Source organism: Mesoplodon densirostris, chromosome 7, assembly GCF_025265405.1.
Source record: "Mesoplodon densirostris isolate mMesDen1 chromosome 7, mMesDen1 primary haplotype, whole genome shotgun sequence".
Taxonomy (NCBI): Eukaryota; Metazoa; Chordata; class Mammalia; order Artiodactyla; family Ziphiidae; genus Mesoplodon; species Mesoplodon densirostris.
In genome coordinates, this window is record NC_082667.1 from 116277541 (window position 1) to 116349629 (window position 72089).

Consider the following 72089-nt stretch of genomic DNA (forward strand, 5'->3'; position numbering starts at 1 on the left):
AAAAAAAAAAAAGGAAAAAAAGAAGAATTATTTCTAGAGAGCAATAATCACTTATCTAGAGTGACCTTTTGTTGGTCAGTTTAGTAACAGAACTTTCTACAAGTAGCAATTATGTACAATTACTTTCCCTGTTCATGTAACAGTCTTCTCTATCATGAGAATAACTGATTGCGTTCTTTTTAAATTTTATTTTTGGCTGCGTTGGGTCTTTGTTGCTGCACTTGGCCCTTTCTCTTGTTGCGGCGAGCTGCGCACAGGCTTTTTCTCCGGTTGCAGTGAGCGGGGGCCACTCTTCGTTGCGGTGCACAGTCTTCTCATTGCGGTGGCCTCTCTTGTTGCAGAGCACAGGCCCTAGGTGTGCGGGCCTCAGCAGTTGTGGCTCGCAGGCTCTAGAGCGCAGGCTCAGTAGTTGTGGTGCACGGGCTTAGTTGCTCCGCGGCATGTGGGATCTTCCTGGACCAGGGCTCGAACCCGTGTCCCCTGCATTGGCAGGCGGATTCTCAACCACTGCGCCACCAGGGAAGCCCTGATTGAGTTCTTTACAGTAGTTTTGTCCTGACCCCAGGCAGTGGTTACTCTTCCACCACATCCTCTCAGAAGATCAAAGCCTGGTTGAAAAGCTGAAACCCCCAACCTGCTCTTCAAAAAAAAAAAAAAATCAATAGGTATCTAAGGGGAGGTGAGGGTTGTGTCAGTTTAACACAATCCATCCTGACAAAATAAGTTAGAGTTTAGGTTTGAAGCTGTAGGGGCTTCAAGTGGTTGGAGGAGGTTTGAGAAAAGCTATTGAGCTCTGTCTAATCTTCAAGCTTGCAGCTCTGTTAAGCTCAATAATCTGAGCTACACTTTCATTGTACTCTCCCTGATAACACGTTAGATGGATCCTCAAATCTTCTCAGAAGTTCTTCTAGCTGTTGTCAACCACTCTCTCAGTTCCCAAGCTTGAACCTTTTCCTGCCCTTTCTGAGCCTATTTCTCTATTTTCCCACCCCTCCTGTTTAGTTGATGGGAGTAGAACTTTCCACAGGAGAAGGTGGAAACCACTGGTGATGGATTCTCTTCATTTTCCTTTCCCCAGTCTAAAAGCTGATCAGATTTTGTACTCACCTGAACATGTTTTTCCTTTTGTCTCAGAATATTTTTCAATGCGAATCCATCCACTGTCCTTTTGATTCCATTCTCTTAAAGATTTGCTTCTTCAATTATCCCCCTTTTTGTATTTTTAATGTCTCAGTCTCCTTTGCCCCTTCTCCTCAGCTTCTATGACTTGACAATATGTATAAATACACCTCCTAGCACAGTGTCTGGAAATTAGCAGGTGGTCAATAAATATGACTCCTCTAATGCTTCAAGTTTCCCTTATACTGAGAAAGGCTGACATCTTTTCTTGACACTGAACGTTCCCAAACTGCCACACTATTTTCTTTCCTTCTCAAGCTTCTTACAAAAACATCCTGTATTCCTAGTCTCTTCCTCCACTCCTTCTGCTCGTCCAGTTTTCACCACATTTCATAATCAATCTAATTATGAAATCAAACGGGGACTTCCCCAGTGGTGCAGTGGTTGGGAGTTCGCCTGCCAGTGCAGGGGACACAGGCTCAATCCCTCATCGGGGAAGATCCCACATGCCGTGGAGCAACTAAGCCCGTGCGCCACAACTACTGAGCCCACGTGCCACAACTACTGAAGCCCATATGCCTAGAGCCCATGCTCTGCAACAAGAGAAGCCACGGCAATGAGAAGCCCGCGCACCACAACAAAGAGAGTAGGCCCTGCTCACCACAGCTAGAGAAAGCCCACGTGCAGCAATGAAGACCAAACACAGCCAAAAGTAATAAATAAATTAATTTTTTTTTTTTTCTTTTTGCGGTATGCGGGCCTCTCACTGTTGTGGCCTCTCCCGTTGCGGAGCACAGGCTCCGGATGCGCAGGCCCAGCGGCCATGGCTCACGGGCCCAGCCGCTCCGCGGCATATGGGATCCTCCCAGACCGGGGCACGAACCCGTATCCCCTGCATCGGCAGGCGGACTCTTAACCACTGCGCCACCAGGGAGGCCCATAAATTAATTTTAAAAAAGAAATCAAACACTCTCTCTTAGTCTTCATCCAGCTTGACTCCTCTATGGCATTTGACAACACTGACCACTTTCTCCTTTTAAATTTTTCTTCTTTTTTGGTTTTTTTTCTCTTCTGAGTCTCTTTAATTCTTCTTCCTCACTTTTTGTTAGTGGGTCATCTTCTGCCTCCACCAGTTCTTCCTTAAATGTTGAAAAAGCCCAGATTTCTGTCCTTAGCAAGTTTTTCTTTTTCTTTTATTATTATTATTATTATTATTATTATTTTGGCTGTGCCGCATGGCATGTGCGACCTTAGTTCCCCAACCAGGGATTGAATCCATGCCCCATGCAGTGGAAGCATGGACTCCTAACCTCTGGACTGCCAGGGAATTCCCAAGTTTTTCTTTTTAATGTGCACACCTTCTTTCTCATCCACACCCATGCCCTGAACTTACACCTATTTGCAGATTACCCCCAAAGCCATATCTCCTTTCAGACCTTTTTATTCACAACAGATCCATTTCTACCTTCTGGATAAACTAGAACTGTTTCACACTCAATAAGACAAAACTGAGCACACCATCTTCCTCTCATGCTTTTTCTTTTTTTCTGCGTTACTAACTTGCCAACTAACTAACTGCCAACTCTCACCTAGATCCCCACAGCTGTCTGTGCATGTTGTGTCTTCTTCATCTTTGCATCCTCTGCTTCATCCCCCAACTCTTGGTACATTCAATTTCGTTGAATGAATTAGTGAATAGCGAACAGAGTCACCACCTTCAATCCTATTCATTTCCCTGAAGTTTGCTCTTCTCAGGCTCAGTTCTTCTCATGGTGTGTTCGCGCTGCCTCCAGCGCAGTGATATATATAGTCTGTCTCATTCCCTCCTTGGCTATATCTATTCTCTAGGGACGATTCATTTTAAAGAGTGCTTTATGCTTTATGTTCAGCCTTCCTGTGTTCTTTAAGGTATGTCTCGTGTGTGTGCACACCCGTATACATATGTGTGTATTTCTCTATTAACTTGATCATTAATTGGTATATTTAATCCACTTACACTTATAATTATTTATATATTTGGGTTTTTAGCTACCATCTATTTGTTATGTACAGCCACCTATTTTATATTCCTGTTTCTCTTTTATTGCCTTCACTTGCATTATTTTTCACTACTTCATTATTTTCCCTCTATTAAGATGTCCTCTGTACATTCTTTTATTATTCTTTTAGCGGCTACCCCAGAGTTCAACATATATCCTTGATTATTACCATCTAAAAAACATAGTACTTCACCTTCCCAACAATGCTTGAACCTTGAAATATTTTACCTCCATCTACTCTCCCCATCTTACCTGCTATTATTGACATGTATTTTAATTTTTTTTCATTTTCTGCTTTATTCACTTGTATAACATTTGAATTATTTTATGAGCATGATTCTTTTCATAATAAAAAAATAAACATTCTAAAACCAACTCATCTACCAAGTTAACAACCCCTTTGCTTTCACTGGCTGTTTGCTTCTCTCTTCGGCTAAAGCAGTTTCGGAACAGAGAAGGGGAGTACTGGGGCGCCAGAGCAGGCCCAGCACAAGCTGCCTGGGCGTCCCTATTTACAGATGAAGAAATTGAGATCCAGAGAGGGTTGTAACACATGCCGAGGGGCCCTTCTCCTTGGGCAAGACTTCCTGGTCCTGAGTAGCTGCAGCTCGAGTCCTGACCTGGGGTTCGTGCTGATCTGCTGTGCAGCTCCCCTCTCTGGGCCTCAGATTCCCCCTGCACACTGGGAGGACCAGACTCAATAATGGACAGGCCCTACCACCTTGGACAGTCTTGGATTCCAGGTTCCAAAGACCTGTTCCTTTCTCAGAGGAGAAGGGGCTGAGATGACGCCATCCCTCCCATGGCTGGCCTCTGGATACCGAGGGCACCCATCTAGGACAGCATTTCATTTAATCCTCTCAATAGCTCAGGGTGCAGCTGGTGCTATCCTCAGTTACAGAGGAGGACACTGAGACTCAGAGAGGTTAAGTTACTGGCACAGGGTCACACAGCTAGTGAGTGGGATAACTGGAATGCAGTCCTGGGGTGCAGCCAGGAGGTGGTGGCTGGGGAGGAAGGCTGAGAGCAGGTGCCACATCCCACACGTATGGTCTTGGGCAGGCCCACTCCCTCCACTCCTTCCAGAGGCAGCTCAGCCCATGGGTCCCTCTCCACAGGCCTGTTCTCGTCTTTCCTGGAATGAGCTCATGTCTGTTCTGATTCTGTTTTGGGGGGAGGAAGGGGAGAACAAATAAGGAATTTGCTTTGAATGCCTATTTTTTAAAATTTAATTTAATTAATTTATTTATTTATACAGCAGGTTCTTATTAGTTATCTATTTTATACATATTAGTGTATATATGTCAATCCCAATCTCCCAATTCATCCCACCACCACCACCCGCCGCTTTCCCCCCTTGGTGTCCATACATTTGTTCTCTACATCTGTGTCTCTATTTCTGCCCTGCAAACCAGTTCATCTGTACCATTTTTCTAGGTTCCACATATACACGTTAATATACTATATTTGTTTTTCTCTTTTTGACTTACTTCACTCTGTATGACAGGCTCTAGATCCATCCACGTCTCTACAAATGACCCAATTTCATTCCTTTTTATGGCTGAGTAATATTCCATTGTATATATGTACCACATCTTCTTTATCCATTCAACTGTTGATGAGCATTTAGGTTGCTTCCATGACATGGCTATTGTAAATAGTGCTGAAGTGAACATTGGGGTGTGTGTGTTTTTTTGAATTACGGTTTTCTCTGGGTATATGCCAGTAGTGAGTGGGATTGCTGGGTCATATGGTAATTCTATTTTTAGTTTTTTAAGGAACCTCCATACTGTTCTCCATAGTGGCTGTATCAATTTACATTCTCACCAACAGTGCAAGAGGGTTCCCTCTTCTCCACACCCTCTCCAGCATTTGTTGTTTGTAGATTTTCTGATGATGCCCATTCTAACTGGTGTGAGGTGATATCTCATTGTAGTTTTGATTTGCATTTCTCTAATGATTAGTGATATTGAGCAGCTTTTCATGTGCTTCTTGGCCATCTGTATGTCCTCTTTGGAGAAATGTCTATTTAGGTCTTCTGCCCATTTTTGGATTGGGTTGTTTGTTTTTTTCAATACTGAGCTGCATGAGCTGCTTGTATATTTTGGAGATTAATCCTTTGTCTGTTGATTTGTTTGCAAATATTTTCTCCCATTCTGAGGGTGGTCTTTTAGTTGTGTTTGTTGTTTCCTTTGATTTGCAAAAGATTTTAAGTTTCATTAGGTGTCATTTGTTTATTTTTGTTTTTATTTCCATTACTCTAGGAGGTGGATCAAAAAAGATCTTCCTGTGATTTGTGTCAGAGAGTGTTCTTCCTATGTTTTCCTCTAAGAGTTTTATAGTGTCTGGTCTTACGTTTAGGTCTCTAATCCATTTTGAGTTTATTTTTGTGAATGGTGTTAGGGAGTGTTCTGATTTCATTATTTTACATGTAGCTGTCCAGTTTCCAAGCACCACTTATTGAAGAGACGGTCTTTTCTCCATTATATATCCTAGCCTCCTTTGTCATAGATTAGTTGACCATAGGTGCATGTGCTTATCTCTGGGATTTCTATCCTGTTCCATTGATCTATATTTCTGTTTTTGTGCCAGTACCATACTGTCTTGATTACTGTAGCTTTGTAGTATAGTATGAAGTCAGGGAGTCTGATTCCTCCAGCTCCATTTCTTTCTCTCAAGACTGCTTTGGCTATTCAGGGTCTTTGTGTCTCCATACAAATTTTAAGATTTTTTTTCTAGTTCTGTAAAAAATGCCACTGGTAATTTGATAGGGATTGCATTGAATCTGAAGATTGCTTTGGGTAGTATAATCATTTTCACAATATTGATTCTTCCAATGCAAGCACATGGTTTATCTCTCCATCTGTTTGTGTCATCTATGATTTCTTTCATCAGTGTCTTATAGTTTTCCGAGTACAGGTCTTTTACCTCCTTAGGTAGGTTTATTCCTAGGTATTTTATTCTTTCTGTTGCAATGGTGAATGGGATTGTTTCCATAATTTCTCCTTCTGATCTTTCATTGTTAGTGTATAGGAATGCAAGAGATTTCTGTGCATTAATTTTGTATCCTGCAACTTTACCAAATTCATTGATTAGCTCAAGTAGTTTTCTGGTGGCATCTTTAGGATTCCCTATGTATAGTATCATGTCATCTGCAAACAGTGACAGTTTCACTTCTTTTCCAATTTGTATTCCTTTTATTTCTTTTTCTTCTCTGATTGCTGTGGCTAGGACTTCCAAAACTATGTTGAATAATAGTGGTGAGAGTGGACCTCCTTGTCTTGTTCCTGATCTTAGAGGAAATACTTTCAGTTTTTCACCACTGAGAATGATGTTTGCTGTCAGTTTGTCATATATAGCCTTTATTATGTTGAGGTAGTTTCCCTCTATGCCCACTTTATGGAGAAGTTTTATCATAAATGGGTGTTGAATTTTGTCAAAAGCTTTTTCTGCATCTATTGAGATGATCATATGGTTTTTCTTCTTCCATTTGTTAATATGGTGTATCACATTGATTGATTTGCATATATTGAAGAATCCTTGCATCCCTGGGATAAAATCCCACTTGATCATGGTGTATGATCCTTTTAATGTGTTGTTGGATTCTGTTTGCTAGTATTTTGTTGAGGATTTTTGCATCTATATTGATCAGTGTTATTGTCTGTAATTTTCTTTTTTTGTATTATCTTTGTCTGGTTTTGGTATCAGTGTGATGGTGGCCTCAAAGAATGAGTTTGGGAGTCTTCCTTCCTCTGCAAATTTTTGGAAGAGTTTGAGAAGGATGACTGTTAGCTCTTCTCTAAATGTTTGATAGAATTCACCTGTGAAGCCATCTGGTCCTGGACTTTTGTTTGTTGGAAGATTTTAAATCACAGTTTCAATTTCATTACTTGTGATTGGTATGTTCATATTTTCTGTTTCTTCCTGGTTCAGTCTTGGAAGGTTATACCTTTCTAAGAATTTTTCCACTTCTTCCAGGTTGTCCATTTTATTGGCATAGAGTTGCTTGTGGTATTCTCTTATAATGCTTTGTATTTCTGTGGTGTGTGTTGTAACTTCTCCTTTTTCATTTCTAATTTTATTGATTTGAATCCTCTCCCTCATTTTCTTGATGAGTCTGGCTAAAGGTTTATCAATTTTGTTTATCTTCTCAGAGAACCATCTTTTAGTTTTATTGATCTTTGCTATTGTTTCCTTTGTTTCTGTTTCATTAATTTCTGCTCTGATCTTGATGATTTCTTTCCTTCTCTTTCTGTTTTGTTTGTTCTTCTTTCTCTAGTTCCTTTAGGTGTAAGGTTAGATTGTTTATTTGAGATTTTTCTTATTTCTTGAGGTAGTCTTGTATTGCTGTAAACTTCCCTCTTAGAACTGCTTTTGCTGCATCCATAGGTTTTGGATTGTCATGTTTTCGTTGTAATTTGTCTCTAGGTATTTTTTGATTTCCTCTTTGATTTCTTCAGTGATCTCTTGGTTATTTAGTAACGTATTGTTTAGCCTCCATGTGTTTGTGTCTTCTACCTTTTCTTTCCCTGTAATTGATTTTTAATCTCATAGCGTCATGGTCGGAAAAGCTGCTTGGTATGATTTCAATTTTCTTAAATTTACCGAAGCTTGAATGTGACTCAAGATGTGATCTATCCTGGAGAATGTTCCATGTGCACTTGAGAAGAAAGTGTAATCTGCTGTTTTTGGATGGAATGTCCTATAAATATCAATTAAATCTATCTGGTCTACTGTGTCATTTAAAGCTTGTGTTTCCTTATTAATTTTCTGTCTGGATGATCTTTTCATTCGTGTAAGTGAGGTGTTAAAGTCCCCCATTATTATTGTGTACTGTCGATTTCCTCTTTTAGAGCTGTTAGCAGTTGCCTTATGTATTGAGGTGCTCCTATGTTGGGTGCATATATAATTGTTATATCTTCTTCTTGGATTGATCCCTTGATCATTATGTAGTGTCCTTCCTTGTCTCTCGTTAACATACTTTATTTTATTATTTTATTTTTTAAAATATTTATTTATTTATTTTTGGCTGCATTGGGTCTTCATTGCTGTGCATGGGCTTTCTCTAGTTGCAGTGAGTGGGGGCTACTTTTCGTTCTGGTGCACAGGCTTTTCACTGTGGTGGCTTCTCTTGTTGCAGAGCACGGGCTCTAGGTGCGCAGGCTTCAGTAGTTGTGGCTCACAGGATCTAGAGTGCAGGCTCAGTAGTTGTGGCACTCGGGCTTAGTTGCTTTGTGGCATGTGGGATCTTCCCGGACTAGGGCTCAAACCCATGTCCCCTGCACTGGCAGGTGGGTTATTAACCACTGTGCCACCAGGGAAGCCTTATTCTTTATTTTAAAGTCTATTTTATCTGACATGAGTATTGCTACTCTAGCTTTCTTTTGATTTCCATTTGCATGGAATATCCTTTTCCGTCCCCTCACTTTCAGTCTGTATATGTCCCTAGGTCTGAAGTGGGTCTCTTGTAGACAGCATATATATGGGTCTTGTTTTTGTATCTATTCAGCAAGCCTCTGTCTTTTGGTTGGAGCATTTAATCCATTCACGTTTAAGGTAATTATCGATATGTATGTTCCTATTACCATTTTCTTAATTGTTATGGGTTTGTTTTTGTAGGTCCTTTTCTTCTCTTGTGTTTCCCACTTAGAGACGTTCCTTTAGCATTTGTTGTAGAGCTGGTTTGGTGGTGCTGAATTCTTTTAGCTTTTGCTTGTCTGTAAAGCTTTTGATTTCTCCATCTAATCTGAATGAGATCCTTGCTGGGTAGAGCAATCTTGGTTGTAGGTTCTTCCCTTTCATCAAATATGTCATGCCACTGCCTTCTGGCTTGTAGAGTTTCTGCTGAGAAATCAGCTGTTAACCTTATGGGAGTTCCCTTGTATGTTATTTGTTATTTGTCATTTTCCCCTTGTTGCTTTCATTAATTTTTCTGTCTTTAATTTTTGTCAGTTTGATTACTTTGTGGCTCAGCGTGTTTCTCCTTGTGTTTATCCTGCCTGGCCCTCTGCGCTTCCTGGACTTGGGTGGCTATTTCCTTTCCTATGTTAGGGAAGTTTTCGACTATAATCTCTTCAAATATTTTCTCGGGTCCTTTCTCTCTCTCTTCTCCTGGGACCCCTATAATGCGAATGTTGTTGCGTTTAATGTTGTCCCAGAGGTCTCTTAGGCTGTCTTCATTTCTTTTCATTCTTTTTTCTTTATTCTGTTCCACAGCAGTGAATTCCACCATTCTGTCTTCCAGGTCACTTATCCATTCTTCTGCCTCAGTTATTCTGCTATTGATTCCTTCTCGTGTATTTTTCGTTTCAGTTATTATATTGTTCACCTGTTTGTTCTTTAATTCTTCTAAGTGTTTGTTCTTTAATTCTTCTAGGTCTTTGTTAAACATTTCTTGCATCTTCTCAATCTTTACCTCCATTCTTTTTCCAAGGTCCTGGATCATCTTCACTATCATTATTCTGAATTCTTTTTCTGGAACGTTTCCTATCTCCACTTCATTTAGTTGTTTTTCTGAGGTTTTATCTTGTTCCTTCATCTGGTACAAAGTCCTCTGCCTTTTCATTTTGTCTTTCTGTGAATGTTGGTTTCCTTCCACAGGCTGCAGAATTGTAGTTCTTGCTTCTGCTGTCTGCCCTCTGGTGGATGAGGCCATCTCTGTATTTTAATTTTCAAAAGGCATTATCTTTGTTTTATACCACTACTACTGATTTATATTTATCTACAGTTACCTTTCTGTAGCTTATTACTTACTGTATTTCTATATTTCTCGTAATCAATATTGCCAAAGCTTTTAGCAGTCTTTTCAAAAAACCAGCCTTTTTCCTTTGTTAATGTAATTTTTTGTCATTACTTTCTATATTTTGTTATTTAAAAAATTCCTAAGCTGATAATTTAGCTCATTTTTTTAAGCTTCTCCTTTTTTGTTATCCGCTCAGTAACATTTTCAGTGCATCCTAAAAGCATCGATCTGCAGCATTTACATTTTGTTTTAGTTCTGAGCATTAGTAAATTTCCACGTGATCTCTCCTTTGATGCAAAAGTTCTTTACATTGGGCTTCCCTGGTGGTGTAGTGGTTAAGAATCTGCCAGCCAATGCAGGGGACATGGGTTCGAGCCCTGGTCCCGGAAGATCCCACATGCTGCAGAGCAACTAATCTTGTGTGCCACAACTACTGAGCCTGTGCTCTAGAGCCCGTGAGCCATAACTACTGAACCCCATGCACCTAGAACCTGTGCTCCACACAAGAGAAGCCACCACAATGAGAAGCCCGCATGCGGCAACGAAGACTCAATGTAGCCAAAAATAAGTTAATTAAAAAGTTATTTATATGGACATTTTAAAGTCTCCAAACTTATAACTTAAACTTTTTGTTGTGGATTTTCCAATAAAAAATATTGTGGTCAGAGAACTTAATCTTTATAATACTCACTTGGTATTTAAAACTTTATTACAGTATACACTAGCAATTATTGTTTTACATCCATTTCAGAATATGTATTCTATAACTGTGAAGCCTGAACCTTTACTGCTCACAAGTTATTAAATTATGTTGTGTACGTTTGTATCCTGAATTCACTAGATTCTGCTCTAGAGTTTGAGCCCTAAGTTCCAGATAATAAAAATATATTTTGCCTTTATTTCCTTCCATTTACTTCTCTTAGGACTCTGCAGTGGAGAAGAGGCTGAATATTACTTGGTTATTTCTAAACTAGTGGCCAAATGGTCTTAATATTATCATTTTAATTTCTTAAGTTTGTTAGCAAATCACTTCATTTCCAACAATCTAGTAATTTTTTAAGTTGTCAATTAATTTAGACTACTTTATATCTTCCTCCAAATAATCTTTTAAAATCTTGCCTTTTTCTTCCTCTGAAACTTTTTTTTAGTAAGGTGTTAGGGAATGACAGGATTCATCTGTTCACAGAATTCTGAAGGACCCCTCAGGAATGGTAGGGCATCCAGGGCTCCAGCATCCTGTGTTCAGCTGTACTGCTTCTTGCTCGTGCCAGGCTCTCGTACCGGCCCTGCTACTACAAAACATGGTTCTGCTCGTGTTTAGATTCAGGAGACAGCATATTCCTTCAGGAACCTCAGAAAATACGGTCATTTACAAGAGACCAGAGATTTAGTGTCAGCATATGAAACTTTGCAGGAGGATCAGCAATAAAAGAACTATTTGATTTTTCAACACACTGCACTGTCTCTCAAACTTTCCTTTATGTATAATTCTCTTGACAGATTTTCACCTATTGCAATAATGCAGACAAATCAGTGAATTAAAAGTAATTTGTTGGGCTTCCCTGGTGGCGCAGTGGTTGAAAGTCCGCCTGCTGATGCAGGGGACTGCCCCGGTCCGGGAAGATCCTACATGCCACGGAGCGGCTAGGCCCGTGAGCCATGGCCGCTGAGCTGCACGTCCGGAGCCTGTGCTCCACAGCAGGAGAGGCCACAACAGTGAGAGGCCCGCGTACCGCAAAAAAATAGAAAAAAAAAGTAATTTGTTCTGTTACCTCCAGGATTTTTATCAACTTCCATAAATGTTATAACCTAGGGGAAATTATTTTTTTATGCTGTGCCATTTCACCCAGGACAAACTGTGCTTAAACCTTAGATCAATGGCTCAGAAATGTCTGCATGTTAGGATAGTCTCTTCAGCAAACCCCAGACACAGCTCTTACCTCAATTCCACCTTTGGCTCTGCTAAGCATGCCAAGCCTTCTCTATCCTCATGGAAAACTACCATGTCCTCCCAGATTTTTGTGAGTATGGATGATCTTTAGAAGTTCAGGAACCTGAGGCTCTGGAGAGTGAATGGGTGAAATGGAAAGCCCTAGAAACCAGGGAACTTGGCTGCCCGTGTTACTTTCTAAAATTTCATGTGTGCATACTTCCAGAAGGACAATGGATGACTGGAGTTAAAACCAAACCAGTCAACTGGAACATCATTACTGACCAGAATGAGAATCCCCTTGTTGAGCTGTTAAGCTTAGGCTTTGTCATCCCACCCACGTTCCTCTGGTGAATGCTGGCATGCAATAGGTCGAGAAACAGAGCAGAAGAAACCAGCACAGAAGGCAGTCTCCCTTTTCATGCTTTAATCCCATACCCCGTGCTCCATTTTTGGAGGATGGTCTCCCTAGTCCTTGCCGCTCCCACACAATCAGAGGCGGTGAGGTTCATAATTATTCAGCCTCACCTCCATGGAACCTTTACCAGGCAACAGAGATCCTTGGGCCATGAGATTCTACTCCTTAGTTCTTAATTACATGAAAATGAAATCACATAAGAAAAAGCAAACAACGCAAATACATGAAAGCCTTTACTCCTGGTAAATTCTTCAGGGTCCCAGGTTTCCCTGACATTAGAGAATGAGGCAGGGCAGATGGGGTGGGGTGTCAGGAGAACAGTCTGGATGGCCTTGGCCAGCAGCAACAGCTTTTGCTTAAAGTTTCCATAATTGGAGCTCAGATCTTCTCCAGCTTTCTTCATGTAAGTGAAGTGATCCCATCAATCAGGATTCTACAATCATGACAGTGCCTTTGTAAGCGGACACCACTTCCAAATCCCCTCACACACTCATGTGAAGAGGGTTGGGTGGGTGGGCTTGTATATATGTGGAAATGTAAATGACTTCAACGTGGTTTTAATTAGGTGTTACTGAATCCCTCAGCACCCAAATGCTACATCTCACTTGTGGCGGAATAAGCACTAGGGACAAAACCAAGAGACTGGCAGAACAGTAGGAGGGCTAGGCAGGAGCATTCTAACAAGAAAAAACCCCCACAAGGAAAGAGGCTTCTGATTAGGCTCCCCTTTCAAGCTGTGTCTGGCACCTGGTGTCATTTCGACAATGGGGAAGGGAGCAGCCTGACAAGGTCCACATGAAGCCGCCTTGATGTTTTTGCCCATCAACCACTACTCGCATCTCTCCCGAGAATCAAAGGAAAGTGCATGGTGAAGAAGTGTATCAGTGAGAGAGTTGTACAGTTAACCTGTGAAAGTGTGGCAGAGCCGTCAGGATGCAGGTCTCCTGCCTTGAGTTCAGGGCTGTGTGCTTTAAGATTTGAGCCCAGGAAGGACAGAATCCTAAAGGCTGGTCCCTTACCAAACCTAAGGACTTGTCCTGGGCCACTTTAGACTTGAGGGTGTTAGGCGTCTTTAGGATAGTTAACAGCTTATTTGGGGGCAAATATAGTAAACACAACCTCTTAAGTCTTCTAATTCTCCTACTTCACACCTGTGAGGTCGAGGCAGGAGCACTCCAGTCACGGAGAGGCCTCAATTCAGGCGAACTTTGGGAAGAATATCTCCTCAAGGTGTAGAAGAAGGTTGAGAGGTTCTGCCCGGGGGGTTGGGGGGGTGGGGTGGGGTGATCTAGTTGTGGGAAGAGGTTACTAACGCACATCTGGGCAGGTGAGGGAGACTCCCTAGAAAAGGTCTTCCCAGGCCGACAAGATGGCTTCTCCCAGACCACCCCTGGGAAAGAGTCGAAGGCAGGTGTCCGCACGTGGGGACCGGGCTAGGAGGTCTTTCCTGAGTGGGTCCTCTGGTGCCTGATTAAGTGGTAGCCTCTGCTGAAGCTCTTCCCGCAGGTCGGGCACGTGAACGGCTTCTCACCAGTGTGTGTTCTCTGATGCCTCACGAGGTGGTCTCTCCGACCGAAGCTCTTCCCACACTCGGTGCAGCGGCAGGGCCTCACGGAGGCGTGTCCCCTCAGGTGCTTGGCAAAGGCGGCACTGTGGTTGAAGCAGCGCCCACACTCGCTGCACAGATAGAGCTCCTCGGCCGCGTGCGTCTTCCGGTGGGCCAGGTACCGCCTGTGGTCACTGAAGTCCTCTCCACACTCTCCACACAAGTAGGGTTTGCCTCCAAGGTGGATTCTTTGGTGTGTTGTGAGCACGGATTTCTGGCTGAAGCTTTTGCCACAAATAGTACAGAAGAAGGGTTTCTCTCCCGTATGTGTCCTCTGGTGCCTGACAAGGTCTGAAGTCCAGCGGAAGTGTTTTCCACAATCGTCACACCTGTAGGGTTTCTCAACAGGTGGAGTTCTCTCAACCTGGACCAGAGGGGAGGTCTCATGCAGATTCTTCCGGTTTAGGGGATATTTATAAGGAGCACTCATTTTGTGGACCTTCTGATGCCTGGCGAGATGTGAGCTCCGTGTGTAACTTTTCCCACACTCCATACATTTATAGGGTTTCTCTCCTGTGTGAGTTCTCAGGTGTCTAACAAGGTGGGAGTTACAAGTGAAACTTTTACCACATACAGTACAGTCATGATGTCTCCCTAACAGGGGGTTGACAGGCATGGTTTCCTGAAGATTCGTTAAACTGTTAACTTGAGAAATATTTGTGCCAAATCCTCTTTCGTTAAGTCTACCTGGATCACCCTCAAAGACTAGTTCCCAATCTGGAGTCTGGTGAATTTCTGCATCTCCCAAGATAGACCTGTGTAGATCCTCCAAACTCAGATCTTCTTGTTCAGGACACTCCTCCTCATCTTCACTCCTATCTCCTGTAGAAAGGGAGAGAGGAGAAAAGAGGAAATTATAGAGGTAATGATGCCTTGTGCACAATGGAGAGCTTTTTGAACAGTTTTGGGAGGGCAAGACCGTATAGAGAGAAACCCATGTTTCTTAAGTGTAGAGGCTGGGAAGAAGGAAATAACCAGTTAATTGAATGCCTGTCGTGTGCCAGGCACTTTCTTATTTGCTATCTCACACTGTCAACAGCCTTCGTGTAGACAAACATTATTATCCTCCTTTCACAAATATGGAGGTTGGGGATCAAGCGTTTACGTGAATGCTTAAACAATGGTATAGCTGCAATTCCAAAAGTTCCCCTTTTTTGTCTGTCACCATTTTGCATTACAGATCCCTCAAACCAATGATAGGTGTGAAGAGGGGAAAAGGATAGAAGAATTTGGCTTCAGAGGGAGACAGTGTTGTCAGCTGACATGTTAGAAGAACCAGTGAGAGGGGTTCCCCAGAGGGCGAGAGAAACACTGACCAGAGGAACTGCCAGCTCGGGGGACAGATTCCCTTTGTCACTCCTCACCTGTGTAGGTGAAACTCAGGATTTCTGGCTCTTGAGGCTCCTGTGCCTCTGGGATCTCTGGGATCAAAGGCTCTTCTTCTTCCATGTGGGAGATCTCGTCTAGTCTGGGGATTGGAAATGCTGCTCAAGAGAGGGAAAACAGGACATCACGATTGGTTCAACTGTTCCCCATGTCAAGAGCAGATCTTTTCTGTTTGGCAGATTGCAGAACAATCACATAGGCAGGTCAGCCCATCAAACCTTCAGTCTCTTTAGCTTGAGCACCTCTGATGAGTACTGCATATCGCTTGCCTTTCACCAGTAACTCAATAAGCACACAGCTGTCAATGTTACCCTCTTTCCCCATTATTCAAGTAAGTAGATTGTCTCCAACTTTTATTGCCTGTTTCAAAACTGGTATGCTTACCTACTCACACTAAACTTAAACTCATACTAAAACTATAGTATTACAGCTGTTTTCTTGTTAGAGGTTTCCAACTACTTTCTAGGCATTTTCTCTTCCCTCTAACTTCGAAGGACACCATCTTCCTCGGCTGTCCTTCAGTGTCACTGGTGGGGTCGGCATAAGAGAAGTGTAGTACGTACAATCTAAGGTCTAAGACGCCCTCAATTTCCAACAAGAAAAAGATCTCTGTGCTCAGGACACTCTAGAAACACTTGAAATTCCTTACACAAGGAGACCACAATTCCGCAGTCTTCTTCCAAGACATATTCCCCATAGAACTCTTTCTGTGTTGGATCCACATCACTCCACTGGTCCTGGGAGAAGCATACAGCCACATCCTTGAAAGTTACCAATCCCTGAAACGACACAAAGATTCTACTAAAATGTCATGCTTTATGGAGGCTCATATTTTGTTCCTGGAATAAAGGTCATTGGTACAGGCAGAATCCATCCAGGAGACAAAGAAACTCAAATGGGACACTTGGTTCCCTTTCAGGACATCTGAGTTTCATCCTGTCGCTGCTTCCCAAGTTTCCGCTTTTGCAACTGGCCCGCTTCCTGCTCCCTCCAATCCCACTACTTTTCCCTCAGCACCAGCCTATGTTCTTCTTTCTGAGGATATTGTTTAAAATACAAGAAAGGTCTTAGAAGTCATCATTCAACTCCCTATTTTACACTTTAGTGCTACTTACATTTCTGCAAAAATTCATCTTTTCCAGGAAGTTTTCCCTAACTGACCTTACCTAATCACACATCACTTATATAGTTTATACAGCATAAATAGGACTTTCTTCTTCAGCTAGACTACAATCTAAAAATAAGGATGGGGGGCTTCCCTGGAGGCACGGTGGTTAAGAATCTGCCTGCCAATGCAGGGGACACGGGTTTGAGCCCTGGTCCAGGAAGATCCCACCTTCCACAGAGCAACTAAGCCCATGTGCCACAATTACTAAGCCTGCACTCTAGAGCCCGCGAGCCACAACTACTGAAGCCCACGAGCCACAACTACTGAAGCCCGCACGCCTAGAGCCTGTGCTCCGCAACAAGAGAAGCCACCGCAATGAGAAGCCCCCACACAGCAATGGAAGAGTAGCCCCCACTCGCCACAACTAGAGAAAGCCCACATGCAGCAACGAAGACCCAACGCAGCCAAAAATAAATAAATAAATTTATTTAAAAAAATAAATAAATAAGGATGGGGACTTCCCTGGCGGTCCAGTGGTTAAGACTCCACACTCCCAATGTAGGGGGCACGGGTTCGATCCCTGGTCAGGGAACTAAGGTCCCGCATGCCACGCAGCGCGGCCAAAATAAATAAATAAATAAATAAATAAATAAAAAATAAGGATGAATTCTATTCCTTTTTTCTCCAGCCACATAGCTTAGTTGTGGGGCTCTTGACCATGGTGAAGTCTTCATGAATGCCATGGCCTGACTGAATGCAGTCCCTGGAAGAGGATAGCACCCAAAATCAGAAATCGTTTTTGCAGGACAGTCAGTTATCCTTACAGATGACGATCAAGTTTATTCCTTAAAACCAAAAACAAACCCTCACTTGACAACTTCAAAGTTGTACTGGGGTGTTACCAAATAATCCCACTTTGTTAGCCCCTCTGGTTGGTGGAAAATCAGAAGGCTCTGGAGCCTGCAGATCCGACTGAGATGTTATAACTGATCTCATTAGCTGCAGTTCCTCCCCTTCCAGACACATGCAGAACTGAGAACTTAAACTGGCAAAGGAGAGTGGAAACTTGTGTCCCGTCTGACCTGTTCAGTGTATATGCCCAACGGTTCCTCAAATTCTCCACGGTATAGACAGAAACTAGGGTGCACCTGTGATAGAGCAGTAAGAAGGGCAACCATCTCTGGGTTTCCAGGGTTCCTCTCTTCAGGAAGGGCTGGGTCCTGGGGCACTGGAGCCTCTAAGAAAAGAAGGCAGAGATCAGCAGTGTACAGGGCAGCCCTAAAACTGGCAAAGAGCTGAGCATCCCCCATGGTCTCTGGTGGGAAGGTGGGAGTCAAGACACAGGCCTAAGGGCGGCTTGAGTCATCCCAACGCCACCACCTGTAACACTGCGGGAATGCCAGGAGAATAACCAACAAAAGTGCTATCCAAGGTAGCCCTGCTTACGGGTACTCTAGCTAGTACTGTCTCCGCTCAACACCCTGTGCTCTGTGGTTTCCTCCCCTTATGATCTAGCCAGCCTCCTTGGTATGGGAGCAATATCCCCCTCCCCTCACTCTGCCACGATCCCCCCTTCCTGCTGAGGCTCCCACCGCTCTCCTGCAGGGGCTGGAACTCCAACTCCTGGCACAGGCTCTGCTCTTCTGGTGCCCCCAGATCTGGGCTCTGTGTGGTCTCCTCATGGGACTCCTCGGGGGTCAAGTTCTGTGCAGGATCCTGAAGCTCACTAGGTGACTCGGGCTCTGCTCCTGGATGCACTGTCTCCTCGGACAGGACTTCCTGGCCGTGAACATGGACAGTCACCTGGGAATAATTCCAACTTCCAGTCACCATGGAGTCAGGAGGAAAGTCTTGGTTGTCATCAGGGCTTATGTTAGGAGAAGCTGCCAAGAGGAAAACACCCAGAGGGACCCAGACGAGGAGGGGAAAGTCCAGTCCCTCTGGGGTGTGCGAGGAGGAGCTGAGGTTATCCTCGCCAGGACAAGGGGGGACATTCAGATACTGCCCTGCTTTCTCGTTTCCCTCAACCCTGCCTGTCACCAGGGCTCTGAGGTCCCATCCTTCCCATCTTCGCCTACCCCACCTGCGGCTTGCCTTGCTGTGTGCTTCCCTGTCTGTTGTCCTGAAAGGGGGATCTGTCACTGAGGGGCTGAGAACCTCTGAGGAAGTCACGGAATTCTCCTCCCCAGGAAATGGAGGTTCAACATCCAAAGGGAAAACCAAAGCCATATCACCTTTGCGTGCTGAGGCCCCAGAGATGGTCCCTAGGCAGGTGTTTCAAGAACCAGGAAGTCACACTCATACACACACACACACACACACACTCCTCTGTCCCATGGAGCTTATGGATCTAGGTACAACCCAAGGGCAGAGCCAATTCAATTTATGGGGTAATTTATGTGAGCCCTACCCCTAAAGCCATCCTTCCAGCAAATAGACCCCCTCCACATCACACAGATCAGGACTCCCCCTCCTCACCCACCGCCTTGGTCTCCTGGGTTGTTTCTGCAAACCCTCCACCAGCGTCACGGCCTCCTCGCCACTCTCTGGCCGCTGGCCCCGCACCCAGCTCTGCAGTTCTCCGGGCAGGACAGTAAGGAATTGTTCCAGCACAAGCAGCTCTAGGATCTGCTCCTTTGTCCTCCTCTCTGGCCTCAGCCACTGATGACACAGTTCTCGGAGTCGGATGAGAGCTTCCCGAGGGCTTGCTGCTTCCTGGTAGCGAAAGCGCCGGAAGTTCTGGTGCGACGTCTCAAGCACAGGGTCATCCCTCTGTAAGACAGACTCTGGCCTACAGGTGAAATCATCTTCCAATTTCACCATGAAAATCCCCTCTTCTTCCCAAAGATCCTGGTCCTCCGGTTCCAAGGCTGTAGCCATTCTCTGGCTCTGGGGTGGTCTCACACCATCGAGAACTCACACTGTCGTTCCCCCCGTCTCAGCCTGGGCACCTCGAGGAGTTTCTCCCAAGGGACCTGGGTAGAGACGCAAAGACAGACAACACTATGAGCATGAACGTATACACAGGAATAACAGTTCTGAGCTCAATCATAATCCTGTACACATAACACTCCCAAACTTAAATCCCCTTTCCCCTAATCTCCATATGTTGTAAATAGATCTAGTTGGAATAGGATAAGCTATGCCTGAAGGTATGTTCTCCCACTCCTTTTCCTAGGCAAGGTTCACACCCCATAGAAAAACAGGAAAACACTGCATTTCTACATCATGAAATATGGGAACCTAAAAGGAAAATGGCTAGGAGAAAGGACATTCATAACTGCCTGCTAAAAACGTGGTACTGACCACAATCTGTTTTACACACACACACACTGACATATATATTAGGATATATATTCTGAGAAGAGACACATGGACAGGGCTGAATTAGAGAAGGCTCTGTGGAGGTTCACTGTGAACTGAATCACACTCCGTATTAATTTATTCTGTAAACTGGGGACTCTCAGAGATTTGAGAGGATTGTATGTGATAACAGCAAAGAAAGCCACCTACACACAGTGGCTGGCACATAAGCACCCGCAAAAGCGATCCTCCTCTTAAGACATCTTTAACTGGAAGACCTACAGACCCTCAAAACTAAGTGCTCAAAACTAAATTCACGATTCCTACTCCCAAATCCACCCCTCTTCCTGTAATCCTCTTGGCTGAGATCATCACTTGTTAAGTAAACACTCAACTTTATCATCTTTGGATTCAACTTTGAATCTTACCCATTGCTTACAGCTCATTAAACCAATTGTACCTCTTAAGCCTCTAAATCTGTCTCCTCCTGATTTAGTTTGGGCCCCCATCTCTTGCCTGGACTACTGCCATAACTTCCTAACTGGGATCCCCACAGTACTCAGCTAGGAGCAAAACGCAACAGACTCAGCTGTGGAGCTTTTGCAAAACACGGTATCACACATCATTCTTCTGGATATTCTGAGTCAAGTCAATCTAGGGAACTGTATCTTTAGAAATGCTACATGTGGTTCTGATGTGCATCCTAGCTGAGAAACACTTAGGGCATGTGAGGTTAAGAGAGAGTCCTGGAGTCAGACTGCCAGGGTTTGAATCCTGGCTCTATTGTTTACTAGATGTGGGGTCATGGTCAAGTTCTTACTCTCCTTATGCCTGTTTCCCCTTTACAGAATGGAGGTAAGGATGGAATCCATCTAATAGGGTTACTATGAGGAATATCTGTGAAGTGCCTAAAAGAGTGATGGTGTCCCAATGTTAACCATTATCTTTCTGAATAATAGTTCCAACTGCATCACTCAACATTTAAAAATAATAACTTCATACTGTTAGTAAGATCAGTTCCAAAATCCTTGGCATGGTACATGAAGCCCTTCACAACCGGCCCCCAACTTATTTTTCAAGCCTCATATCCTCCCCTCTTCTCTGTATCACCTGCTATAATGAATGTATTGCTGACCTCCCTACAATAGGGTGTCTTTCCAGGCCTCCAAGTCTGTAAAAGTCTGTTCCTTTTGTATGGAAAACTCCCGCCACCAATGCTTCACGTGTGTTCCTACTTCTTCTCAACAGGTCCCCTCTTCTTCATTCCCAGGATTTACAGTTTTGGTCTTAATCAGTTCTCCTCTGGATTACTGCAATTGCCTCTAAATGTGAGCTATCTGTCTCCAAGTTTGCTACCTTTGTTACCATTCATCATATCACATGAGTGACTGCTCTTGGCAAATCTGGTCCTGTCCCTTCCTTACTTAAGATACTCAATCACTCCTGTCTTGGAATTCTAAGTATTATGTATTAGGTTGACCTTCATCTTGGGTTTCTTTTTTTAAAAATATTTATTTATCTGGCTGCACCAGGTCTTAGTTGCAGCACACAGGATCTTTCAGTTGCAGCATGTGGGATCTAGTTCCCTGACCAGGGATCAAACCCGGGCCCCCGCATTGGGAGCGTGGAGTCTTAACCACTGGACCACCAGGGAAGTCCCTTCATCTTGTTATTCCTTTGCCTTCCTCTCCAGTCCTTTCAAACACACACACACATGCACATTGTGCATGTAAAGCACACAAAAGGTCTATGCTCTTTGGCTTTTGAACATGCTGTTCCTTCCAACTCTTTACCCTTCATTAGGTTAAACTTATTTATCTTTCAAGACATAGAGGGCCTCCCTGGTGGCGCAGTGGTTAAGAGTCCGCCTGCCGATGCAGGGGATACGGGTTCGTGCCCCGGTCTGGGAGGATCCCATATGCCGCGGAGCGGCTGGGCCCGTGAGCCATGGCCGCTGGGCCTGCGCATCCGGAGCCTGTGCTCCGCAACGGGAGAGGCCACAACAGTGAGAGGCCCGCATACCGCAAAAAGAAAAAAAAAAAAAAAAAAAAAAGACAGATAGGTAAGGCTTCATGTCTCCTGAGATGCTTTCTTTGATCCCATTCTCCCTGCCCTTAGACCTGGTTAGAAATCACTTTGCTTCCCTAGCTATCTGGACACATCTGTATCTCAAACTCTGCCGCATCACACAGCCATCGTTCATCTTTCCCCTGAAACCCCTTGAAGTAGGGGACTGTGCTTCAATCAATTTCCAATACCTATAACAAAGCACACAATAAATGCATCTAAATGAATAAGCCTCCACTTGGAAGTTTTCTTCCTACATTAACAGTAAGAATCAATCTTTTCCTCCGTAAGTTTCTACTCTTTTTTATTTACCAAATCTTGTTAATCCTACTTCTAAATCTTTCAAATTCATGCATCGCATCTCCACTGCCATTCCCCGAGTCAAGCTGTTATGACCCACTAAAAGACATTGATAGGACCTCTTAAAAAATGACGATATCCTCGGCCCCTACGACTGCACTGGCACTTACGTGTGGAACGAACCGCTTGGTTCACATTTTACCAGTGGACTTCCAGGTGCCACCGCCTCCAGACCACTCTCCACATGCAACCTGAGGGTTCTTCATTTTCCAATCTTTTTATGCTTCACTACAACTGCCTCAGGTCCACCTTCAAGGTCAACGATCCACTCTTAACAGCTGTAACATGCTGTCTAATGTGCTGTTGCCCATCAACCACCAAATTATTCATTATTTAAATCTGTATCTCAAATAACTTTTCATTCAAGCTTATTTCATTTTTCCATTACCCGCAAACATTCACTACATAATCTCATGATCTATAGTTCCGTAATTTACAGATCTTCCTGTGCTTATATACCTACTTATTACATCTGCTCTATCTCATGGTGGTTTGTTATTGCAGGTGGTTTGTAATTTTTTTTACGTTTTATGCCCGTTTTCTTTGGGAGAGCCCTAGGTTATAGAAGTGAGCCCTTTGAATGAAATTTCATTTGCTTCCATCCAAGTACTAGTGGTTTCAATATCTTAATTTCTCAGTCTTCCTGAATTATGCTGATAGTGTCTTATTTAGGCCTAAGCCTGTGAGTGATTTCTGTCCCACCCAAGGCTATGGAGGCCTACACTTCCTTGCCCTTGTGCTTGATCAGTAGACAGATTTTCATGGAAGGAGTAGCTCTTCAAAGCTCCAGGCTGGCAGATATTCAACTCTATATCCCTCCCCCATTCCCACCAGTGCCCCATTTTCATATCTCCTTGTTGGAGTATAGGTATTAGAACCCCAAACTCTAGAAGTCTTTATTTTGGTTTGAAATCTCCTCGGGCTGTGGTAGAGTTAGACTGTGCTCACTCCTCCAGCTTTTATTTCTGGAACCTAGACATTTACCTTTAGTTTGGGGGCAGGGAGGCAGGTGAGTGCAAGCATTTAAAAATGGGCAAGAGCCATATCCACATCAATACCACCTGCAGTGCTGCGGTAAGGTCTGAGTGGTGACCCTTCTAACATACAAAGTCGGCCAATGGCTTCACACTGTCCACAGGGTAAAATCTAAACCCCTTAGAATTTGATTCCCAAGGCCCTGCAAGACCTGGCCCCTGCCCACCTCTCTTCTCCCACGACTGCTACTGCATTGAAAGTTGCTGCTCGAATACACTGCGGTATCTCTTTTCTATGCCCTCACTAGGTGTTCCTGATGCTGTCCGCTCTGCCTGAAACCCTTTCTACCCCTTTCACTTGGTTAACTCTACTCATCCTTCAGATCTGCTTTCCCCAGATGCCTTCCCTGGTCCTCCCAGATTGTTCCCACAGGAACTTGGACCCTGTATCGCAGCACACATATATCTACTTTTTGTGTGGTAAGAATCGTTCATCCTCCTGTTTAATTCACCAGACCATAAAGCTCCGAGGGCAGGGCCACACAGCACCCAGCTCAAGGCCTGTCACACAACAGGTCCTCAGGCAGAGACCACGGTTAAGTCTTTTTAAGTCTTTCTCTGGAAGGACAGATCCAATATCTTATTAATTCTTATTCACTCATTTGTCCAGCAAACTGTGTGCCAGACAAATGAATAAATAAGGGAAAAAACACTTATTATTTGGATTGTGAGTAAAACAGAATACTCTTAGTGGTTCTTGAAGTGAGGAAAACACAACTCATCACAAGGAACCTTCAGGCTGCCTTGGGAGAATCCACATACAAGTCACAAAGCTGTGCATTTGAAAAAAAAATCATTTTCCTTTGAAGATTTGAATCAACCTTAATATGCAGAAAACCAGACATCAAGTAATTTAACACAACTACAACACTGATTATTTATCCAGACAATCCCCCCAACATCTGCAAGGCAGGAAAATAAGATGGAATTGATACTCAGGGTCTCTGGCTTAATGAAGGGATTTCTATTAACTTAAAAATCTGAGAACTTGCCCAGCAAAGCAGGCTAGGAACTCTCACTGTTTTCACGTAGCACAGTCCACGAGATGCCCTACTACAGATTCTATAAAGTATGCGCTGACAGAGGGTTCCTGCTCTTACAGGGCTTTGCTCTCCAAAGAAAAAAGAATATAACAGCATCACATAAAACCTGCTGATTTAAAATGCTCTTCAGAAATCACGCATTGAGATTTCCTTTGCTTGTTTTGTATTTACTTTGGCAGCCTAGGAAGATGAGATGGCGACAAAGGATCAGCAACAGCAGAATGAGGGGAGGCAGAGTTGTCCTTGTTGGGGCAATAGATGGGAAGGAAGAGAAGGCGGGCAGTGCTGTGAAAAGCGTACCGGATTAGGTATCCAAAGATGTACGTTCCAGCCCACATCCCCACAAACCTGGAACCGCTCTAAGGGTTTCCTGAGACGAGGTACACAAGAGCCCTTGTAAAGGGTGGAGCCCTCTTCAGACAACTCTCCTAACTCTCAGGATTAGCTGAGACCTATGAGAGCTTGTGAACTAGAGCGTGCTGTGCAAATGTCAGGTGTCAGTACCAGAGACAGAAAATGGGCTTTGCATTTTATTCCGCCATTTATGGGATGGGTTACCCTGCAAGTCTGCCTTGTAATTTGTTGCCTTCTAATGCCTTCCCTCAGTGTCTGTCCTTGGAAGGGTTCCACAGTGACAGATAAAAACCCAACAACAGGATACTATAGAGAGACCGTGAGGCCAGGCCAGGAAGAGTGAAAGACCTGCTTCCAGAAGGCTCTAAAATAATGTCTGCAGAGACGCTTCACAAGCCTCGGCCTGGGCTGGCCCCACCACCTAGCCTCTTCAGTGTTTCTAGGACGTCTCGGGCAGGACTGCGGAGGAGATGTGGGAAAGGCAAGACCTTTCTCCAGTCTGTGGTCCAGCTGTCTCTGTCCATATCTGAGTGGGTCCTGTGCCAGTTAAGGCCCTAACTCAACCCTAAAGACCAGAAAAGAAAACTGCAGGCAGTGAAAAGATACCTGGGTCTCTATCTTAAAATGTTATTCCTACTTGGAGTGATCTTTCTGGACCCTAAATGACAAGGTCTGTAGTCTTATAGCATCTTCCTAAAGGGGAGATGGGCTCTATTTACTGGCAAATAATTAATCTTCAGAAGAAAACAGTGATCAGAGAGGTTCGAATGATGATATTCAGCAGACATTTAAATTCTTTCCAGTCTCCCTTCTCCTCTTTGACTCTAACGCAGGCCCAGAGCCTGGAGATTTGAATCAATGATCGCTGGGACTAACCAGACGCTTGCAACTGCTCCTCTCATTGCTCTAGGGAAAAATATCAGCTAATAAAAATTGTTAACTGCCCTTTTCTACTCCTGTAGTGTTCTTTAAAACTAAAGACTATCCACTATGATCCTCCTACTGGAAAGACTCTTTCATTTTACTGTTACTTATCCTTATACAAACGTTTACCCATACTTTCCACATAATGGTTAGGGGCTCTGGAGCCTTAGTCTGGATCCCTCTCCTCACCTATTAGCCAGGTGACACTCCCTAAGCCTCAGTCCAATCTTCAACATGTGGCGTATACTTCCTACCTCATATGGTGGTCTTAAGGATCAATGAAGTGATGCACAGAATCGCTCAGCACAGAGTTTGGTATATGGCAGATGCTCTATATAATCTGTTCTTTCCTTCAAATTGCTTTAAATACTTTTGGGAAGAAGATTTACATGATAATCAAACAGTCCTTTATTTCATCATAATTCAAAAAAAATTTTTTTTAATGCACAGGGAAAATCTTGGTCTGTTTACTGTTACATCAAAAGTAAAGTGTTAAGGGAGTTCCCTGGTGGTCCAGTGGTTAGGATTTGGCGCTTTCACTACTGTGGCCCGGGTTCAATTCCTGGTCGGGGAACTGGGATCCTGCAGTCTGCGTGGTGCAGACCCCCTAAAAAAAGTAAAGTGTTAAACCAAGAGAGAATTCTTGCTTTGAAAGCACTTATAAGCTAAGATTAAACGAGATCCTTGGAACCAGATGGGATGAAAACTTAAAAGATAGGTTTTCCTGCCTAAGACCAGAGTACGATACTTCTGTTTACCAGTATCACAGTCCTGTCCCCTTCCTCTAACTGGGAAGAGGCAACCTGAGGCAAACCCAGTTAGTACAGGCATACCCCATTTTACTGCGATTCACCTTTATCACGTTTCGCAGATGTGTTTTCTGTTTTGTTTTCTTTTACAGCTTAAAGGTTTGTGGCAACCCTGCAACAAGCAAGTCTATCAGTACCATTTTTTCAACAGCATTTGCTCACTTGATGTAATCACATTTTGATAATTCTCACAATATTTCAAGCTTAATTATTACTATATTTGTTATGGTTATCTGTGATTAGTGATCTTTGATGTTACTGTTCTAATTGTTTTGGGGGTGCCACAAACTATGCCCATATAAGATGGCAAACTTAATCAATAAATGTGTGCTGACTGCTCCACTGACCAGCTGTTCCTCCATCTCTCTGCCTCTTTTTGGGCCTCCCTATTCCCTGAGACATAACAATGTTGAAATTAAGCCAATTAAAAACTCTACAAAGGTCGTAAGTATTCAAGTGAAAGGAAGAATCGCATGTATCTTGCTGTAAATAAAAAACTAGAAATGATTAAGCTTGGTGAGGAGTGCATGTTGAAAGATGAGACAGGCTGAAAGCTAGGCCTCTTGCCCCAGTTAGCCAAGTTGGAATGCAAAGGTAAGTTTCTTGAAGGAAATTGAAAGTGCTACTCCAGTGAATACACAAATGATAAGAAAGTGGAGAAAGTTTTAGTGGTTTAGATAGAAGCTCAAACCAGCCACAACAATCCTTTGAGCCAAAGCCTAATCCACAGCAAGGCCCTAACTCTCTTTAATTCTATGAAGGCTAAGAGAGGTGAAGAAGCTGTAGAAGAAATGTTTGAAGCTAACAGAGTTTGGTTCATGAGGTTTAAAGAAAGATGACATCTCTGTAACATAAAGCTCAAGATGAAGCAGCAAGTGCTGATGCAGAAGCTGCAGCAAGTTATCCAGATCTAGCTAATTAATGAAGGTGGCTAAAATAAAGAACAGATGTTCAATGCAGACAAAACAGTCTTCTACTAGAAGAAGATGCCATCTAGAACTTTCATAGCTAGAGAGAAGTCAATGATTGGCTTCAAAGGACAGGCTGATTCTCTTGTTAGAAGCTAATGCAGCTGGTGACGTTAAGTTGAAGCCAACGCTATTTGCTATTCTGAAAATCCTAGGGCCCTTAAGAATTATGCTAAGTCTACTCTGCCTATGCTCTATAAATGGAACAACAAAACCTGGATGACAGCACATCTGTTACAACATGGCTTGCTGAATACTTTAAGCCCACTGATGAGACCTACTGCTCAGAAAAAAAATTTCTTTCAAAATATTACTGCTCACTGACAATGCACCTTGTCACCCAAGAGCTTTGATGGAGATGGACAATGAGATTAATGTTTTCATGCCTGTTCACACAACAACCATTCTGTAGCCCATGGATCAAAGAGTAATTTCAACTTTCAAGTCTTATTATTTAAGAAATACATTTTGTAAGGCTATAGCTGCCATAGACAGTGATTCCTCTGATGGATCTGGGCAAGGTAAATTGAAAACCTTCTGGAAAGGATTCACCATTCTAGATGCCATGAAGAATATTAGTGATTCATGGGAATAAGTGAAAACATCAACATTAACAGGAGTATGGAAGAAGCTGATTCCAACCTTCATGGATGGCTTTGAGGGGTTCAAGACTTCAGTGAAGGAAGAAACTGCAGATGTGGTAGAAATAGCAAGAGAACTAGAATAAGAAGTAGAGCCTGAAGATGTGACTGAGTTGCTACAATCTCATGATAAAAACTTCATGGATAAGGAGCTGCTTCTTATGGATGAGCAAAGAAGGTGGTTTCTTGAGACGGAATCTACTGGTGAAGATGCTGTGAAGATTGTTGAAATGACAATTAAGGATTTAGAATATTACATAAACTTAGTTGAAAAATCAGCAGCAGGGTTGGACAGAACTGACTCAGTTTTGAAAGAAGTTCTACTGTGGGTAAAATGCTATTAAACAGCACTGCACGCCACAGAGAAACGCTTCATGAAAGGAAGAGTCAATTAATACCGCAAACTGCATTGTTGTCTTAAGAAATTTCCACAGTCACCCCAACCTTTAGCAACCACCACCCTTCAGTCAGTAGTCATCAACATCAAGGCTAGACCCTCCACCAGCTAAAAGATTAGGATTCACTAAAGACTCAGATGAGGGTTAGCATTTTTTAGCAACAAGTATTTTTAAATTATATACATTTTTTTTTAGACACAATGCTATTGCTTAATCAGTCGACTCCAGTACAGTGTAAAGAGAACTTTACAGTACACTGTAAACAGTTTTTTGGAAAACCAAAAAATTCCTGTTTTTATTGCAATATTCCCTTTATTGCAGCAGTCTGGAGCTGAACCCGCAATATATCCGAGGTCTGCACGTATACCCAAGGGGCCCTCTGAAAACCTAACCCCAAAGGCAGAAGAAATGAAAGGGAATACCTTCACTGACTTTTTGCCTTCTAATACATCATGATCAGTGTGCTTCAAACCATGTTTAAAAACTATTTAAGATATTCTTGCCATTTAAATTTTTTCTTCCTTCGTTAGAGTCAACATAGATTTAGTTAAGATTCTATTCAGTGATTCTTCACTAGATTTGAGTAGCAACGGGAGAAGTAGCCCAAAGATTATAAGGTGTAAAAAAGAGGAAGACAGGAAGAAATAAAAAGAGAAGCCAAGTAACTAGTGGGTGGTACAGGGAGTCAGAGGAGGCTAAGACATAAATATCTTCTGCCACTAAATTTTGTAGACTTTGCAGTTAGGATCAAGGTATAAAAATGTAATTGAGAGTAAATATAAACATGAAAATTTTAAATAAAGCTATAAAAATTGTAACAATTCACTTTATTTTCAATTAAAAGACACTAAACAGTACATACCTACAGGTATGTACACAGGCCCAGGAGGCAGTGTTGGATCGCTGTTGATAGTTCTGCCTTCAGAGGTGGATGAGCTGTGTTCTACCTCCTAGAGATGTGTCATCTGGGACAAGTCACATCAAATCATCTTGAAAATGGGGATGATTTTCTACCTAAAGGCAGAGAGCTGGATCATTTTTTGAGAAACTATCCAGCTTTTTGATGGTAATAGAGGGGCTTTGAGGGGTACAAGGATATGTGGCCTCTTTATTGAGTACCTGGGCCATAATGTATTAGCCTGAAGATGGTGAGAGGAATTTACTCAAGAGTTGAGAAGGGCTAGAGGCCAAACACAGGTTCTGAGACCAGAATTACATACCCTGCCACCATGATCATACTGGTTAACCTCCAACATGGAACTAGGCTTTTTAAACTTACGGGTTTTTACCCAGGGGTGGTTAATGGCCTGAATAAAGCAGGCCAATCTACATGCCTCAGTTTAAAACAGAATGTCACAAACTAATCTGAAGTAGGAAAAGGGTGATCACCAAACCTGACACCCACCCTAATGAGGGCAGCAGCTTTTATCTGGAAGCCAGAGTTAAACTAGCCAAATACACTTAATTCACTACAATGAACACAGTCAATGCCAATCACACAGAGGAAACATTATTTAATGAAAGAAAAAAAAAGGATATTTTATAAATATAGCTTGACCTGAGGTATAAATATGGATAATTCAGAAGTTACTTCAAAAGTCATTCACTATGTTTTTAGTTTTTAATTAATATTCTCTGTCAAGATACTCCCTGCTCTGTATCGAGATGACTTCCTCTGGCTTTGCCCAAGGCTCCCTTGCGTATGATGAGATGAAGGATGGGATCCATGCCTGCTGGACCACAGGAATCTGAGGGGTATCAGGTTTCCACTGCAGACTAAATCATGGTCCAAAGTAGATGCCATTCTTCCTCTGGGCCACTGTTTAGTGTCTTTTGTCTCCCACGGTGAGCCCTGTCCCTGAAAGCAAGGACCTCCTTATATATTTTTATATTCCCTGTTCCTAACACTTCGTCAAACACCTGGTTAAAAAGATGCTCAATAAATGTGTGTTGCATTTAATTAAGCTGTTGATTTCTCTTCCCCCAACTTGAATATAGACACTGAAATTCAGAATCAGTGGGTGCCAGGACTTCTGGGGACAGTTACAGGAATTTGGTATTAGCATTTATTCCAATCCCCTGAGGGAATCAGGTGGCACAGCCATATACTACTTTACTATGTTACACAGGATTAGTGGAGAAAAACTTCTCCAAGAGGAGAAGAAGGCAGGGATGGAGTTCATTCATCCCAGAAGTATCTACTGAGTATCAATTGTGTGTCCCATAGAAGTCAAGGTGCTGGGCAAAGAAGATGAAAAAAGCACAGGCCCTGACCTTAAAGAATTTAACATGTAGTTAAAAAATAGCAGGGACTTTGGCATACTAGGAACTCACAGCAAAAACCTAGAATATGGGTATAAGCTATATGATAAAAATAGAAGCTCCTATCAAGAGAATTAAGAAAATCAAGGGAAAAAACTCACCAGTATTTCAGCTTTAATTCAGCTTAAGATAATGTAGCACTTGGAGTTTTTTTGAAGTACACTTTCTTAATTTTACAAATCAAAGAACTCAGACCTAAGTGGTTAAGTTACCATACAAGATCATCATACTAGTTTCAAGCACAGAAGTACTCACACACAGGTCTTTTGATGTCCAAACCACTGCAATGTTTGTGTGAAAAAGTGTGGCCAAAGGCAGTGGTTCTCAACGTGGGAATCCCAGACCAGCAGCACCAGCACCAGAGAACGTGTTAGAAATGCAAATGATCAAGCCCCAGCCCTAACCTATAATCAGTAACTCTGGGGGTGGCCCCAGTAATCTGTATTTAACAAGCCCTTCAGGGGTTTAAGATGCTTGGTAAGTCTGAGGACCAGTACCCAAGGCAAAGGAGATAAATCTGAGGTTCGAGCAGAAGGGATCCAACTTTTCCAGTGCTGGCCAAATTTAAAGGAGGAAAGGAGTCTAGGACTGCTATATGTGTGTTTTACGTCTGTGCCAAATTAGCCTGAAAAAAAAATGTTGTAAACCTGTAACTTACCTCATCTGCATAGTTTATAATGCCCAAGAGTCCCTCACTTCGTAGTAAACCTTGCTGTGCCCTTGAAATGACTGTCTACTGCAATATGGTATACAGAAAGAGTGCAAAACGGGTACAGCTGGAGGAAAAAGGGGACAAGATTATGAATCCCAGGTGCTTAGTCCTAGGAGAAAAAAATTTCCTTCCTCCCTCCAAGCCTGCCCACCCTCTTAGGCGAGATAGTAATAGCAGAAAGCTACCCAAGACAAATGGCTACAAACCCTAACTGTTCCGCTGTCATACATTTCCCAGCAACAAGCCTCCCATGGCTGTCCCACAACCTTTCTGAAGTGGCTTTCTGGATCAAGGGCCATGGGGCAGCTTGGAAGAGAAGTTGGAGGGATGAGGGACTCCACTAGCTTTCCTTGTGGCTTCTGAGTGAGGCTGCCCTGGGTGTCACCTGCAGAATGCGGACAGAGAGAAAAAGCAACAGTTCTAAGCCTAGCCTCTAAGTAGAGCCTGGATGTGGCCCTGCTCCCCACGACCAAGGCAGACAAGGGTTATCAAGGCGCCTAGAAGACAAGAACATCAAGGCCCAGAAAAATAAAAATCGGGCTGGCACCTTTCTGAAAAAAGGTAGCAAATCCCTGGCATACAAACTAACAAACTTTTCGCGAAACCAGGTAAGAAGCAGGCCCCATATACTCCCGCTGAGGGTAGCGGTGGTGTCGAGAAAAGTGCCCAAACTGGCTGTTAGGGGGTGGGGGTGGAAAGTTGCAGGTGGAGACTGTAGTCATTGGCTTGAGAGGAAGCTCGGGTCCGTCACGGTGCAGCTTAAAAGCCACAGGCCAGGTGGTCTCCAAGGCCTAGCACGATCACGGGCGATAAAATCACGCGTGGTAAAATCACGGGTGATAAAATCACGGCTGAGGGTATCTGCGTGTGTTGCGGCGTAGTTAGTGGTGGCAAGTGATGGGGCTCGCCTGGGCAGGGAGCCTTCAGGGGGAATCTCGAGCCAGCTGAGAGGTGGGGTAAAAAACTGCGAGAAATGAAGGGACCTCGACCACTCCTCCCACGGTGCCGGGGCGGGGGGGGTGGCCAGTTGGCGCGGAAGCAATGGGAAGGAGGTACGAACTAACTGCGTTTCTGCAGGCCTCAAGAGGGGGCGGAGGGCGGTGGCTGCAAAGAAAGAAGCGTGGAGCGCGTTCCACGTACCCGAAGGTTCTAGCTTCGGCCGCCAGGAAACACGGGGACCACTACGCCTCAGCCCCCTCGACATACTGCCGCCAACCCCTTCCACAGGACAGTACGATTTCCCCAGGCTCTAGGGGGGCGGGGTCTCCGACCCCTCCCCCTCCTCCCCGCTCAGCCCGCTCCGGCCCGGCCCGGCCCGGCCCAGCCCCCAGCACTCACGGCTCCGACAGCTCCGGCGGCTCCTCCCCTGCCCCGGCTTCTCCCCAACCCACTCCCGGCCCTAGCAGCGCCGCCAGATCCGAGCCGCGCGGGGCCTGGCGGGTCGGAACACGTGGGGCCTTTGCGCCCGGAACCGGAAGCTGCCCTTCGCCCCGCCTTTTCGCCGCGCTGGGGCCTTTCTAGGCTTTTGGGAGGTTTGCTTGTCTCTCTGTGCCCTTAGCTCGTGGAGTCGTCGTATTCCCAGGGGAAGCGGGTCGGGGTGCCTCAGACAGCTTCCGCCCGCTCGCCCGCCCCTCTCTGCATGGGTGGGGGGGGGGCCCTCGATTAACACACGTACCTTCTGCAAGGGGGACTCCTTTCTGTTTTGGGTCTTTGTTTTAATTTTGATGCCTAATATCTTGACTTGTTTTTCTTGATTTTTTTCTCCTTTGCATTGTCGGCGAAGCATGGTAGAAAAGAGCAGTTGTGGGTTTGAATACCGGCTCTTGTAGTCGCCGTCAGTTGTAGGGGTTCCGACAAATTCACACCTGAACCTCAGTGTCCATCTTCTGAAATGGGCGTAGTAATACCGTTACTGTGCAGGCTAAATGTTACATTGCATGTGAACTGATTGGAGCTTAGTGGAAGCTTAGTAAGAGAATAGTTATGGCATCACGGTTCTCCTGTATTTTCCTTGGGCATTTCTTTGTGTTTCTTTACTTTGAGACTATCTTCCCTGATCTCATTTGTTCATTTTTGTGTGGGCAGTGACGTTTCTGCCTGTACCTGTACCAATTTTCCTTCTGTTCCACTCCCTAAGTCACCACTCTCCACGTGCCATGTCAGGGCCTTCTCTTCCTGGACTATGCCTTACACATTTTATTTTCATGGGACACATTGGTGGGATCTGGTTATTGTGTGTGAACCCAAGGTATTAATCACTTTTGGTGGAGAGAGACGAATTTACAGTTCATGAGAGCCTGCTGTGTGCTAGATGTTTTCTCTTTGTATCTCATTTAATATTTTTAAGTATTAAGTTCATAAGTAATACATAAATTTGTTCTTCTAAACGTTTAAAACATTACAGGTAAAGCTAATGACTTTTTACTAACCCTGGCTTCCTCATCTCTCTCACCGAAAGTTTCTTCTTATGAACCTGTATTTATCTTCCAGACATTTTTCTGTACTTTTACATACAATACATATATGTATTAATAGAAAATATATAGTATTTTGTGTGTGCATATGTGTATGTATGTGTTCCTGTTGGAGTCCTCAATTTGCTGTTTTCTCCTAGCAAAGGGCCTTGGAGATCTGTCCACAGTATGTACAGTTCTCCCTTATTCCTTCTACTTTTCTGCATAACATTCCACACTCTGAATAGCCATTCGCTTAGTGATAATATATGTTGTTTACAATTGTTGTTATTATGGACAATGCTATAATAAACATACTCTGCATGCATACATGCAAATATCACTAGGAGACAAATGTTGAGAAATGTATACACATAATAGCTGTGTATGAGACTATTTCCCCCCATATCTGTGCCATTATTTCATGTTGCCAAATTTGTATATCTTGGTCAATCTGTTGGGTAAAAGTGATGTCTTATTGTTTTACTTTACTTTTCCATAATTAATATTGTTAAAAAGAAATAAGCCCAATGTAGAGTCATTTGCCTCCAGTACAGCAAACTAAGACTTAATCGAAGTTTCAACTCTTCCCGGAAATGTGATCTTTAAAATAATCAATCTGAAATTACTTCATCAACACTAGTGAGGTGATCTGTATGATAAAGACCCCTGCAGTTCCCTTACCCCCAAAGAAGATAGCTTGGCCTGAAAGAACCCTTTTTTTTTCTTTTGCTAATACAGCTGTCCAGGTATCTGGGGAGGGGATTGGTTCCAGGACCTCAGTAAATACCAAAATCCATGGAAGCTCAATTCCCTTATATAAAATGGTGTAGTATTTACATAAAATCTATGCATATCTTCCTGTATACTTCAAATCATCTCTAGATTTATAACATATAATAGAATGTAAATGCTATGTAAATAGTTCTAAATACAATGTAAATGCTATGTAAATAGATGCTAGGGCACAGCAAATTCACGTTTTGCTTTTTGGAACTTTATGGAATTTTTTTTCTGAATATTTTCGATCTGCGTTGGTTGAATCCATGGATACCAAAACCACAGATATGGAGGGCCAACTGCACCCTCCTTCTGCCTATAAAAACCTTCTGTTTTGAGCTTCCCTGGTGGCACAGTGGTTAAGAATCTTCCTGGCAATGCAGGGGACACGGGTTCGATCCCAGGTCTGGGAAGATCCCACATGCCGTGGAGCAACTAAGCCCGTGTGCAACAACTACTGAGCCTGTGTGCCACAACGACTGAAGCCCGCGTGCCTAGAGCCCGTGCTCTGCAACAAGAGAAGCCACCGCAATGAGAAGCCTGCACACTGCAACGAGGAGTGGCCCCACTCTCTGCAACCAGAGAAAAGCCAGCGTGCAACAATGAAGACCCAATGCGGCCAAAAATAAAATAAATAAATTTATTTTAAAAAAACCTTCCGTTTTGTACAACCCCTCGGACTGCCCTTCTGTTTACTGGATGAGATGCTGCCTGATTCATGAATCATTGAATAAAGCCAATTAGATCTTCAAAATTTACTTGGTTGAATTTTGTTTTTTAACAGTAGTGACACTGAACATCCTTTGTATGTTTATTGGTAACTTGTAGTTTTCCTATGAGTTTGCCCATTTTTCTATTGGGTTTTTTGCTCTTTTTCTTTTTTAAAAAAATTATTCATTTTTGGCTGCATTGAGTCTTTGCTGCTGTGCGTGGGCTTTCTCTAGTTGTAGCGAGTGGGGCTACTCTTTGTTGAGGTGCACGGGCTTCTCATTGCGGTGGCTTCTCCTGTTGTGGAGCACGGGCTCTAGGCGCCCGGACTTCAGTGGTTGTGGCTCGCAGGCTCAGTAGTTATGGCTTGCGGGCTCTAGAGTGCAGGCTCAGTAGTTGTGGCGCACGGGCTTAGTTGCTCTACGGCATGTGGGATCCTCCCAGACCAGGGTTCGAACCTGTGTCCCCTGCCTTGGCAGGCGGATTCTTAACTACTGTGCCACCAGGGAAGTCCTGCTCTTTTTCTTATTGTTAGATGTTCTTTATGTATTCTAGATACTAATCATTTGGTATATATGTTGAAAATATTTTCTTCAACTCTATAGCTTATTTTCTATCTTTGTTTATAGTATTAAAAAAAATTTTTTTTTTGGCAGCGCCAGGTGGCTTACGGGATCCTAATTCCCCAACCACAGACCGAACCCCAGGCCGTCGGCAGTGAAAGCATGGAATCCCAACTGTTAGGGGAAACACTGACCAAAACTGCCTGACCTGGCCAGGCAAGATAGTAGCCACTTGCATGAGTTATCTTACCACAGGAGGTCCTGGTAACAAACAGAACTGACAAGCTACCACCAACTGGAAGAATTTGGGAAAGGTTAAAAGGAGAGAGGAGATGCCAGTCCATATGTCCTACCAACCTCCCAGAATTCTTCTCACTGGAATCCATCTTGGCTGAGCAATGCGCTCACCACCAAGAAGGACCCTGAGTCTGACTAATTGGCCAGAGACAACCTGGAAAGTAGCCCATTCCCATAAAACCTGAGACGGTGAGCCACGTGGCAGAGCAGTTCTCCTGGGGTCCCTTCCCCTGCTGCTCTCCACCCAGGCGCCCCTTCCCCATAAAGTCTCTTGCTTTGTCAGCACGTGTGTCTCCTCGGACAGTTCATTTCCGAGTATTGGACAAGAGCCCACTCTTGGGCCCTGGCAGGGGTCTGCCTTCCTGCAACACAACCACTGGACTGTCAGGGAATTCCCAGTATTAAAATTTTAAATGTGATACTGTCGACCAAAAAAAATATTCACAACCTAAAAGTTGAAAGTTCTGTTTTATTTGGCAGAAATATTTAGGACTTCAGGCCCAGGAGGCAGCATCTCAAGAAACCCTGAGAGAACTGCTCCGAGGAGGCGAGGTGGGGAGCCAGGGTATATAGGAATTTTGCAGCAAAGGGCAGGTAGTCTGAACTTCAAAAGATTATTGTTAATTAAAGAAAACCACATAGCCCAAGTTAAGGAATTTAGCGCTTTTCTCTGTATGGGAAGAGGCTAGAGTCTGGGCTCACTGACATCATTCCTTTGATAGGTACCTCAGCTCTCTGGGGCCAGTATCCCGTGTTTTCACATCCTGAGTTTCCTCAGGGCTCACTGCAGGGAGTGGCCGCAGTCTGACAGCCGCTGGATGGCAGGTATTCATTGTTTCTTTCCTGAGTTTCCTCAGGGCTCACCAGCTCACCGCAGGTGGTGGCTGCAATCGCTGACGACTGTGACATCCTTTGTTTACTGATATGGCAGGAAATATTCCATTTCTCAATACACACTTTCTCTTAGTGGCTTTGAATTTTGTGTCTTACTTAAGAACATCTTTTCTATACGAAAGTCATCAGGGCTTCCTCCTATTTTGTTTCTATTTTTTTTTGTTCTTTGTACAGTATTTTTACGGATGGTATAAATTGGGGATTCTAATCTAATATTATCTATGGTAATTAAATTCCTCTTTCAAGACATGGAGTATGGGATATTTACAGAATAGAACTACAGAGGCTATTATCCATGCATGATGTAATGTGTTCTGTCAGTCCAGTTATCTGGTCCCTCATATTGTAACGGCGCAGGACCTTATGGAGCCTTGGCCGGGACAGAACCCTTCCCCCAGGTCCTCTGCTTTAGCTCCACTCTGAAGTACCTACATAACAATATCTGATGCATTGATACTGTTACATTTACTGAGTTGTTTTACAGATGCTAAAACCCCCATTAAATGGAAGAAGTTAGCTACTTGGTGACCAAGAGCACATAGCCCCCAGACCTACTGGAATAAGACGATTAATAATGCTAACCCCTGTTAACTAACTTTCCCCTGGAGCTAACTTTCATTGTGGTGTGTGTATATGATATGAAGGAGTTTGGAAGGAAAGAAATAGAATTTTAAATAATTTACATTATAAATCATGATTTAGTTTCTACAAAGGAGAAGTGCAGTGAGAGCTTATAACTAAAGGTCCTGTAAAGCAGATAGGGTAGGGGGTCCCTGGAGGAAGAGAACCAGACATAACATAAGAGAAGTCATTTTATCTTATTATTATTATTTTGGCTGCTCCGCGCATCTTGCCAGATCTTAGTTCCCTGACCAGGGACTGAACTTGGGCCCTCCACAGTGAGAGTGGAATCCTAACCACTGGACTGCCAGGAAATTCCCGAAAAGTCATTTTAGGCCTAAGCCACTTTGTGATCTAAGCCTGACCCCAATGCCTGCCCTTCCAAAAGAATAGATCACAGTAATAATGATTTTAAGGGAACAAAAGAAGGTAAAAACAAACAGCTATTACCAGGCCAGGGAGATAACAGTAAGCATATCAGAGACAATGTATCAGTTGTAAAGACTTCCAGTTCTGTTTCAAAGGTAAAGATTAGCCCCAAGCACATTCTTGAGCTGTTTTGCAGAATTCAAACCCCCTGGAGCACTCAACCACCAGATTAACTGGAACCTAAGGAATGGCGCTGACCTTTGCTGACCTTTGCTGACTTCGATCACCTAGAGCCTGGACTCTGTCAACCTTTGCCCCAATTCTATGCTGAATTCTCCTCTGCTCAAGCCCCTTCATGAATATGCAGACACCATCCAAGCCCGTTCATAAATATGCATTCGTCTTCCAAGCCTCTTCATGAATATGCATGAACCCTTAGCTTAAACCTCCCCCCATTTTGCTGTTCAGGGAGATACTGCTTTGGGAAAGATCCCCAGTGTTCTCCTTGTTTGCTGTGAGTAATCAATCCTTCCTGCTCCTAATCTTTGGTTTCGTTCTGTCTTTTGACGCGACACCCACCAAGAGGCAAACCCAGTCCTGGTGGTAGTGCTGGTAGAGAGGGTTCGGGGAAGCTTCCTTGAGTAGTGACCTTTGAGCAGAGCTCTGAAGAATGACCAGGCAGGCTGAGATTGGGGGTGGGGTGGGAGGTAGGGTGAGTAAGAGAGAATACTTGAAGTGATGGGGAATAGTGTGTGTGCAAGGGCCCTGAGGCAGAAGGAAGGAGTTTGGGGTATTGGAGAAACTGAAAGAAGAATAGTGTGTCTGGGGCCAAACAGTAATAGAGAAATGTGTGAGGTGGGCCTCGTATTGTGGACAGGGATCAGATCTGATAGACCAATGGTCTTACAGACCAAAATTAACTGCTAAAGGTGACGGGCAGTTATAGAAGGGTTATAATTAATTAATTGACATATTTTCATAAGATTCTTCTGGCCACTGAGGAGAATGAAGGGGTCCAAGAGCGGATGTGGAGAGGTAATTTAGGAAGCTGTATTATTGTAGGTTGTATTGAGGAACAAAATTTGCCACCCCCAAAACGTGACTTTCTGGCATGAGGAGTACTTCAGGCTGATGATTTTTAAGAAACAGAACTCAAGAAGTCTTTCTCTTTATCTCCCCCTTAGCTGCCTAAAGAATTTAGATAAAGGGCCTGTGGGGTTCCCAGGCACAGAGGGCTTTTTTTGTCCCCTGTTTCTTGTAGGCCAGACTCCAGCCTCCATGACCTTCCCTGAGTTCCAAGATTAAAGGGACCAGAGAAACATCAAGATTAGGTCACCACCTGAGATGAGATTAAGGGAGGGCAGGCCCTGTGCACACCTGATCTTATCAGCAACCCTACCCTTGAACTGTTGTTATAAAACCCTCATCAGATCCTCCTGGGTTGGGACACATAGTTTTTCAGGGCAGGAGCCCGCTGTGGCCCTTTGCCTGGCAAAGCAATAAAGCTATCCTTTTCTACTTCACCCAAAACTCTGTCTCTGAGATTCAGTCCAGCACCAGGGCAGAGAAGCCAACCTTTTGGCATCATTTCCAGAATAGAGCTATCACCAGAAATGTCTGCAAAGATTATGGGCTAGGTATGGTGGGGAAAGCTGGCAGGGCCTAGAGATCGGAGCCCACTCTGGGTTCCATTGTCTCTGCTTGGCCCACAAACATCTGTTTACTAAACATTTGCTTTTCCATCTCCTTGTGAATTGCCTTCTTCCCCTTTGAAGTCCCAAACCACTACCCCCAACCTCTTTTGTCTTTAGCTGAAGATGATTTTTAAGGTAAGGGCTTTGGCCTTTTTGGCAAGTTACTTGGTTTTCCTGGGTCTCTCCCATGTGTACCTGTTATTAAACTTTTGTTTGATTTTCTCCTTTTAATCTGTCTCGTGTCAATTTGTTTCTTAGACCAGCCAGAAGGACCCAGAAGGGCAGAAGAAAATCTCTTCCTCCCCAGCAAGGTCAAGTGCTTGGACTAAAGCCTCAGTGTGGAGACGAGGAGGTTATTTCTTTAACAATATTTGATGGAGAGAAAAAAACTAATTTTTAGGAAAACAGCTGCTTCTGCACTTAGGATAGAGAGAGATTATTTTCCAAAAAATCAAAGAATGAGTTCAGCTGTCCTCCTCTTGGAGTTCTACTTACTAGTTGTTCGGTCCAAGACTAGCTGAATACCAAGTACACAAAGTGGATGGCTCTGAAAGAGCTATGTATATAATTGGAGTCATTTAAACTTGCAAGGAGAAATTTTAATTCACAGCATGGTGAACCAATTTTTCAGGAACTAGATACTTTGGTAAATATATAATTATCTCCAAATTTTTCTGTAGTGTACTTCAGATTTTCTTGTCTTAGATTTTTAAAATTTTATTTCTAAGTTAGTTGGGTATTGTGAATACCTGATAAAAACAGATCAATTTAGAGATACACCTTAAGGAAGAGAGCAAGGAATCTTTAGTCTAAGACACATTGAGAAAAGTGGTCTGTGGCCAGATAAGCTTGGGAAAGGCATATACTCTGTCCTCCTCTTGGGGTTTTGTAGTGCATGTGAGGATCATTAGTCAAGTTGAATTTATTACTTGACAAGTAAGGGAGAGCTGTATCACTCAAATGTGACTTCTGTCTTTCTGACTGTATGGTCAGGCCACTCAAGATGGCTGTTCTCTTGCTCTCTGTGCACTCCCTGCCCGACCAGTGCCTGCTTCATCTATATCTTATGCACAAGACTGACCTTCCCACATACTTGCCCCAGGCCCCTGCTAGTGCTTGTTCTTATCAAAGTGGCGGTGAGGGGCGTGCCCCTCTGCTGGTTTCCCTGGTAACTAATGAGTCCACCTGACATCACTTTGTAACTGGTAATTTCCCCTTCTCCTCCGGGAATGAAGACTGCCACCATGTCCTGCCCGCCTCTCTGCACACTGTGGGGTGTCCCTCTAGGACCTTGCTTCAGATGTGTAAGATTCCCCCATCCATTAAACCATTGATGTCTCTGTTGCTGACTCTGGGCTCTTTGGTTCTTAAAGCTAGGCAAGTGCAGGCCTTGTAGGCCTGCGGGGTGCAACCCAACAGAGTTAAAAAGGGACAGGCTAAATCTAGGATAAGGAGAAGAAGTTTTGCACAAATAATGCATGGTAATGAAGCCATCATTTAATTGGTTAAGAAGAGGATTGCAAAGTCTCCTTTGGGAATGTTTGTAGCTCTGATTTACATCAGTAATTATGGATACAGTTCCTTTTTTTTTTTAATTTAGTGAGAAGACTGGCATTTCTCTCCATATGTTACAATTCTCTTTACTTTTTAAATTTATTTTATTTTTATCTATTTTTTTGTCTGCGTTGGGTCTTTGTTGCTGTGCACCGGCTTTCTCTAGTTATCATGAGCTGGGGCTACTCTTCGTTGCGGTGCATGGGCCTCTCATTGCAGTAGCTTCTCTTGTTGTGGCACACGGGCTTCAGTAGTTGTGGCTCATGGGCTCAGTAGTTGTGGCTTGTGGGCTGTAGAACGCAGGCTCAGTAGTTGTGGCACACGGGCCTAGTTGCTCCGTGGCATGTGGGATCTTCCTGGACCAGGGCTCGAACCTGTGTCCCCTGCTTTGGCAGGCAGATTCTTAACCACTGCACCACCTGGGAAGCCCTGGATACAGTTCTTAATAAAGCCAAGATGATATAGCAGGCCCTTTCATATGCATAAGTCTGGGAGTTAGAAAAGATGTTTTTCAATATAGTATTGATAATTAAAGATTCTGAGATTTTCGAGTAGTGAAGGACCCTGCTTAACCTCTAACTCTGCATCTCCCCCAATTTGAATACTGAGCCCTGTGTTGGATAGTTAATATATTGTGGAACGCATCATGGAAACACTTGTTCATATTTAAGTGTACATTTTCAGGAACAAATCAACTCAAAAACCCATTGACAAGGATTTGGCTCAGATAGCTCCACGAGCTGAACCTCATCATTAGAGTTACAGACAGAAAAATAATTAATATCCAGGGATCTGAGTAGGCGGTTGTTTATGATATTGCTTGGATGTGTCCTTAAGTAATTTCTTATCCTCTTGGAGAAAGCTGGGGTATATACATTTGGGGATGACATTTAGGCTCTGGAGCCCTAAGAAACAGTAGGGTGAAATGTGAAGTCTCAAGCTCTGGCGTGTTTGTCTCTGTGGCCAGGGCTCCTTTTCCTCAAGACAGTGCTCCAGCTCCTGCAGGCACTGGAGGTAGACACACTCTCCTTGGTGGCTTTGGGGGCTCCCATGTTGGTAAAGGAAACTCAGGTCTAAGGCAGGGCAACCTAATAGTCTTCTTGTAACCCATTTCATTCTTGATGTTCAGCTGTTGAAGCTTCACCATTGGATAGGCTTTTCCAACTGGTATTTCCAGCTCCTAGAACTGATACTCTGGCAGACTACAAAAAAAAAGGTTTTTTCAGCAGAAACAGTACCAGCACATTGTTTGGTACATGATAACAATCCATCAATAAAACATGAAAAATGCATGAGTCACACTGGTGTCTATTCTGATTTTCATGAATTGAAGCCTGGTGGTACTCTCACACTTGTTTTTCTCTCCTTTATAGGACCTGTCAGGGTGTTTTCTGTTACCTTACCCTCTGTCTGCCATCAAATAGGTAACTCTTCAGGTAATAGGCTAGACCCAGGAAAACTAATATGAAACTTGAAGGCAGATCTTAAAATAGTTTTAAATACTAGTACAACTCAGGTGTCTCAGCTCCTCTAGATCCAGTTTACCTGGAGACAAACCCAAGCCGATGAAAGTCTGAAGTTATTCCTAAAATTTCTGCATAGTCTGTGACCACTGCTGTGAGATTTGCTATGAACTGTCTCTAATTCCAACCACATTGTTCTAGACAGGAAACTCGACTCTTCCTTGATTTACACATCCAGCACACACATATGAATGTGTATAATACACTCATCCCATTCATATGTGCACTTGGTAATATGGGAGACTTTACTGAAGGTGTGAGAAGACAGATGAACATTGTGGAAATGTGGCCTTAGGTTGAGTATTAGACATCTCCATTCTTAAAATGCACTGTAGGCGTGCCAACTTAGGAGAATTTTCACTGATTTCTTTCCACACACCTTTTTGCTGCATTCCATCTTTCTGGTTCTTTTCCCCTCTCTCTTCTTTGTCTGCCATTTTCCTCTCTGAGAAGCACTAGATATTATGCTGATTTTCTCTTCCAGGGCAATTTAAACCATTTGATTGATGATAGGGGCTCTTGATAATATTCATGTCCTTTGGGTTTCTCCGTTTGCCTTTAAATGACTGATTTCCCCTACCCAGCCCCAAGATAGCTCCTCTCTAAGAAAATCAGGTAATAACATTTCTACCTCATTACACTTTGTTTTGCAGTTGCAATTTTCAATTCAATACTAAAAGAAGTTCACAATAATCCTTTTCAAAAAATCATAGTTTTAATGGGCTGTAAATGATAGTCTTCTCTTGCTGTTGCAAGACAGACGTACATAATACCCAGTATTACATTCTGTGACTCACCTGTATCATCATGCTCTAGAAAACTTTTTCTGCCAGATGTCTTCCCCCAGAACAACATTAAATCAATATGTTTGTCACCTGCCTTAAGGAACCTTACATGCTAACTCTACATGCAAGCCTTGAACTTAATGTTACCTGGGGGCTGAGTTTTCCACCAAGAAAGCCTTCACAGTTATATTGGCTCTGAGACTTCTGTTGGTTTCCTAAACACATGGCTTACCTGTATTGAAGCATAATCCAACTGGAAATTTTCACCCGATGTCCTCAAGTTTTGGTATTATCTGGGGATAAACAGCTTTAGATTATCTAAAAATTTGTAGATATCAAATTTTTGTAGATATCAAAATTTGTAGATATCAAAATTTCTATATCAAGATAGAAGTTCCCTTATTGAGACATTACCTGGTTCATTTCAAACATTTTGGAAAGACCATTAGAATTGATTAGGAGACTTCGGGGGGCTTCTACTATGAAGAAAATAAGTACTGAGAAAATAAGGTGAGGGTACTTTATGCCTTTGACAAGATGAGGCAAAGGGGTTATTAAAGGCAAAGAGGGAGACAGGATTCCTTACATTTTCTTAAAAAATTTACTGACAGTTGTCTCTGACTTTAGTGGTTTCTACTTTCAGCTTTTTTTTTTTTTTTTGGCCCTGCCGCATGGCATGCAGGACCTTAGTTCCCCTGACCAGGGCTTGAACCTGTGCCCCCTGCTGTGGAAGTGCAGAGTCTTAACCACTGGACCACCAGGGAAGTCCTCTACTTTCAGCTTACAGTTGAGAAAGTCCTGAGTTCTTCCTCATGCATCTGTAGGTATTGTGGGATTTCCTAGTTGGCGAAGGAAGTCACTTCTCTACTTCAAGGGGGACTCCTGGTCCATTTATATGTAACAAATTCTTATAGGGGAACCTAACCATCATAGTTTGCTTTCACCTCTTTATCTTCTTCACAATCCTCTTACATTTAGTTTTTGTATCTGAACTTAATGTTCATTTCCATGTGTTGCATGTTTTACTCTGGACAATGAGTCTTTGGACAAGCCACTGCCTTCCTTAGCACTCATTTAACCTCCTTGTTTCTAATTGTATAAATAAACGGATTCAGAAGGGGTGTGGGGATAGTATTCAGCACTGACACCGCCTTATTCCTCTTAAAGGAGGAGTGTGCTGTGGGTCTCAGATTCATGAACAAAACAGCTCCATAGAGCAGAGAGACAACTGTCAGGTGAGAAGCACAGGTAGAGAAAGCCTTCTGGCAGCCAGTGGCTGAAGGAATCTGTAGGATGGTGGACAGGATATAGATGTAAGAAATCATAGTGAAGACGAGTGACCCTGGGATCACCAGGATGGTTGCCAAGAGACCCAGGAGCTCCAAAATGTTTGTGTCTGCACAGGTTGCTCTCAGGATGGGAGCAGCATCACAGTAGAAGTGATTGATGACATTGTTGCCACAGAATGGCAACTGGATGAGCAGCACCATGTGACAAAAGACAAGGGTGAAGCCCGTCACCCAGGAGCTGAGGGCCAGTTGCAGGCAGAGTTTGCTGGTCATGATGGTGGGGTAGCAAAGGGGCTTGCAGATGGCCAGGTAATGGTCAAAAGACATGACGGTGAGGATGAAGAACTCAGTGGTGCTGAGGAAGAAGTGGAAGAAGGCCTGCAACAGGCAGCAGGGGGTGCAGATAGCTGTTCTTGCCACCACAAAGGTTTCTAGCAGTTTGGGGCTGACCGTGGTGGTGTACCAGATCTCCAGGAAGGACAGGTTGCAAAGGAAGAAGTACACTGGAATTTGTAGCCTGGGCTCAGCCCAGACAATGGTGATAATGAGCCCATTGCCTGCAAGGGTTAACATGTAGATGAAAAATATCACTATAAAGAAAGGGATTTGTAGTCCTTGGATACCAGGAAAGCCTAGGAGGATGAACTCTGTGATTGCAGTGCCATTTCTCATGTCCCCTGATACTCTAGAAAGACAGGCAGGAAAGTAGCTCCTTAGAATCTTACACTCAAATACAGTTCAGACCAAAAAAAGGAGGATTCTGATTCTATTTAAGGTCCTTCATGACACCGCCCCCATGCACATACACACTAAGCTCTCCTTCCTTACTTGCCAGCTAAACCAGCTTTTAATGGACTTTGAAAAGTACACTCAATGAGTGTAAAAGTACGTTTTCACCCTTATACAGCTATGAGAATAATCATTGTAATGTGATGACTTATCTGTCTGTAATCTACATGATTATTTTAAATAAGCAGTGTATATAATGGTATGTCTCTATATATACACACACATATACACACATATATGTGTGTGTGTGTGTGTGTGTGTGTATATATATATACATATATATATATATATATATATATATATATATATATATACACATCAGCCATAAAAGAGAATGGAAAAGAAAAAGAGAGAATGAAATAATGCCATTTGCAGCAACATGGATGGGCCTAGAGATTATCTATTAAATGAAATAAGTCAGACAGAGAAAGGCAAATATCATATGATGTCACGTATGTGGAATCTAAAAAAATGGTACAGATGAACTTATTTACAAAACAGAAATAGACTCATAGACATAGAAAACAAACTTATGGTTACCAAGGGAAAAGTAGTGGGTGGAGGGATAAATTAGGAGTTTGGGATTAACAGACACACGCTATTGTATATAAAATAAACAAACAACAAGGATAGGAAACTATATTCAATATCTTGTAATAACCTATAATGGAAAAGAATCTGAAAAATATACATATATATGTATAACTGAATCACTTTGCTGTATACCTGAAACTAACATAACTTTGTAAATCAACTGTACTTCAATTTTTAAAAAAAGATGAACAGAAAGAATAATAAAAGAAAAAAAAGATTTGCATTTTTCAAAGGGGCAGAGAAAGAAAGTACAGTTACAAGTTTTCTTAAATAAATGCTCTAAGAAAAGTCAGGGGTCAAGAGTTAGGAAAACGCCCCAACTCCCGGTGTAAAGTTTGGTCAAGCTGAGAACATTAAGGCCATCTTGGTCAACACCAAACAGCAATACACGTTATACAAAAACTTACACAAATAATTGTTGTTTGTGGGGAGAGGCAAGAAATGGTGGTGGGAAATAGGAATCAAAGGGAGTAAGAGAGATGAGGGCCTTGCCTAGATGAATCCTGATAGTGTGTCATGGCCTGAGGTGTATAGTTCATTAATTCTCTCCATCTGAGAGCCAGAAAAAGGAAAGGAAGGAAAGGAAGGAAGAAAGAGGGGGGAAAATGAAAAAGAAAAAAGGAACAGAGCTTCCTGATCAACCTGGATGTTTTCAATGATACCCTGTTAATCAGATTATCTGTTATGCTCAGGGCTATCATGATAAACTGGTTTTCTAATTTCTTTTTTTTTCCCTTCTAGTTTTTTTTTTTTTTTTTTTTTTTTAATGCAGTACACGGGCCTCTCACTGTTGTGGCCTCTCCCGTTGCGGAGCACAGGCTCCAGACGTGCAGGCTCAGTGGCCATGGCTCACGGGCCCAGCTGCTCCACAGCATGTGGGATCTTCCCGGACCAGGGCACGAACCCATGTCCCCTGCATCGGCAGGCGGACTCTCAACCACTGAGCCACCAGGGAAGCCCCCACTTCTAGTTTTAATGAGATATAATTAACATACAGCACTGTATGAGTTCAAGGTGCACAGTATAATGATTTGACTTACATACATCATGAAATGATTACCACTAAGTAGGGACTTCCCTGGCCGGCCAGTGCTTAAGACTCTGCACTTCCACTGCAGGGGGTGTGGGTTTGATCCCTGGTCAGGGAACTAAGATCCTGCATGCTGCACAGTGTGGCAAAAAATAAAGATTTATTTTTCCTTGTGATGAGAACTCTTAGGATTTACTCTATTAACAGCTTTCATATATACCATATAGCAGTGTTAATTATATCAGTCATGTTGTACATTGTATCCCTAATGCTTATTTATCTTATGACTGGAAGTTTGTACCTTTTGACAATCTTCATCCAGTTCCCCTGTACCCCCAGCCACTAATCTGATCTCTTCTTCTATGAATTTGTTTGTTTCTTTGTTTTTTGAAGTAGAATTTTATTTTCTTGTTTGATTGTTGTGGCTAAGACCTCCAATACTAAGTTGAATAAAAGGAGTGAGAGTGGGCATCCTTGTCTTGTCTTTGATCTTAGAGGAAATGCCTTCAGCTTTCCCTGTTTAGCATGATGTTGTCTATAGGTTTGCTAATTTCTTTATCATTAGCAGTATAATTCACTTTACAAATGAATTTTCCCTAGGGCTGTTGTTCTTTTCTGACTCAAAACTTTTTAGCAATCCTCATATCTTTAGATATTTGACACAATTTGCATGGTAAACCCTGATTTCAGTTGTTTATAATTTTCAGTAGTGCTTGGGTCCTTTTCACATTTCCTGGCCCAATCTCTGTTCTACTCACTTGACTCTTTATAGTTTAAAATGGCCATCCTATAGTTTAAAAGGGCCAATCAGACAACTCTATGTTTCCTTTTTGGTTGATCTGTTTGGTTGAACCAACAAATTCAAGAGCCTTACTATACAAAGTGTGATATGCAAATAAATAACATCCAATCTGATGGGAGCTGATTGGAAATACAAAACATTGGGTCCCACTCAAAACCAGTGAATTAGAACCTGCATTTTTAACAAGTTCTTTAGACAATTTGTATGCATATTTTAGTTTGACATTGGGGCCTAGGGCATGCCATTCCAAAATATGACTCAATGGCATATTTATTATTTTGAAATTAAGTTACTTGAGAAATGGCCAATATAAGAGGAACAATTTGGCTTTCTGTATCTCTGAAATCAGGAAATAAATGTCCCATAGAAAGGTGCCCGGGCTTCCCTGGTGGCGCAGTGGTTGAGAGTCCGCCTGCCGATTCAGGGGACACGGGTTCGTGCCCCGATCCGGGAAGATCCCACATGCCGCGGAGCAGCTGGGCCCGTGAGCCATGGCCGCGGAGCCTGTGCTCTGCAACGGGAGAGGCCACAATAGTGAGAGGACCGCGTACCGCAAAAAAAAAAAAAAAAAAAAAAAAGAAAGGTGCCCTCCCTGTACTGGGCAGTAGAAAGACATTCTTATCACCATAGATAGATAATTTCAGGCCAAGAAGCCTGTATAAGCAAATCTGGTTACTTTTTTGCTAATTTATTACCCAAGCCCAAATTTTGCTGAAATTTCTTACTAATTAAGCACTGAAACCTAAGCTTCTTTGTCCTGGCAATTTTTTTCAAATTTATTTTCTTTGTCTAAAAAAGTATAAAATTGCCTCCCTTGGCCATTTCTTAGGTCCTATATTTATAAGACCTTTGTGTACATGGATTAAGCTTGTTTCTTTTTCTCCTGTTACTCTGTCTTGTGCCAATTTTATTACTAGTGCAGCCATAAGAACTAGACAGGGGTGGAGGGGGAAATTTTCCCCTCCCTGACATTGAGAAGCACCATTGTACATTTGGACAAAGACTGATAGCATAGAAAACACAACCAACTTATTTTATAATTGAGGCAACTGAGAAAAATAGAAATTTAGTGACTTGCATGAAGCTACTGATCTACTTTGTGGCTGAACCATGGTTGGAACCCAGGATAACTGACTTTTATTCAAGGATTATTTCTAAACCACAATGTAGTTTGTCATTATCAGGTTTCCCAGAGTTAATCTCTGGTCAGGTTTTTACTTCTTTAATCTGCATCAGTTTGTCACCAGCCTCAGCTGTTCCTGTCAGCTGCTCTTATTTCTGTCAATCCCAGTTTTGGTTCATATGTAGGAGACAGCTGTGTGTTTCCCCTGCCAGCACCTTTCTTGGCATTGTTTAGTTGCAGTATGTTCTCATGCATGAAGAACAGAGAGCACAGTTAGACTTTCTATCAACATGCCTTATGACCCAGGACCAAATTACAAGTTTATATAACCTACACCTTAATGATATTCATGGAAATGAGAATACTTCTAGGAGATTATAGGATTGGCTCATGCATGACCTCCTTGTCACATCTGATATAGAAGACTTATTCATTTTTTTAAAAAATATTTATTTATTTGGCTGCACCAGGTCTTAGTTGCGGCACGCAGGATCCTCATTGCCGTGTGCGAGATCTTTGTTGCAGCATGCAGGGTCTTTTAGTTGCGGCATGTGGGCTCTTTTTTTTTGTTTCTTCTTCTTTTTTTAGTTGCAGCATGCAGGATCTAGTACCCTGACTAGGGATTGAACCCGGGTCCCGGCACTGGGAGCTTGGAGTCTTAACCTCCAGTCTTCCCGGACCACCAGGGAAGTCCCAAAACATCTGTTTTTCAATTTCTTAAAAATCATGCTTGGGCCTCCCTGGTGGCGCAGTGGTTGAGAGTCCGCCTGCCGATGCAGGGGACACGGGTTCGTGCCCCGATCCCGGAGGATCCCACATGCCGCGGAGCGGCTGGGCCCGCGAGCCATGGCCGCGGAGCCTGTGTGTCCGGAGCCTGTGCTCCGCAACGGGAGAGGCCACAGCAGTGAGAGGCCCGCGTACAGCCACAGCAGTGAGAGGCCCGCGTACAGCAAAAAAAAAAAAAATCATGCTTTGTTAAATGAAATTTCAGTCTTCCATTCTGTGACTCTGATTCTGTTCCAAAACCAGAACACTTCTAGATTGGAAGTTGGGAATAAATTGCTATGTGAATTATTAAATTTTTCAAATGCCACCTATTTTAAACTAAAGTCTAAAGTCTTCCTCACTAAATTCTTTTTGTTCAGGACACAATCTGTAAACAATAAAAACATTAATTACTCATGTTTGCTCAATCCACTTCTGTCAGAATTTTAATATTTGTGTCTAAGTTGGAAATCAATAGAAAGAGAGATGGCTGGGACCCATGATTCCCAATTCTCAATTATGTGACCAGCTGTCTTCAGCAGCTGCAGCCTCTCCCAGAAGTCTCTAGAGGATATGGGCAAGAAAAGGAAAGCTCTTTGTTACTGGCTCTGGAGGCCAATCTCATTGTATTTCTATGATGGGCTGAGTTGGATGATGTGAGTCATGCCAAGGCTCCTCTTGCCTGTTAGAGGAGGAAGATTCCTGACTAAAAGTAGCTTCAGGGCTTCCCTGGTGGCGCAGTGGTTGAGAGTCCGCCTGCCAATGCAGGGGACATGGGTTCGTACCCTGGTCCAGGAGGATCCCACATGCCGCGGAGTAGCCGGGCCTGTGAGCCATGGCCACTGAGCCTGCACGTCTGGAGCCTGTGCTCCGCAACGGGAGAGGCCACAACAGTGAGAGGCGCATGTACCGCAAAAAAAAAAAAAAAAAAAAAAAAAAAAAAAAAGTAGCTTCAGTTCACACCTTAAGTTCACACTCTAATAGTGATCCTTGATATCTTACCACTCTGATGGCATAAAGAAGCATAGAAGGGAACCAACAAACAAAAATCTGATGCATTTCTATTCATTAACAATGAACTATCCCAAAAGAAATTAAGTAAAAAATCCCATTTACAATAGCATGAAAAAGAATAAAATACTTAGAAATCAACTTAACCAAGGTGGTGAAAGACTTGTATACTGAAAACTATAAATCACTCATGAAAGAAATTAAAGAAAACACAAATAAATGGAAAGGCATCCATGTGCATGGACTAGAAGACTTAATATTGTTAAAATGTCCATTCTACTCAAACTGTTCTACAGATTATTTACAATCCCTATTAAATCCTAATGGCATTTTTACAGAAACAGAAAAAAAATCCAAAAATTTATATGAAACCACAAAAGACCCCAAATAGCCAAAGCAATCTTTAGAAAGAAGAACAAAGCTGAAGGTATCACATTTCCTCATTTTGAAAGATATTACAAAGCCACAGTAATCAAAACAGTATGGTACTGTCATAAAGACAGACATATAGACCAACAGAACAATATAGAAAGTCCAGAAACAGGCTCACACATATACACTCAACTGATATTTGACAAAGGAACCAAGAATACACAATGGGGAAAGGGCAGTCTTTTCAGCAAATGGTGTTGGGAAAACTGGATATCCACATGCAAAAGAATGAAATTAAACTCTTATACCATACATAAAAATCAACTCAAAATGAATTAAAGATTTAAACATAAGACTGAAACTGTAAAACTCCTAGAAGAAAGCATAGGAGAAAATATTTATGACATGGGTTTGGCAATGATTTCTTGAATATAACACCAAAAGCATAGGCAACAAAAATCAAAAAAGATCAAGTGGAACTACATCAAACTAAAAAAGCTTCCACACAGCAAAATAAATAATCAAGGGAGTGAAAAGACAATGAACAGAATGGGAGAAAAATTTGCAAATCATATATTTGGTAAGACACTGTATCCAAAGCATAAGGAACTCCTGCAACTCAATAGCAAATCCCCCCAAATAACCAACTAAAAAATGGGCAGAGGGGCTTCCCTGGTGGCGCAGTGGTTGAGAGTCCGCCTGCCGATGCAGGGGACACGGGTTTGTGCCCCGGTCCGGGAAGATCCCACATGCCGCAGAGCGGCTGGGCCTGTGAGCCATGGCCACTGAGCCTGCGCGTCTGGAGCCTGTGCTCTGCAACGGGAGAGGCCACAACAGTGAGAGGCCCACATACCATAAAAAAAAAAAAAAAGGGCTGAGGAAATAGATATTTCTCCAAAGAAGAAATAAAAATGGCCAAAGGCATATAAAAAGATACTCAAAATTACTATTATCAGGGAAATGCAAATCAGAACCTTAATGAGATATGACTTCACACCTGTTAGAATGACTGTTATCAAAAAACCAAAAGACAACAAGTGTTGACAAGAATGTGGAGAAACTGGGACTCCTATGCACTATTGGTGGGAATGAAAAATAGTGTAACCACTATGAAAAATGTATGGAAGTCCCTCAAAAAACTAAAAATAGACCTACAATATGATACAATAATTCCACTTCTGGGTATATATCCAAAATAATTAAAATCAGGATCTTGAAGAGATTGCTGTTCTCTCATGTTCATTGTGGCACTATTCACAATAGCCAAGATATGGAAACAACATAAATGTTCACTGACAGGTGAAAGGATAAAGAATATTATGCTGTAGACATACAATGGAATATTGTGTAGTCTTAAAAAGAAGAAAATTTTGCCATATGTGACAACATGGATGGACTTGGAGGACATTATGCTAAGTGAAATAAGTCAGTTACAGAAGGACAAATACTGATTGATTCCACTTACATGAAGTATTTAAACTAGTCAAACATAGAAACAGAGAGTAGAATGGTGATTGCTAGGGCCCCAGGGGTGGGCAGGGGGAGAGAAGAATGGGGGGCTGCTGTACCACAGGTCTAAAGTTTCAGTTATGTGAGATGAATATTTCTGGAGATCTTCTGTACATCATTGGGCCTATATTTAACAACATTGTATGGTACACTTAAAACTTTGTTAGAGGGTAGATCTCATGTTAAGTGTTCTTGCCACACATAGACACAAAATTACTTAAAAAAAATTAATGCAGTCTGTCACAATTCCACTTGCATGATTAGTATTAATTAATCACTAATTAATTAGTATTAATATCTATTGGAAAACTTTGTTTTCTGAGATTATATCTCGATAGGACTAATATATTCTTTCAGGAGTATTTTTAACTCAGAGACAGTTTCTGTAAACACTATTTGCTAGTAAAAATTAACATAAACTTTCAGCAGGGCAATTTAAATGTAAAAAATGTCCATATTTTACAAGGCTAAAAAGTTTTAATTCTAGAAATCTGTTCCCTAAAAATCAAATTAATATATGCACAAAATTACCCTAAGTTTAAAGAATAAAAATTAAGCCTTGTACATCATTGGAGTCCTCATTTTATAGTTCTCTCAATTCCTCCCTTGCTTTAGTATGTATGAATTTCAACATCTTAATGTTTGCAAGCTCTGTTTTCAATAATTGCCATCTACTAATACCTTAAAACATGAACGTACTTGGCACTCCACATTTCTTACTAGTTTGGTGGAATTGTGCTAGTTCATTCTGAGCAAAATGAAACCAAAATTTAAAGGTTTCAAATAGTGTAAAATCAAATTGATAGTAGGAACAAGGATAGTAATTCCACTTAATTATTTTTAATGTATATTCACTATTAGCTATGAAAAAAACTGTATTTCAGTCACTCTCGCTGTGTACATGTCAATGTTTTAAAATTAAGAAAAATGCAGTCTTGAAAAAATACTATAGATTTTTTTGTTGTTAAATGTCTAAAAAGTAACACTGAACTGGAAAAAACAGAATTCCTTGGCAAAACTGATTAAAGTACATGCACATATATGAAAATATTCATTCTATTTACATTAATTTTCAATTTTTAGATATTAGTTTATTTTAATGGACATGGGCATAAATGATTTTACATTTTTATAAAATTACTTTTTTTTTTTTTTTTTGCTGTACGCGGGCCTCTCACTGCTGTGGCCTCTCCCGTTGCGGAGCACAGGCTCCGGACACACAGGCTCCGCGGCCATGGCCCGCGGGCCCAGCCGCTCCGCGGCATGTGGGATCCTCCGGGATCGGGGCACGAACCCGTGTCCCCTGCATCGGCAGGCGGACTCTCAACCACTGCGCCACCAGGGAAGCCCTAAAATTACTTTTTGAAAGTGAGTTTTCAAATAGAAACATTTTGTGTCTAAAGTTTTTTAATCAAAAATAAATATACTGGGCTTCCATGGTGGTGCAGTGGTTAGGAATCCACCTGCCAATGCAGGAGACACAGGTTTGAGCCCGGTCCAGGAAGATCTCACATGCCGCGGAGCACCTAAGCCTGTATGCCACAACTACTGAGCCTGCACTCTAGAGCCTGCGAGCCACAGCTACTGAGCCCGTGGGCCACAACTACTGAGCCCACATGCCACAACTACTGAAGCCTGTGTGCCTAGAGCCCATGCTCCACAACAAGAGAAGCCACCACAATAAGAAGCCTGCGCACCATGATGAAGAGCAGCCCCCACTTGCCCCAACTAGAGAAAGCCCGCATGCAGCAACGAAGACCCAATGCAGCCAAAACATAAAATAAAAAAATTTAAAAATAAAAAAAATTAATTAAAGCATTTAGACCAGAGGGCAGACAACAGAAGCAAGAAGAACTACAATCCTGCAGCCTGTGGAACGGAAACCACATTCACAGAAAGATAGACAAGATGAAAAGGCAGAGGGCTATGCACCAGATGAAGGAACAAGATAAAACCCCAGAAAAACAATTAAATGAAACAGAGATAGGCAATCTTCCAGAAAGAGAATTCAGAATAATGATAGTGAAGATGATCCAGGACCTTGGAAAAAGAATGGAGGCAAAGACTGAGAAGATGCAAGAAATGTTTAACAAATATCTAGAAGAAGTAAAGAACAAACAAATAGAGATGAACAATACAATAACTGAAATGAAAAATACACTAGAAGGAATCAATAACAGAATAACTGAGGCAGAAGAACGGATAAGTGACCTGGAAGACAGAATTGTGGAATTCACTGTTGTGGAACAGAATAAAGAAAAAAGAATGAAAAGAAATGAAGACAGCCTAAGAGACCTCTGGGACAACATTAAACGCAACAACATTCACATTGTAGCGGTCCCAGAAGAAGAAGAAGAGAGAGAAAGAACCCGAGAAAATATTAGAAGAGATTATAGTCGAAAAATTCCCTAACGTGGGAAAGGAAATAGCCACCCAAGTCCAAGAAGCGCAGAGAGTCCCATGCAAGATTAACCCAAGGAGAAACAAGCTGAGACTCACAGTAATCAAATTGGCAAAAATTAAAGACAAAGAATAATTATTGAAAGCAGCAAGGGAAAAATGACAAGTAACATACAAGGGAACCCCCATAAGGTTAACAGCTGATTTCTCAGCAGAAACTCTACAAGCCAGACGGGAGTGGCATCATATACTTAAAGTGATGAAAGGGAAGAACCTACAACTAAGATTACTCTACCCAACAAGGATCTCATTCAGATTAGAGGGAGAAATCAAAAACTTTACAGACAAGCAAAAGCTAAGAGAATTCAGCACCACCAAATGAGCTCTACAACAAATGGTAAAGGAACTTCTCTAAGTGGGAAACACAAGAGAAGAAAAGGACCTACAAAAACAAACCCAAAACAATTAAGAAAATGGTAACAGGAACATACATATTGATAATTACCTTAAACGTGAATGGATTAAATGCGCCAACCAAAAAACACAGGCTTGCTGAATGGATACAAAAACAAGACCCATATATATGCTGTCTACAAGAGACCCACTTCAGACCTAGGGACACATACAGACTGAAAGTGAGAGGCTGGAAAAAGATATTCCATGCAAATGGAAATCAAAAGAAAGCTGGAGTAACAATATTCATATCAGATAAAATAGGCTTTAACATAAAGACTGTTACAATAGACAAGGAAGGACAGTACATAATGATCAAGGGATCAATCCAAGAAGATATAACAGTTATAAATATATATGCACCCAACATAGGAGCATCTCAATACATAAGGCAACTGCTAACAGCTATAAAAGAGGAAATCAACAGTAACACAATAATAGTGGGGGACTTTAACACCTCACTTACACCAGTGGACAGATCATCCAAAATGAAAATTAATAAAGAAACACAGCTTTAAATGACACAATAGACCAGATAGATTTAATTGATATTTATAGGACATTCCATCCAAAAACAGCAGATTACACTTTCTTCTCAAGTGCACATGAAACATTCTCCAGGATAGATCATATCTTGGGTCACAGATCAAGCCTCAGTAAATTTAAGAAAATTGAAATCATATCAAGCATCTTTTCTGACCACAATGCTATGAGATTAGAAATCAATTACAGGGGAAAAAATGTAAAAAACACAAACACATGAAGGCTAAACAATACGTTACTAAATAACCAAGAGATCACTGAAGAAATCTAAGAGGAAGTCAAAAAATACCTAGAAACAAATGACAATGAAAACACAACAATCCAAAACCTATGAGATGCAGCAAAAGCAGTTCTAAGAGGGAAATTTATAGCTATACAAGCCTACCTCAAGAAACAAGAAAAATCTCAAATAAACAATTTAATGTTACACCTAAGGAACTAGAGAAAGAAGAACAAACAAAACCCAATGTTAGTGGAAAGAAAGAAATCATAAAGATCAGAACAGAAATAAATGAAATAGAAACAAAGAAAACAATAGCAAAGATCAATAAAACTAAAAGCTGGTTCTTTGAGAAGATAAACAAAATTGATAAACCATCAGCCAGACTGATCAAGAAAAAGAGGGAGAGGACTAAAATCAATAAAATTATAAATAAAAAGGAGAAGTTACAATAGACACAGCAGAAATACAAAGCATCCTAAGAGACTACTACAAGCAACTCTATGCCAAAAAAATGGACAACCTGGAAGACCTGGACAAATTCTTCGAAAGGTATAACCATCCAAGACTGAACCAGGAAGAAATAGAAAATATGAACAGACCAATCACAAGTAATGAAATTGAAACTGTGATTTAAAATCTTCCAAGAAGCAAAAGTCAAGGACCAGATGGCTTCACAGGTGAATTCTATCAAACATTTAGAGAAGAGCTAACACCCACCCTTTCAAACCCTTCCAAAAAATTGCAGAAGAAGGAAAACTCCCAAACTCATTCTATGAGGCCACCATCACCCTGATACCAAACCAGACAAAGATTCTACAAAAAAAGAAAATTACAGACTAATATCACTGATGAATATAGATGCAAAATCCTCAACAAACTACTAGCAAACAGAATCCAACAACACATTAAAAGGATCATACACCATAATCAAGTGGGATTTTATCCCAGGGCTGCAAGGATTCTTCAATACATGTAAATCAATCAGTGTGATACATCATATTAACAAATTGAAGAGGAAAAACCATATGATCATCTCAATAGATGCAGAAAAAGCTTTTGACAAAATTCAACACCCATTTATGATAAAAACTCTCCATAAAGTGGGCATAGAGGGAACCTACGTCAGCATAATAAAGGCCATATATGACAAACCCATAGCAAACATCATTCTCAATGGTGAAAAACTGATAGCATTTCCTCTAAGATCAGGAACAAGACAAGGATGTCCACTCTCACCATTATTATTCAAAATAGTTTTGGAAGTCCTAGCCACGGCAATCAGAGAAGAAAAAGAAATAAAAGGAATACAAATTGGAAAAGAAGAAGTAAAGCTGTCACTGTTTGCAGATGACATGATACTATACATAGAGAATGCTAAAGATGCCATCAGAAAACTACTAGAGCTAATCAATGAATTTGGTAAAGTAGCAGGACACAAAATTAATGCACAGAAATCTCTTGCATTCCTATACACTAATGATGAAAAATCTGAAAGAGAAATTAAGGAAACACTGCCATTTACCATTGCAACAAAAAGAATAAAACACCTAGGAATAAACCTACCAAAAGACCTGTATGCAGAAAACTATAAGACACTGATGACAGAAATTAAAGATGATACCAACAGATGGAGAGATATACCATGTTCTTGGATTGGAAGAATCAATATTGTGAAAATGATTATACTACCCAAAGCAATCTACAGATTCAATGCAATCCCCTTCAAATTACCATTTGCATTTTTTACAGAACTAGAACAGAAATCTTAAAATTTGTATGGAGACAGAAAAGACCCCAAACAGCCAAAGCAGTCTTGAAGGAAAAAAAAATGGAGCTGGAGGAATCAGGCTCCCTGACTTCAGACTATACTACAAAGCTACAGTAATCAAGACAATATGGTACTGGCAGAAAAACAGAAATATAGATCAATGGAACAGGATAGAAAGCCCAGAGGTAAACCCACGCACCTATGGTCAACTAATCTATGACAAAGGAGGCAAGGATATACAATGGAGAAAAGACAGTCTCTTCAATAAGTGGTGTGGGGAAAATTGGACAGCTACATGTAAAAGAATGAAATTAGAACACTCCCTACCACCATACACAAAAATAAACTCATAATGGATTAGAGACCTAAATGTAAATCCGGGCACTATAAAACTCTTAGAGGAAAACATAGGAAGAACACTCTATGACATAAATCACAGCAAGATATTTGTTGACCCATCTTCTAGAGTAATGGAAATAAAAACAAAAATAAACAAATGGGACCTAATGAAACTTAAAAGCTTTTGCACAGCAAAGGAAACCATAAACAAGATGAAAAGACAACTCTGAGAATGGGAGAAAATATTTGCAAATGAATCAACAAAGGATTAATCTCTAAAATATACAAACAGCTCATGCAGCTCAATATTAAAAAAACAAACAACCCAATCCAAAAATGGGCAGAAGACCCTAATAGACATTTCTCCATAGAAGACATACAGATGGCCAAGAGGCACACGAAAAGCTGCTCAACATCACTAACTGTTGGAAAAATGCAAATCAAAACTACAATGAGCTATCACCTCACACCAGTTAGAATGGGTATCATCAGAAAATCTACAAGCAACAAATGCTGGAGAGGGTGTGGAGAAAAGGGAATCCCCTTGCACTGTTGGTGGGAATGTAAATTGATACAGCCACTATGGAGAACAGTATGGAGGTTCCTTAAAAAGCTAAAAATAAAATTACCATATGACCCAGCAATCCCACTACTGGGCATATACCCTGAGAAAACCAGAATTCAAAAAGCCACAGTGCACCCCAATGTTCACTGCAGCACTGTTAACAATAGCCAGGTCATGGAAGCAACCTAAATGCCCATAGACAGACAAATGGGCAAAGAAGATGTGGTACATATATACAATGGAATATTACTCAGCCATAAAAAGGAACGAAATTGGGTCATTTGTAGAGACGTGGATGGATCTAGAGACTGTCATACATAGTGAAGTAAGTCAGAAAGAGAAGAACAAATATCGTATATTAACGCATATATGTGGAACTAGAAAATGGTACAGATGAACCAGTTTGCAGGGCAGAAATAGAGACACAGATGTAGAGAACAAACGTATGGACACCAAGGGGGGAAAGTGGCAGGGGTGGTGGTGGTGGGATGAATTGGGAGATTGGAATTGACGTGTATACACTGATGTGTATAAAATGGATGACTAATAACAACCTGCTGTATAAAAAAATAAATAAAATAAAAATTTTAAAGAAGCATTTAAAGATTAAGAAAAGAAGAAACGTGGAAAAAAATCCAAGGGAAACTCCCCAGGGAAAGAAAGATCATTTGTGCCTAAAACCTAGAGCCCCAGGCCGGCAATAAGAACTTCATGCCCCTTTTCCTTATACCAGTAATGTCCTAATGTGGGAATTATAGTTGGTGAAGGGCACTGTCTTCAGGGGTAGGCAACCACAGGCTTCTCTTAACTGCACCAGCCATATGTATACGAAGACAGGAATCCTAGGATTCTTAAACTCAAAAATTTTAACTCGTTCACTTATCAAATCCAAAGCACCAAAACACCTAGGCCCTGATAGGTATGAATTTGAAATATGATAGACTACAATGTGAGCAGTGACCCCTATATTGTGCAATACAGTGAACTTGTTAATTACTCCTCCTGTGACTGGAGGGGAAGGTAAAAGTGAAAGGGAGGGTGGCATGTGTGTGTCTTGCACTCCCCCTTGTGGTTGGAGTGTATTACTAACAAAACTTAACTTTCAAATTTAACCCAAGAGGATCAAGGACTTCCTTACAGTATTTAACTATGAAAACAAGCAAGAAAACAAACAAAAAAAGTGACTAGGTATTTAAAAGGCAGAGCATAAAATTTCTAGCAGTAAGGCTAAGCCCGGTAAATTACTAGATTAAGAGAATGGATTTTCAGTTTGCCACTATTTATAATTTATAATCAAATCTCTTTTATTTTCCTCTATTTAATTATGTAGGGGAGCAAAATTTGCCACCCCAAAATGTGTCTCTTTGGCATGAGGATTATTTTAGACTGATGATGTTTAAGAAATAGAAGATTTAAGAAGTCTTTCTTTTTACCTCCCCCTTAGCTGCCTAAAGAATTTAGACAAAGGGCCTGTTCCCAGAATAGAGCTACCACCAGAGATATCTGCAAACAATATAGGCTAGGTGTGATGGGAAACTTGGCAGGGATCAGAGTCCACTCTGGGTCCCATTATCTCTGCAAGGCTCAGCAAACATTTGTTTTCCCACATCTATGTGAATTACTTTCTTCTCCTTTGAAGTCCCAAACCACTACCCTCAACATCCTCTTTTGTCTTTAGCTGAAGATGGTTTTTAAGGTGAGGGCTTTGGCCTTTTGGCAAGTTACTCAGTTTTCCTGGGTGTCTCCCATGTATATATGTTATTAAACTTTTGTTTGATTTTCTCCTATTAATCTGTCTCATGTCAATTTGTTTCTTAGACCAGCCAGAAGAACCTGGAAGGGCACAGAAAAATCTCTTCCTCCCTGACAACTGATTATATTAAAACATTAGGGTTACATTTATAAATATGACAGTATCCAGAAAATATTTCTAATACATGGTAACAACTTTCAAGCTTTGAAGGCATTCTTGAACATCCCATTTCCGAAAATTGTAATATTTCTTACTTCTCTGTCTCATGCTTTGTGTGGACAAGCATGTACACACTGCCCTGGATATTTCCTTTCATGAATTCCCCCCTGGTTATGTATAACAATATCCTGCTTCTTTGTATGCCTTGAAAATTTTGTTTGGATGCTGGATGTTGTGTATTTTACAGTGTCATGGATTTGGTTGTATTCTTTTAGGGTGTGACAGACTTTGTTCTCCGAGGCACTTAAGTTACTTGCAGACCAAGTTGATCCTTTCAAGTATTATTTTAAAATGGTTTTTAAGAAAAAGCTAGCTTGCTTTTGCAATAAGCATAATTTATCCCCCTTACTCTTACATTACTCTTAATAATGCCACATTTATTAAAAGGTCTTTCCAGTCTGGCTGGTGGGAACAAAAACTGTTTCCATCCCTATGAGATCACTGAGAATTATTTGGCTTTCTGATTTCTTGTGGATTTATTCACACCTTCAGGTAAAAAGTTTTTTCAGTGTGCTTAGATCTATATTCAGACAAAATCTTAAGGGGACCCCTTTGCATATCTCCAGAGTTATCTTTCTATGCAACTCTCCCATCTCTGGTCCTCTTCCCTGGAAATGCAAGTCACCTGGCCTCCCTGAACTCTGATCTCTGCTCAATTCAGAGACACTGCCAGCCTCTGTTTGAATGCTCCCTCCCTGTGCTGCAGCCTAGAAACAGCATTCAGCCTGCAAGTTCAGGCAATTGTAAAGCTCACTTTGTCTCCCTTCTCTCAATGATTACAATTCTGCACTGCTTGTTGTCCAGTGTCTGAAAACTGTTACTGTATGTACTTTTGTCATTTTCTAGTAGCTTAAGTCAAAAGGTTAAATAAAATCTCTGCTACCCCATCATGGTCAAAATCAAAAGTACTAATTCCTTTAGTTTTAGAATGTATCATTCACAGTATTTTCTTGTATATCATTTAAAAAATCAAATTAAAATATGAATTACTTAGGGGTAGAGTTCATGTCCTGTTTATCTTTGTATATTTAGAACCTCATAGAATTTTACACAGGGTCCTAAAAAGGACAGCTAATACTTATTTAGTGATGCACTGATATAGTGCTTTTAAGTTTATCATACAATAACCCTAAAGTTTAGAAATTACTATGAGAATTCATTTTATAGATAAGGCAACTGAGGTACGGAGAGATTAAGTATCTTTCCCATCATCATACTGGCAGTAAACGTCAGAATGAAGATATAAATTCAGAGCCTGTGCCATACTGATTCAATAAGTGTACTCAACACATTTTTTATGAATAAATACCTTACCGAATAATGAGTTATGAGGAAAAATGATCTTCATGTACACACTGGTAATTAAACCATATAAACTAAAGCTTTTTATTTTCAAGAACTGGAAAAAGCCAGAGATCACAAACAATAAGTACCTATGATAAGAATAGGTTCCTTTTCATAATGATGATCATATTAATAATACTGTGTGTTATATGATTTAAAAAATCAGAAAGTACAATGTAAGGCAAGTTTCCTGGCGATACTTAATCAAGGCTTTTTGTGAGCAATAGAAATGATATATGTGTCTCAATAACTGATTACCTGCCTGGCTCTCCATAAGCCCATGGTTCTCTAGTGTTTGCTTGCTTTTATATAGCATCTGGAAACCCTGATAGAACACAGATTGGTGGGCTTCACCTCTGGTGTTTCAGATACAGCAGGCCTGGGGTGTGCCCAGGAATTTTATTTATGGCATGTTCGCAGGTGATGCTAACACTGCTGGTTTGGGAGCCAGATTATGAGAATCAGTGTACTAAGCAACTGAATTATTTGGTTTGTCCCTATTTCAGATGTTTCTTTTCAAAAATATATATAAATTAGTTTTTTAAAAAACTTTTATTGGAGTATAGTTGATTTACAATGTTGTGTTAGTTTCTGCTGTACAGCAAAGTGAATCAGTTATACATATACATATATCCACTCTCTTTTTAGATTCTTTTCCCATATAGGCCATTACAGAGCATTGAGTAGAATTCCCTGTGCTATACAGTAGGTTCTTATTAGTTATCTATTTCATATATAGTAATGTGTATATGTCAGTCCCAATCTCCCGATTTATCCCTCCCCACCCCTTATCCCCTGGTAACCATAAGTTTGTTTTCTACATCTGTGACTCTACTTCTGTTTTGTAAATTAGTTCATTTGTACCCCGTTTTTGTAGATTCCACATATAAGTGATATCATATGATATCTGTCTTTCTGTGTGTGACTTACTTCACTCAGGATGACAATCTCTAGGTCCATCCATGTTGCTGCAAATGGCATTGTTATTTTTTATGCCTAAGTAATATTCCATTGTATATATGTACCACCTCTTCTTTATACAAAAAATACGTAAATAAGGTTCCATCATTTGTCACTTAAAAATATATAACTGGAAATCTACATCCAGAGTTTAAATACTTTCTTTGAGAAAATTGTATCCTTCTTCTCATCTGTTGCGTATCTTTAAAGTTGTGTTCTAAATATATTCCTAAATTAAGCTATTTGTAGTGAGGTGAATGGACCTAGAGTCTGTCATACAGAGTGAAGTAAGTCAGAAAGAGAAAACAAATACTGTATGCTAACACATATATGTGGAATCTGAAGAATCTAGGGGCAGGACAGGAATAAAGATGCAGACTTAGAGAATGGACTTGAGGACACAGGGAGGGGGAACGGTAAGCTGGGAGGAAGTGAGAGAGTGGCATTTACATATATACACTATAGCTAGTGGGAAGCAGCTGCATCGCACAGGGAGATCAGCTGGGTGCTTTGTGACCACCTAGAGGGGTGGGATAGGGAGGGTGGGAGGGAGATCAAAAGGGAGGGATATGGGGATATATGTATATGTATAGCTGATTTACTTTGTTATACAGCAGCAATAACACAACAATGTAAAGCAATTATACTCCAATAAAGATGTTAAAAAAACAAAAAACCCCAAAAAACAAATAAACAAAAAATATATTCCTAATATTAGGCTATACAAACGGTATCACTCTGGATACATGACAACACTGAATGGCTAGGTTTACTTATGTATAAAGAGTATGACAGGCCAGCTCAGGGACAGGTCTTACAAATACATAGGCTGCTGAACCTCAGAGATAAGGAACCCTTGGGAACTACTGGTCTCAAGTTTACATTTCCACATATAGAATACCTGAACTGAGAATATAAATCCCAGATTCATTTAAATCTGTTTCTTGTTAGCTGTAGTTGTTTAGACACTTATGGATGAAAAATACAATTAACCCATCTTTACTCCTAACAAGACGAGAATAGAAGAAGAGACACTCAGCTAGAGTTTCCGAGGAGGAAGGTGAGTTACACAGTTATGATGCTCATATTGCATAGGTATTAAAACAGGCATGTCGTAAAGTCAACTCCTGATTGTCCCTCAGGCTAGAGGTTCTGATGTGTGCAGGCCTCTGAGCCACAGGAGTGGAGGGAAGAGGCCATGGGCATCTGTATTAGATTCAGATATGCACTGTCCACTCACATTTTTTAAGAACCCTAGTGTCTGATCTGTGCAGTAATCTGTGAGATCAGCCTCTAAAATAGGAATTATAATACTAGAAACATTTATACAGGCCTTAAAATACACAAAATGTGGTCACACTTAGTATCATTTAATTTGCATGACAATCCTTTGAAGTACTTACTATTTTTTACAGAATAAAACATGAAGCCCAGAGAGACTCTGATGAGTCAGATGTTACACTAAGTCTTAGGGCTGGTGTTGAAACTAAATATTTTGACTCGTGATTCAGTGCTTTTTCTTCCACTTCTGTGTTAATGGTTTCCTTCTTTAAAACGGGGCAACTAGATTTGACACATAATTCATAGTCGAGGGGGTTTCCCTGGTGGTGCAGTGGTTGAGAGTCTGCCTGCCAATGCGGGGGACACGGGTTCGAGCCCTGATCTGGGAGGATCCCACATGCCACGGAGCAACTGGGTCCGTGAGCCACAACTACTGAGCCTGCGCGTCTGGAGCCTGTGCTCCGCAACAAGAGAGGCCGCGATAGTGAGAGGCCCGCGCACAGTAATGAAGAGTGGCCCCCACTCGCTGCAACTAGAGAAAGCCCTTGCACAGAAACGAAGACCCAACACAGCAAAAGTAAATAAAGAAATAAATAAATTTATATTAAAAAAAATTCATAGTTATAAAAAATTATATTCTGTACCTGCGCTGGCCGATATTGTAGCCACAAGCCACGTGTGGCCACTGAGCATTTGAAATGTGGCTAGTTTGTTTTGAGATGTGCTGTAAGTATAAAATGCATTATGAATTTTAAAGATTTGTACCAAAAAAAGAAAGTAAATTACCTTAATGGAGTTTTTATGTTATTACATGTTTAAAAGATAATAGTTTTGGATATAGTGCTACTAACCTTCCGGAGTCTGTCCCCAAGAAGTGTCCGCCTGCCTGGTGTCACTCACGCCAGTAGAATAAGACCGAGTTCAGTTCAGAAGCAAAGGATGGTTTTACCCTTTGATCAGAGAATGGAGAGGTGCGTACTCCCACTCTGGAGCACAGGCTTCCGGGACAGGCGGACGGCGAGGGCGGGGCTGCTTGATAGCGTGTGGACAGCGACGGGCGCACGGAGTTCTCGCGCGGCTGGCGCAGCTCTGCGGCTCGCGCTCCAGATCACAGTGCCGGGCGCAGCGTCTCTGCACACGGCCCGCCGCCGCCATCTTGAAATGGGCCCGCCGCCGCCATCTTGAGTTGGGTGTCGTGGGCAGCCCTTCGGCGCACAGCCCGTCGAGCTGAGGTGTCGGCGTCGGCATTTCCCACGAGAAAGTCTGGTCTGAAGTGCAGGGGACGAGGCCTCCGAACGCGGCCCCCTATGAGCAAGTGGAACTAGACTGAGCACAGAGGAAAAGAAAAAAAGGTGAGACCTAATTTTATTACCCAGATTCTGTTTTTATTTCCTGGGAATTGTTAACGGGCTTTGTTGGTGACCAACCCTTCCTCTGCCTTTTGTCCCGCTCCTCGTTCTTGAGGGGGGCTGAGGGTGGAGGTCCGTCTCCTGTGACTGCCTCCTGCTGCTGTGGGTGTCATCATCACCCTGGGAGAGAAGCCGAGCTGCTCCCCAGCTGCTGCCTTTAGATGCGTGTGATGGTCACCAGGCCTCGGCCCTGACTGTTCGTCTCCCTCAGTGACCACCACTTGTTTATCCTTTTGGAGACAAAGGACCCCAGACAATTTAGGATGCATGGCCCAAATATTAGCAAGAGAATAATGGTCTTATATCAAATTTTTCCTAAAAATGAAGGTATCTTGGTCTTTGGCCTGTAGGTAAAAATGGTCCCTGATGGTGAGGCTCACTGCCTTGGCCTGAATATCCCTGGTCACACATTGCTGTTTTTCGGAAGAGAAGCTTCAGGTTAGAGAGAGGGTCTCACTGCCTTGGTCTGAATATCCCTGGTCACACATTGCTGTTTTTCGGAAGAGAAGCTTCAGGTCAGAGAGAGGGTCACACAAGTCGTCAAGGGTGGCTGTTGCCCCAGACTGTCTCTCTGGAGGTTGGGGCTTGGGGGCCTCTTCCATAGAGTTGATGTAAGCATGGAGTGACCCCTGCAACTTCAGGCCAGAATGGGTGGTTAGGATCACTGAGTGGGGTCCGTCCCACTTAGGAGCAACCTGGTCTTTCAGGCTCCTGTTCTCCAGGTTGTTAGGTGCACCCAGTCTCCTGGCAGGAAGGGGTGCAGAGTCAGGTCAGGTAGGGGCAGCACCTGGTGACCATATTCTGCAGGAGCTTTCCTGGTTTCTCCTACCTGGAGGCACACTTGAGTTGTTCCATTTCAAGGGACTTTAAGGTGTCCTTTCTCTGGGACTTGCGGAATGGGTCTATCATGCATGAGTTTGAACACACTTAACCCCAGGCAAAGCAGGACCATTGAAAGCAAGTTAATACAAGATTTTTGAGTTTCCTGACATAGCTTTGCTAAGGCCCATTTCAAGGCCTGATTGGTTTCAAGGCCTGATTGGATCTCTCTACTTTTCCTGATGACTGGGGTCTCCACGTTAAGTGCAAGGTCCATTTTATGCCCAGGGAACTCGTTATCCCATTTGTTACTTGAGACACAAATGCTGGACCATAACTGCTTTGTAGGGATCCTGGGAGCCCAAACCTGGGGATTATTTCCTTTAGTAATGCCTTAGCCACTTCAGCTGCCATTTCAGATCTAGCAGGGAATACTTCTCTCTACCCAGAAAATTTGTCCACTAGCACCAAGAGATACCTGAAATTGCCCAGTATTCTCGGCATGACAGTAAAATCAATCTGCCAGTCTTCTCCAGGGTATGTTCCTCTGGTCTGAATGGACCTTATCTGGGGGCCTGGGGGTTCTGGTGCTGGGGCTGTTCACTGTGCAGATGGGGCAGGTCTCGACTGTCCAACTGATTATACTTTTCATGCCAGGAGTTGGCAAGACCTCAACTCAACTAACCAATTATATAGGGCTTCCCTCCCATATTGAGGCCCTTTATGAGCCTCCCTGATGGCTTGACAAGCTGCAGTTTGGGGAAAGAGGTATTGCCCATGTTTATTAACTAGCCACCCACGGCCTCCTAGATCTTTACTGAAGTTCCATTTTCGGGCTTTGTCTAATTCTTCTTTTGTGTAGATTGGGGAATAATTGGATGGATCTGGCTTCGAGGTATGATGGGTGGCTGCCAAGTTACTGGTCTGGGGCTGCCCTTTTGGCGGTTGCATCCACCTTGTTGTTTCCCTTTATTACCTCTGCATCATCCTTTTGGTGACCCCTGCAGTAAATTACTGCTGTCTTTTTTGGAGGCTGTACTGCTTCAGTATGTTTAAGCCATGTTTCACTTGTTTATTCTCTGTAGTAATAGCCCCGTGTGTGTGTGTGTGTGTGTGTGTGTGTGTGTGTGTGTGTGTGTAGGATGGCATACAAATACCGGAAATCTGTGTAAACATCTTAAGAGCTTCCCTGTCCCAAGCTCTAAGGCTTCCCTCTCCTAAGAGCTATCAGCTCCACCTTTTAGGCAGAAGTCCTGGAGCTAGGCTTCTTGCTTCTATGACTTGGGGCTCAGAGGTCACTACGTATCCCACCAGCCTTTTTCCTTCTCTCATAAAACTGCTCTGTCTGTGAACCATTCCTCTTTGGTGTTTGGGAGAGGCTCACTTCCTAGGTTGGGACAACTGGAATAGATTATGTATGGTTTCTATACAATCATGCTCCAGGGGCCCGGGTTCTGTGGGTAGCAGGGTGGCAAGATTTAGTGTGTGACAGGTTTTTATGGGAGCCACTGGGTTGTCTTAAAGCACAGCTTGACTTTGAATTGACCTTTGGGGGATAGCCATTCTGTTCCCTTAGAACTTACTAAAACCTGAACCTGGTGTGGAGTCCATATAGTGATTAGCTGAACAAATGTTAACTTTTTAGCGTCCCTTAGCAGGGGCAAGAAGGCCATCCCTTAGTGGTTTGATCTAGTTGTTTAGAGAAATAAGCAGCTGCCTAAGTAAGGGGTCCCAGTTTTTGAGCTAATGCCCCAAGGGCAATTCCCCTTCTCTCAAGAAAGTAAAGGTCAAAGGGTTTAGCTAAATCTGGGAGGGCCAGGGCAGGGTAATTGCTTTTTCAGTTCTTAAAACTCCCCTTCCCACTCTGATTTCCATTCAAAAGATCATCATCCTTTCCTTTCAACTATTCATACAGAGGCCTAGCTATTAGGCCAGAGGTAGGGATTCAGATGGGGCAAAACCCAGCCATCCTCAGGAAACCTCTAAGCCGTCTTCTAGTTTTGGGCGGGGTCAGGCTGAAAAATGGCTTTTTTTCTTTCCTGGGGTTGGCTTCCCTGACCTTCTGTGAGAATGAAGCCGAGGTAGGTCACCCTAGTTTGTGATATTTGAGCCTTTTTCTTGGGAGATTCTATTTTTACTTCCTGGGAATTATTAATGGGCCATGCTGGTGACAAAACAAAGTTAAATAAACTGTAGTATTAAAATTTACTTCATCTTTCTGTTTTGCTTTTTTAAAAATGGGTTTCTACACACTTTACCCATGTGACTGCATCATTTTTCTATTGAGAAATGCTGATCTACACTTCACCCTTGTAAAATACTTTCAATTGTCATAGTTTTAATACTGCTGTGTGATGTGTTGAAATGTTTAAAAACAACTTTTAAATTGCTCTTGAATCTACAAACAATAAATGCAAGAGAGGGTGTGGAGAAAAGGGAACCCTCTTGCACTGTTGGTGGGAATGTAAATTGGTACAGCCACTATGGAGAATGGCATGGAGGTTCCTTAAAAAACTGAGAATAGAATTACCATACAGCCCAGCAGTCCCACTACAGGGCCTATACCCTGAGAAAGCCATAATTCAAAAAGACTCATGTACCACAATGTTCATTGCAGCTCTATTTACAATAGCCAGGACATGGAAGCAACCTAAGTGTCCATCAACAGATGAATGGATAAAGAAGATGTGGCACATATATACAATGGAATATTACTCAGCCATAAAAAGAAATGAAATTGAATTTTTGTAGTGAGGTGGATGGACCTAGAGTCTGTCATACAGAGTGAAGTAAGTCAGAAAGAGATAAACAAATACCGTATGCCAGCACATGTATGGAATCTAAAAAAAAAAATGTTCTGAAGACAGGAATAAAGACACAGAAGTAGAGAATGGACTTGAGGACATGGGGAGGTGGACGGGTAAGCTGGGACCAAGTGAGAGAGTGGCATGAACATATATACACTACCAAATGTAAAATAGATAGCTAGTGGGAAGCAGCTGCATAGCACAGGGAGATCAGCTGGGTGCTTTGTGACCACCTAGAGGGGTGGGATAGGGAGGGTGGGAGGGAGTTGCAAGAGGGAGGGGATATGGGGATATATGTATATATATAGCTCATTCACTTTGTTATACAGCAGAAACTAACAACATTGTAAAGCCATTATACTCCAATAAAGATGTTAAAAAAAATAAAAAGACCAAAAAAAATTAATAATTGCTTTTGAATTCCAAAAATTAAATGACCCGAATTAAGTGGGTCACTGTCGTAGATTATTTTTGAAGGTGGTCAGATATACAACATAAAAAATTTTAACCCTGGCTTAGTGGAATTTACTGTTTAGTAGATGGTTAAATAAAGTAGCATTGTTCATTTTTTTGTGGATTAAGAAGTAATTTCTATAAAAATTCTTCTCATAAACAAAACATATTAATGCAATGTGTTGTAATGAGCTATTAGAATGCACATTACACTGCCATGGTATCTCTGAGTCTACATATAGGTGAAAAAATACTGAAATGTAAAATCATGCAAGTTCTGTCCTTCATCTAGGGAGGTTCTTCTTGAGGAGATGTTTTCAAGGATGGGCTTTTAAAAAATTTTTTATAACTATCTCCTCAAAGTATTTATTCTAAATTATGTGAAATTTTATGAGGAATTTTTAACGGACAACATGCCTAATCCTTTTTTAAAAAAATTTATTTAATTTTGGCTGCGTTGGTTCTTCATTGCTGTGCGTGGGCTTTCTCTAGTTGTGGCCAGCAGGGGCTACTCTTCATTGTGGTGCATGGGCTTCTCATTGCGGTGGCTTCTCTTTTTGCGGAGCACTGGCTCTATTTGTGCAGGCTTCAGTAGTTGTGGCACACGGGCTTAGTAGTTGTGGCTCTCAGGCTGCAGACTGCAGGCTCGGTAGTTGTGGCACACAGGCTTAGTTGCTCCGCGGCATGTGGGATCTTCCCAGACCAGGGCTCGAACCCGTGTTCCCTGCATTGGCAGGCAGATTCTCAACCACTGCGCCACCAGGGAAGCCCTGTCCTGAGTCTTTAAAAACAATTTGAAGTGAAGTAAAATTATATATATGTATAATTCTGAATATGCACGTTTATTTAATATTACATATATTCAGTTTAGTAAGTATATTCACACACAATAAGATTAATAAAGTGTAAAACAACAAGTATGGAATAAGAAATCGAAAATATTTTAAACGTAGAACCAGGGATTCCTGGGATTGAACATCAGTTTTTACCTTTAGTTTCCTGAATCTAAGCAAAAAGAAAACAAAATCATGATTCACTGCATAGTTACATCAGACAAAAACCACACCAAATTATTTGCTAATACAAAATCGTTCTTCCTGTTTATATCAGTCAAAAAGAGTTTTCTTATGGAAATTTATTTAGGAAATATTGAGCAGTGTTACACTTTTTCTTGACTGTTTCTTGTAAAGTACACATGAAGTCCAATGTTGTGTCAACACGGAATTCAATGAAGAAGATTTAGCAAAGGGCTTAGCTAATATAGTCTTTGCATTTGGAATCCTTGTATTTGGCACCTGCTGATTTAAGGATAAGACTTAGCACATCTACATGAAGAGATGATATTTATAAGTCTTATCTAAATAGCACTTTTTCTTTTCCGCTTGAACAGTATACGTACAGTGTTTTACAACTTTCTATTTATTTCTTTTGAATTGGTGTTTTCTCTCCAGGTTGTAAACTAGGTGTCCTTAATTTCCTCTTTATAGTGTGTTTTCAGTTAAACACAATAAAATAGTTTATGGTTTTCAAGAATAAACTCTTGGGCTTCCCTGGTGGCACAGTGGTTGAGAGTGTGCCTGCCAATGGAGGGGACATGGGGTTCGAGCCCTCGTCCGGGAGGATCCCACATACCATGGAGCAACTAATCCCCTGCGCCACAGATACTGAGCCTGTGCTCTAGAGCCCGTGTGCCACAACTACTGAGCCCGCGTGCTGCAACTACTGAAGCACGCGCGCCTAGAGCCCGTGCTCTGCAACAGAAGGCACCACAATGAGAAGCCTGTGTACCACAAGGAAGAGTAACCCCCGCTTAACACAACTAAAGAAATCCTGGGCACCCATGCACAGCAATGAAGACACACAGCCAAAAAGAACCAAAAATAGAATAAACTCTTACAGAATCAAACAAGTTAATGCACTGTATGGAGAATGCAAATGTGCTAAT

The 72089-nt window shown here is 42.0% G+C and overlaps 2 protein-coding genes across 11 annotated transcripts; both read right to left on the reverse strand.

The window, feature by feature from the left end:
- Positions 1-12306: 12306 nt before the first annotated feature.
- Positions 12307-32728, reverse strand: ZNF202 (zinc finger protein 202). 10 transcript variants are annotated; one of them, XM_060104891.1, is made up of 10 exons: positions 32622-32728; positions 31550-31668; positions 31230-31347; positions 29112-29263; positions 18827-19323; positions 17941-18151; positions 17431-17585; positions 15890-16019; positions 15219-15338; positions 12307-14676 (listed from the first exon to the last, which is right to left on the reverse strand). In XM_060104891.1, exons 5-10 carry the CDS (start codon positions 19226-19228, stop codon positions 13682-13684), a joined length of 2013 nt encoding a protein of 670 aa, XP_059960874.1. In that variant the 5' UTR covers positions 19229-19323; positions 29112-29263; positions 31230-31347; positions 31550-31668; positions 32622-32728; the 3' UTR covers positions 12307-13681. The 10 variants fall into 10 exon arrangements, with proteins under 10 accessions (XP_059960874.1, XP_059960883.1, XP_059960873.1 ...); XM_060104900.1 differs by having other exon boundaries at positions 17497-17585; positions 31490-31668; XM_060104890.1 differs by having other exon boundaries at positions 31490-31668.
- Positions 32729-44594: 11866 nt separating this feature from the next.
- Positions 44595-45485, reverse strand: LOC132493867 (olfactory receptor 6X1). Its single transcript, XM_060104781.1, has one exon. It carries the CDS (start codon positions 45483-45485, stop codon positions 44595-44597), a length of 891 nt encoding a protein of 296 aa, XP_059960764.1.
- Positions 45486-72089: the final 26604 nt, after the last annotated feature.

Bases quoted from the DNA above. Each gene is read 5' to 3' on its own strand.
- ZNF202 (XM_060104899.1), bottom strand. From the start codon at position 19,228: ATGGCTACAGCCTTGGAACCGGAGGACCAGGATCTTTGGGAAGAAGAG. The intron at 18,152-18,826 runs GTGAGGAGGGGG...AATTATTCCCAG, and splicing joins CCAGGAGACCAAGGCGGTGG to GTGACTGTCCATGTTCACGG. The intron at 16,020-17,430 runs GTCAGACGGGAC...GTGTCGTTTCAG, and splicing joins TGGGCATATACACTGAACAG to GGATTGGTAACTTTCAAGGA.
- LOC132493867 (XM_060104781.1), bottom strand. From the start codon at position 45,485: ATGAGAAATGGCACTGCAATCACAGAGTTCATCCTCCTAGGCTTTCCT.